Raw genomic sequence first — 71,258 nt, 5'->3', positions numbered from 1 at the left:
GGCTTGCTATGGGTCCTGGTTTCATCCAAGTCACCTTACCTCTCTTAGTGAAGTGGATACCGCCCACCCTCTGCAGGGCAACATCTTCCCACAGTTTCAAAGTGGCCAGTTCTTGCCTAGCTAGGAGCATGGCATGATGGCGCACACCTTTAATCCCAACATTCAGGAGGCAGAGGCAGACAGATCTCTGAGTTTGAAGCTAGCCTAGTCTACAGTGTGAGCTCCAGGACAGCCAGGGGTGGCTACAAAGAGAACATCAGTCTCCAGCTAACCAAAAAACAAATAAACAAACAAAGAAAGAGCCTGCTGAGGGATCAGCCTGCCTGTGCTCAAGTCTGCTCTGGGACCCATTTCCCCCCCTGAGAAACGACAAGTTCATTTCTCAGTGACAGAGATGGCATGTGTGGAGTGGGGAGGGACAGAAAGCGGAAGACGATGCTTAGGTTTGCCCCAAGAATCCCTACATCAGGGCATCCTCCCTCACCCACCTGCCCTCATACATGTCACGGAGCTTGGGACAAGCAAGCAGAGAGAGCTGGACCAAGGACACTGTCTGTCTGTGGTTACTGCTCTCTTCTGCCCAGAAGGCAAACCCTGCCTGCATAGGAGATAAGGAGCTTTTGCCCACGGCTGATGGGTCTTGAAGAACAGAAAGAGATGGAGACAGGTCTGCAGCTGACCTACCCTGACTCAAATGATAAACACTGCATTTCACCCTGACACACGGCACACAGATGTATAACAACGACACAGGTATATCCCCCAAACATCCCCAAACTAGATTCCCACAGAGCAGCCCACACTGGCCTTCTGCTCACAATGGCTCATCCTCTGGAGGGTGAGGTGTGCTGGCCCCTGTTCCAAGGATCAGAATGATCAGAATAGTCTATCTCACTGAAATCTCGTGAGTGCTGAGATCAAACAAAGCAGGCAAGGGAGGAACAATACAAGAGCTTTTCCAGAAAAGGCCATGTTCTAGAAGTTTCACCCAGTCATCACACCCATCATTGCCTTGTGACAAATAGACCCCATCCTGTGCTAGAAAACAGTGCCAGCTCCCTGGAAACCTTCCTTTGCGTTCTGCATCTGGGCCAGAGCTGTAACCCCTGGGGTATGGGATCTGAACTGGGGTGAGGGGCTCTCACACATGGCCATAACAGAGAAGTATGCCAGTGATTGGTGGACAAAGGGGGGGTAGACTTATACAGGCAGAGCAGACTCCAGGGAGACTGCAGACCAGAAGATCCTGACCTCCCTCCTGTCACCTAATTTACGTGGCCACTGTTCCCAGGGTGTGACCTGACGTCATAGATATTCCAGCTTCTCCCTTTAGCACCATCAAGATCTTGTCTGGACGAACATGGGAGAGGGCATGGAGGCTACCTCAAACTACCTCTGCCTCAGCTTGCTCCAGAGATGGGTCTCCTCTGACCCATGGCCATCCCTGCCTCTACTATCCAAGGACTCAGGTCCCCTGCTAACTGCCCAGAGGTCTGACCTGTCTTGCTGTCCCCTGGTGGCCACCCTGACATGTCTCTGTTCACTCTCCACTCAGTTTGATATAAGCTGATATCAATTAGACTGATAGTTCCCGCCTCTCACAAATGGCCTGTGGTCCCAGACTAAAGATGGCATGTCCTTAAAGCCCAGAGTAGGCTGTACCTTGAGGAGTCCCCCATCTGTTCTCTGACTATGCCAATATGTCTAATTCCACTGACTCTTACCACCCTAACCTGTCCCAACTTCTCTGGGCATAGACTAGATAGCCAGGCAGGAAGAGACCTCCCAGCTTGCCACACTTCCGGACCAAGGCTAAGCCTGAGACCCAACAGTCTAAGCCTGAGACCCAACAGTCAGAGGGAGAATCAGGAGGCCCAGGCTTTGGGTGCTTCAGTGCTATGTGGCTTTGGTCAGCCCCAGGGCCTCTGTGTGGGTCTATAAAGCAGACATTGAGGACAGCGGGAGTCTACAGAAGATAAAACAAAACAAAAGAGGACCCCCCCAGCCCCCCCCCCCGCAAGAAGAGGCCAGCCTGAGGCTTATCTAGTGAGCTAAGGCTTTTAGGATTTCCTTTTTCCCTCCAGAAGAAGGAAATCACTTAAAGGGTATGCCCTTTGGGGGTATCATGACTTGGTAAGGGTTGCCAGTGCAAGAAGTGGGCCAGGCTTGCACCTTGTCTGCTGGAGGCTACCTAGTGATTTGGATGCCTCCCCTGACAGAGCTGAGCATACCATGGGCACCTATCAGACTCTTGGGAGCGGATTCCAGCAGCCGCAGCTCCAGGGCCCTGGATCCTCTTTTCCTCCCTACTCCTTGGAACGGGATGCCTGTGGATAGTCGTGCTTGGGTGGGCCAGGTGCTGGCAGTCCAGCTCCTCCCCCCACCCCCACTGTGCCTCCCCGGCTGCTGTCCTGGACTCGGGCCTTAATGGAGCGTAAACAGCCTGGCAGAGGGAAGCCTCATTAGGTCTGATCTAATTAGGAGGCTCTGTGCAGTGGAGGTGGGTGGGGAGGGCCACCCATTCCCAAAGCTTGTTTTGCACCAGGAATGTCATACATGTACATTCCTAGGACCCTCCTCGTAGCCTACGAAAGAAGACTGTCCCAGGCAGCTGCAACGGAAGGCGGCTCAGAGAGGGCAGGTGATCCGCCAGGCTGATAGAATCAACAGTGGCTTTCTTAGGAAGTGCACCCCCACAGGCCTCCCAATTTCTTGTGCTCCTCAGCCTCTAAGGCAGGTGTGTGGCCCCATTTGCCTACTGTCTGCAGTTTGGCTAGATCTTACCCATAAATCTGTCTTTAGACCTCCTCTTCCCATCCAACACTACCAGAAGCTCGCTCGCTCTCTCTCTCTCTCTCTCTCTCTCTCTCTCTCTCTCTCTCTCTCTCCTTCTGGCTCTCTCTGTGACCAGGATAGGGGAGTGGATGTCACGCCAAGGGGCCCACCACCCCTTCGTTTGTCTTAGCTAACAAGCTGTTTATGGGTACGACATGACACCTGCTTTCTTCTTTATAAGTTCAATAATTTATAGGCATATTAGCAGCCTGGCGGCTGCCCTGGGCCCCAGCCAGACGGGACGGGGCGATGCAGCCGGGTGCCTCTGCCGATATTTACTCTCTCCCACCATCAATTATTAAGGAGCCCTCCTTCAGTTTTGCACATAATTACACGCGCAGTTATGGTTTGAACTCCCCTGCTCTAAATCCCTCTGGAGCAGGGCCCAACCTGTCCCACAGGGCTGCCATAGCTCAGGGACCCAGCTGCCTGCAGACTGAGAGAGGTAGCCATAACTCAGCCTCAAACCCTGTTGAGTCTCCTTGGCCAGCAATGGTCTTCCCCATCCTAGGGTGGGGTCTCTGCACCCTTGCTGTCTATGTGACATACCTCCCCACCTTGGTACACATAGCTGTCTTCTTCCCACTGTTTGATTCAGCATAGCCATGACTACCTGCTGAATATCTGTTCTGACTCCCCAGTGCCGGCTTTGTGTGTGTGCAAACACAGCCTGTATCATACTGGGTTGAGTCTTGTTTGCTAGACCATGGGCTCTGGAGGTACAGAGAAAGCTATGGCAAATGTTTGCTGAGTGACAAATGAACAAGTGGAAGGATAGAAGGTTGCACGGGTGGCTGAGTGCCTGTCACTAGTGAGTCCACTGAAGCACCTGCCCCTTCATTCCAAACCAGCAAGTCCTTCCCAGTCGGCCCTCTTCCTCCCAGATCTCCTATGCTCTCCTGGTTTAGACTGAAATGACTCCATGGGCAGCAAAGCTGGGCCCTCATCTACATGCAGGGCAGGGCAGGGAGGGGTGCAGTGTGACAATCCCCTCAATCTCATGTCTGCTGTGTGGCTTGGAGAAGTTGCTCGCCCTTTCTGATACTGTTTCCCCATTGGCTAAATGGGGATGACAGCAGTCCCTCTGTGGATGTGGCTGAGGGTTACACCAGGACCTACCAAGACACAAATGTTCAGTCTTCATCTGCGAACTGAGCCCACAGAAACTCGAGCTGTCCCGAATCAGATGGTATCATCCCCACCTTCTTTTGTCTACTCTCCCCACAAGTCTCAGGCTAGCACTAGACTTGGCTCCTGAGGGCTCTACACACACCACAGACTGATTAATCAAGACGTTGCCACGTCTTAGCCTACACTACTTAAGAAGAGGAGGAAAAGTCCTCCCCGCCCCCATGGAACCAAAAACAAGCCAGAGGTCACACCCTTCTCATATTAACCACAGAGTAAAAACCAAGCCCCAGATGCCCACTGGGTTCAAAAGCCCGGGGCTATTTCCCTGGGGACCCCATGCCTCCATCTCTTTCATAAGAGCATAGGAACAACCGTAGGGTTGTTGAGAGATCAAATGAGTTGCTGATCGAGCAGTTAACACAGGAGTGGTGTGCTGCCTGTGGCGTGTACTCGTGGGGTATACTCGTGGGGTATGCTCGTGGGATATACTCGTGGGGTATACTCGTGGGGTATACTCATGGGGTATACTTGTTGTACAAGGTGTGGGGTGGGCCTGACTCCCTTCTGTCTTTGAGAGGTGGTGGTCTCCCAGAGTGGTGGTCATCCTCCTGTGTACATACTTTTCCTACACGTGTGGATATCTGGGCTCAGGTCGTAGGGTATGCTTTTGGACTTGACAGACTCCGTGTTTGCATCTTTGCTTTCTGCCTCCAGGCTGCGTTGTAGGGTTGCTTGTGCTGACTTGTGTGACTCCTGTGTCTGTCCGCACCGTCATTCATCATTCCACTGTGTGATCACACTGCAGTCTGTCCGTCATCCTGCCTTTGAGAGGTACATCCAAGGCTTCTGACCCTTGCTCTTACGGAGACCTTGTGGGAGGCCTCTTGTTCTCTGTGATGTGTACCCAGCATGGAGCTGCTGAGTGACAACAGACTGCATCTTTTCAACCTGAACGGAGACAACCTAGCTGCTGTGTAGTTCCTCATTCCATTGGCAGGAGGCACTTTGCCTGCATTAACCCGTGCCCTGACCCATAGTGGGCACAAGGAATGGTGGCACACATGTAGTAGGCAGAACATACATTAGTCAGGTGCTGCTTTGTAACAAACCACACCTACAGTGGCTTACAACAAAATAAATATGACCTCATAGATCCCTCAGGGAGGGAATTCAAGTGAGGTAAAGCTGGCATCTCTGACTCAGGGTCTCTTGGGTACTCCAGCCAAGGTATCCAGAGAGCTGTGGTCTTCCCAGGGCTAACGTGGGAAACATGAGTCCGTTCCAAGTGGGCTTCTCATCAGAGCTGCTAGTGGCATGGCAGCAGATTCCCTCAGAGTAGGCAAGCCACCATGGACAAAGAACATCAAAGATGGAGGCTGCATTGTTTTTTATAATCTTATATCCCGAGTGACATCCTGACCCTTCGCCATATTCTAGTCCTCAGAAGTGAGTTGTGGAGCGAACCTTTGCTCAGGATTAGAGTGCCTCTTTAGCATGTGAGAATTTCTGAGACAGTAGGAGGGAAGGGAGCTGGAGTCAGATGGTCCATCTGCACTGGGGAGTGGGGGTGGTTAGGATGACGCCTCGTGGGAGACTGTAAGTCAGGAGTCACTGGGAGTCATTTTACGTCCGCCTAAGGGCAGGGTGACTGAAGCTTGGGAAGTGAAGTGACTTGTCCAGGGTCACATAACAATTAGAGAGAGCATCGGAGCTGGAACACGAGGCTGCTTGGGTGTCTCTGAATCTACTACACTGCCTTTGACCTCAGATAATAACAGGTTCTGAGCTAAGTTAATAGACAAGTCTCCAGCACGTCAGAGCTCAAGATGAGTGCTTAATGAATGGATTTGCTCACAGTGCTGCCTGTTTGCACGCATTAGCTCAAATTTCTCCTTGTGTCTCCATGGGGACTGCCAAGCCCAGGCCCTTAGGAGTATCTGTTCTGCCAGGCACAGGGTCCCAGAGAGCTGCAGAGTGGCCCCTTTATACAGATTGCTACTTAGCTTTGTATTTTTTTTTCTTTCCTCCCAATTTTATCTTTTTATCCCTAACAGAGAGAGCACGTCTCTGGCTCATCCCATTCCGGGTAACTCGGGGTTAGGAACATCATTGGGTCTTTTCTTGGGGCTTTTGGAGTGGGCAGGATACTCCCTGATTGACTTCAGACAAGGTTCTTACTTTTCAGCCCCCATGGATACCATATCCAGGCCAGGCAGCCCCCCAACCCTGCCAGGACTTCTGCTAAAGCCTCGGAGCCTCCCATCGTCCCCCTCAGTGCTTAGCACCCCCAGAGAACTGCTGACTGCTCTGCTCCAGCTATGGTACTGTGACCCCAACCCTGAGTGAGCAGGATTCAAGACCACACTGTGACCAAAAGGGCTCAAAACCTGGCCACAGGGCTAATTCCAAGTGGGGACTTCTCATCCGGCTCCCTCGGGTCCCCACTCCCTTTTCTGCCTCACAACTGCACAGGACTCTGACCTATGGATTAACTGCCAGGCCCCAATCCACTTCACTCCAGCCTGAATCTCTAGAAGCTCATTATCCTATGGACTCTCTAACACCAGCATAAAAGGCTGCAGAGCATGGGCCAGTCTGGGGCCTCTGCTCCCAGGTACACAAAGCCCCTGATTATGGAACTCAGCTTTCTTTTCTTTTTTCTTTCTTTTTTTTTGTTTGTTTGTTTGTTTGTTTTTCGAGACAGGGTTTCTCTGTGTAGCCCTGGCTGTCCTGAAACTCACTCTGTAGACCAGGCTGGCCTCGAACTCAGAAATCCACCTGCCTCTGCCTTCCAAGTACTGGGATTAAAGGTGTGCGCCACCACTGCCCGGCTGGAACTCAGCTTTCTAGGAGGCTAGAATTTTCCTCTAGGGAACTCAAGAGCCTTATCCCAGTGTCCCCATAGGCTAGGCAGGAATGAAGAGCCCCGAAGCGTTGGTATATAACTGAGGGAACGTTGGCCCAGAGAGGGGCAGTTCTCTTCAAGGTCACACAGCAAGGTAATAGCTTGTGACATAAAACGGAATATGAGGCTCATCCGAGCACCCAGCTCCAAAGGCCTGGAGTGTGAACACCGCCTCTTCACCCCCTAGTCCATGCCTTCTGCTGCTCCCCCAGCTTCCACTGACTCCAAGCTCCTCAGCTCCGTTTTTCTTGCTAATTAGAGGTCTCAGCAATGACTCTGCTGTCCCAGCCATTTTAGAACCGTCATTAATTTCAAGTGCCTTCAGAAATAACCATCATCGTAAAACCCTATGAGCTGCCGGGATGCAAGCAGGCAGGACCAGCAGACAGGGAGGCAGGCTTGTGTGTGCCACCCTCTCCAGTCTGTGCCTCGGGGGAATCCCTGTTCCTGCTAGGGCTCTGCCTCCTGAAACCTCAGCCCCAAGGGCGAGAGAGAAAAGATAGCTGGGGCGTGCACAGTGAATACACACAACCGAAGCCCAGCCTGGCCTCTCTCAAGCAGGATAACGTGGACAAGGTAGCAATCCATCCAAGCTTCCACTCTCTCCTTTGATAGAATCGACAAGCTCAGTCCTTCTTTGTTGCATTTATTTTGTTTCATTTTTGAGGCAGCTGTCTTGGGAACTTGCGGCAGCCCCACCCCCAAACCCCACTGCCTCAGTTTCCCGGATGCTGGGATCACAGATGTGAGCCGCCACAGCTGGTGGCCACGCCATTCATGAGATGAGAAAAAGGAAAAACGGAGCTTAGAACCCTTGCAGATTGGTTGATGTGTTTTAGAAGGTAGTCCTGTCGTCCACCTGCCCTGGAAAACCTACTCCAGCCCCTGCTCTGCGGCCGAATTCAGGCTACAGAAGACTGGTTGCTTGAAGCCATTGGCTCCTACTTTGTTAGGACTTTCCTAGTTGTCCGTGGAGACCCGGGTCTCCTTTGCGCCTGTTTGCTCTTGGGAGCTCCTAGTGGAAGGCAGGAGAGCAACAGTGGGGCAGACCTTGCCTAAGGCCATTAAGTCTAGAGAGGGAGGCAGGCATAGACGAGATGGATCTTCATTTGTTCTTGAAACACAACGGAAACCAGGAGAAAGACTTACCACCTAGGAGGTAAGACCAACAAAAGCCTGCAGGTGTCGGTGAGCATCCCTTGGCTGTAGTTCTATTTCTAGCAAAGTCCCCAAACTGGACCGTCCTGATGCTTCACATGGCCCTGGGACCTGCGAGAGCACTGTTGAGGGCCACCCCACCAGTCATCTGGCTAAGGAGAGGACCCAGTGTTAGCCTCCTCCCTTTGGGGTCGGGGACCAGGCCCCAGCAGAGCCCCTACAAAGGCTTCTTCGAGCCGTAGTGCCCTCACCCTCCCCAAGCCTCTTTTCCCATTGCTCCGTCTGGTGGAGAAGGTTGGAGAATCTGAGAGAGATCATTTCTTCAGGAGGCATAGAGAAAGAGCTATGTTTGGGCTACCTTACAATGGAGGAATAAGGTGACTGTGGTGTCACCTCCATCGCCCCAGGACGCCGAGAGAAGATGGGTCAAGATCCCATCCTAGGCCACCAGCTTCCTTATCTAGCAACTGGAGACTGAGGATGGGGGCGATAGACTCTCCCCCATTTCTCCGACCAGATCACTGAGGCAGGGAGCAGGTGAGTCGGGGGCGGAGATCTGCGGTGGCCGCGCCTTGCCTGCGTCAGTCGCCGCACCAGGAATAGCCCCCGCCCCCGCCCCCGCCCCGCATCGGGTCTGGCAGAGCCTTTACGCAGGAGCTAGGGAGCGTCTATTCCTGTCGGGGCTGTGGGAGGAGGCGGCGAGGGAGGGCGGGAGCTCACCGGTAACTCACAAACAGCCGGGGTGGGGGAGCTGGGGAGACTGGGAAGGGGGTGCAGGGATCACGGAATCGGGGGACCCATGAGCCGCCTGCGCTAGGCTCTGGAAGGGAGGGGACTCGTGTAGCCGCCCCACCTCCCCTCCTACCAGTAAGTCCCTCTGCCAAGCCTGACTCCCACTGGTTTACTCAGCCCTGGAAAGCCATTCAAATTCCCTTTCCACGGTTTACAAGCTGTGTGACCGTGGCCAAGTCACGTAACCTTTCTGAGTCTGGGGTTTCTGCTCTTTATTTTAGGGGAGTAGTAGTTCCTCTTCCTGAGGTTGTTGGAAGAAGAACGTAAGATGCGAGGAGCGTCCCGACACCTGCGGGGAAGGGGCTCTAGGTAGGCCTGAGATAAGGATGGACATAGACAGAGGGCAGGAAATGTCCCAAGCAGTGGTGTACCAGTGAGGCTGAGAGATATCCAGGATCGGTTTCGCTGGAACAGGTTTGTGCAACTCTTTGGACTATGTGTGAGGCTGGTCTGTGGAAATCAAGACAGTGCTGGGGGGTGGGGACTTGAAGCTGGCCTCTCCAAGCCAGCCAGGAGGTGTCTCTGAAATGTCAGTCTAGCTCCATGGAAGGCAAACGAGGCACTGGGAACGGGATCCTTGCCCACCCCAGAAAGGCACAGGCCTTGCGCTGATCTCTTCCCGCCCTGCTCAGTTTCCTTCTTTGCCTGCCTACAAACTATCGGGAGTGCTGAGGTGCTAATGGGGAGAAGGGAACTCTGCCTTGTGGTGTCTTCATTGATATTTATTCTAATAAAGCTGGCATGTTTTTAAGGGGCATCTGGCTTCAAACAGATGGAAAGAGGTACTGTAGAAGGATGTGAGGTCCCAATGGGTTGCCTGCCTACACCGCAGCCCTTGCCAGACCACCCTGCCAGGCTAGTCTCTGATCTGTGGCCTAAGAAGAGTCTGAGTCTCTGTGTAAAGATCTTATTCTTTGGAGCCATCTGAAGATGTGGTACCCACCAAATTCGGTATTTATTTTAGGGAGTTAGATGGTAAATAGCTAAGCCCAGACTGAGGATCTGTACTGTCCTCTGCTGGTCACTTGCTAGAGTGCCACCGTCCGGAGCCTTCCAGATAGGCCTGCTGCCCTCTGCTGGACAGGAAACCCGACGGGGTGGGGACTAGGATGCTAAAGCAGATTCTAGACTTGGCCTCCGGGTAGACCCACTTAGGCAGCTCGGCTTCCACATCCCCTTCCTGTGCTTCCCGGCCAGCCTCGCCCTAAGATCCCTAGGAAGGGGGGGGGCGAAGGGGGGTGTTCCTGGACATTTCGAGAGAAGGGGTCAAGTCCTGACCCTCCTCAAGCTGTCCTCTAAACAACCGTGACCAGGTTGGGGGTTGGGGGTCCACGTGCGTGTGTCGCTCCACACGGTAGTGTGCAGTGACCCCAGTTAAAGACGTGTGAACACACGCGCTCACATGCACACGCATGTGGCCCGAGACAATCACACGCGAATGGGTGCACGCTCTCTGGGAAGACCGAGGGCTGGGCTGGCTTAAGACTTGCTGGAGCCTGGGACCCAGAGGGGCGCTGCGTGGTGCAGGGCGGGAGCGCGGGGGCGCCGGCCCGGGAGCGTTCTTCGTCTGCGCCCCGCTGCCACTCTCGCTGCCCCCTGGGCGCTGGGCAGCTGCTGGGGCGCTCCTCGATCTTCGCCCGGCTCTCTGAAGGAAGGACCCCCACCCAGGTTTTGCGGCCGCGCCTTCTCTCTCCTCCCCCGCCCGGCTCCAGAGCTCGCTCACTAGCTCCCTCCCTCCTTCCCTCTGTCCCTCCTCCCTCCCTGGCTCGCTGCTCGCTCCTCTCGCTCCCTCCCCACGCCGCGGCAGAGCGCGGAGCCCGAGCGGGAGCCGGCGCGGGAGCCGGAGCGGGCGGCAGCTCAGGAGGCGGCCGGACCTGGACCCGTCCGGGTCCCGGAGCGCGCGGAGTCCCCACCCGCGCCGCTCGGGCCCCTCTCCCGACGCGGGGCTCAGAGCAGCATGCGCGGCAGCTGCCCACCGGCCCCAGCCCTGGCCCCGGCCCCGCTGCGGAGAACGCCCGGCCTCGACCCCGGCCCCAGCGGTAGAGGCGGTGGCGGCCGCTCCCGGCCGGCCCGAGGGACAGAGCCAGGCTCCGGGAGCCCGCGACACGCATCCTGAGAGCTCCTGCTTCTCAGCCCACAGCGGCCGCGGCCTCCGCCTCCGCCCCCGACTCCCGAGCTCCTGCCCTAGGGCCGGCTGGGCTCCAGCCCGCGTGGGACAGACAGACGGACAGCCAGCCCTGCGAGGGCGCGCGGACCGGGCGGAGGTGTTGTAGGAGGAGACGGAGGAGGGGGGCTGGGCTGGGGCTGGGGCCGCGCCGGCAAGAGAGACATGCGATTGGTGACCAAGCCGAGCGGACGGACAGCGCGCCCGAGATGCAGGTGAGCCCCTCCGCCTTGGCCGAGCCCGAGTCGGCAGCCCTGCGGCGAGTGCCTCTGGGAGCTGCGGTCGATCCAGGTTTCACCCTCCTGGGGCTATGTAGGACACCTTGTACCACCCAGACCCCCTTTGGGGGTCGCAGGCCTGACCCTCAAGTTTCAAATGATTTTCCCATTTCCGTTCCGCTAGTCCTAACAGATCCCAGGTTGGCAAGCTGGGACCCGTGATCAAGGAGATATCCCCACCATTTCATTCCATTCCTGCCCTGGTGCCCCCTAAATCATCCTTCCATTCTGGGCAATGGTCACCCAAGAGGATATGTTCTCTAAGCCCTGAGTGAGTCTCTTTCGGTGGACCAGAGACCACCCCCCAGCCCTGGCTAATATCCTTAAGCTTGGGGACACAGCTAGCAAACAGTTTCTCCCTAAGCTCCAGCTAGGATTGCCCCTCTCTCCACAGGAGCCTTGTCAGCCTCTTTCTGGTTCCTTTCTTGCTCCTCCTGGGTGAAAGAGAGGTGGAGGGCGGAAGAAAAGGGAGGGGGAAGTCCAGTTGAGGAAGACCCAAGAACCTTCGGGGCTCCCCTTTGTCTTCGGTTCAGCCGGGCTTCTCACCTCCTCCTGCCCCACTTTTCATTCGGAGGGAAATGGGTGGGAAGAGGCAGCCTACTGAGAAGAGGAAGATGAGGAAGGAGCTTCCCGTGTGTGTCCCCCAAACACACCCTATTCGGGTGGGTTTTGGGTTTCCTGCCCTCTAAGAGACCCAGATGTTTCTTTCTGGGTGGGTCCCACTTTGAGGAGGGGTGGGGCCAGGCAGGTAGGCAGTCCCCTGGGTCTCTTATTGCTGGGGTCCCTGACCAGCCCCTGACCAATTCTTGTTGTAGCGGCACCTCCCCTTTGTTCTCAAATGCCCTGTGGTGGGTGGGTGCAGTGGCGACTGGGGCACATGGAAGATGGGAACAGCTCTGCCCTGGTGGGTAGGAGTGCAAGAGGCCTGCGGTGGGGGCAGGACCATCTGGGCCAGCCCCTTTCTGCCAGCCCAGCCTTTCCTCGGTCCTTGGCTGGGCTTGGACAGCCAGAGGGCGCCCAGCTCTCCTGGTTCCCAGCTCTGGGCTCAGCCCTGCTGGCCATTATGCCAACGACTTTAGCACGGGCCTCGGTGCCAGGGGAGCTCGGGGGCACCAAGCCGGCAGAGAGCCTGGGGTTTCCCTGACCCCACTGAGGACTGCTAATGAGGGGGTGGGTGTTCCACTGCCCTTTGTCCTTGTGTGGGCCAAGAGAGGTGCAGAGTCCTCAGACACTGGGAGGGTGCTGGCACCTAGTTTGCTGGGAGGCAAGACGGTGGTGATAGAAAGGAGAGGCAAAAAAAAAAAAGCGTCGAAGCCATGCTGAAGGTGCCAGGGAAAAGGCACATGGTCTCAGAAGACCCGAAGGCAACACCCAACTGCCTCTGCCAAAGAAGGACAGGACCCCCACACCTGGTGCAGCTCTTGGCTGTATGCCCCTTCCCCCATCTGTAGCTGAAGTGTGTATGAGGCAGCCTTGGGTAGGGCTCCATCAAGACGGTGATACACCCTAGACCTGGAGCAAGTGAGGGTTGGGAAGCAGCTTTTCCGGGATGGGTGTGTGCCGCACGCTGAGGTTCGATGCTTTGTGAGTGGAGGGACCCTGCAAGGCTGAGAAGAATGTAGACAGACGTCTACCTGTCACGATCCTCTTTGATCCTGAGGAGTCATCTTTTCCATCTGTCTCTAAACATCCGTTTCTTACACTAGAAAATTGTTGGGTTTTTTTTTTTTGAACTCAGGATTCTAGAGGACCAATGCCCCCCTTCCCCAGAATGAGCTGTTGCTTAGCAAAAAAAAAGTTGAGCAGTACCTATGTTCTGATAGCTTAGCTGAGCCACTGTTAGGTGCCTGTAAAAGCAGAAGGCTAGCCCTGTAGGCTAGAATCCTGGTCCGGCTTTTCTGTGTGTGACATTCCAGCCCCAAGTTCCCCTCCCAGGACAAGACTACTGATTGTACCTTGCTCTGTTCCTACCGCCTCTTTCCCAGATGCCTGAATCCTCTCTTGACTTGGTCTAGCACCCCTTCTTAAAAGGCCCTCTCCTTCCAAAAGCCTCCCCTCGCTGCTCTTAGTACCCGCAGCTCGAAGGAACCACAATGGATTTACAGATGATGGCATAGCAGCCCATTCATTCATGTGTTTATTCGGAACATCCTGGTGAGCTGCCTGCTTGGCTGCTAGATAGACCTTAGGGTTACTCCGAATACCTAGGCAACCCTCTGGACATGGGAAAGACACCATGAGGTCCTAGGACCTCCTAGCAACGACACTCTAGAGGGGACATAGAGTCCTTAGCTGCATGAATGGAGCTGGATACGCACTAAAAATGTCCCACGTAGACTGGAGAGGGCTGACGCAGAACGCTCCGGAAGCGGGAGTTTCTCTGTGGAGCCGGTGGAGTTGGGCTCTTAGGAGAAGATGGCCGGTTGTGTCCCAGAGTAGCATCAGGCTTTGCAGTGACATGGGAATCAGAGGTTTCTAGAGTGAGGAGGCTCTCTGAAGGAAGCTTCGAAAAGGCAGGGTCATTTCCAAACACATTTGAGGCCTCTTGATTCAGACCTCTGTGTGCAGGAATGGATAAGTGCCTATCCTCGAGTGCTGTGAGCCAATAGCAGCTCTGCTGAGTGTACAGCGTCCCCAGTGTCACCTCACTGTGAGAGTGGACCCGAGAGCCAGAGGCCTGGTTCAAGCCTCAGCTCCACCATCGCCTAGTTCTGTGACTTTGGGTAACTTACTTAATCTCTCTGGGCCTCCATGTCCTTTCCAGTAAAGTGGAGTTAACTGTGGTGTCTACCTCAATGGAGGTAGTAGCAATTAAATGTGCTGATACAGGCAATGAATGCACTTATCGGTGCAGAGCGCATAATGGGCGCCAGCTACTCGCAGTTTATATCCGTGATGTGCTTCCGGTTTTCTCCATTGTAGGTGGTGCTGAGATGTGGTTTTATAGCCGAGTAAACAACCAGAAGGGTGATGGGACCTGTCAAAAGCCCCCATCTTGCAGGCACGAGCTCATTCTAGAGTGCTCTCCTCCTGACCATGGGTGGCAGCTGTGCTCACTGGTCCAGGCCTAGCCTGTTAACTTGTTGTTCCATACACTTGTATTAAGTAGTACTTGCCAGGGCGTGATGACACACAGCCCACCACCCCAGAGCTCAGGAGGTGGAGGCGGGTGGATCTCTGTGTGTTTAAGGCCAGCCTGGTCTACATAGTAAGTTTGACACTAGCCAAGGCTATACAGCAAGACACACACAAAAATAATAAATAAAATAAATCGTAGGAGTGCTAGTGATAACATAGTGAGCTTGTGATCCAACTTCAGCCGCTCAGATGTCTCTTCTCGGTGTACTTCTCCACACCTCACCCTCTGCTCCTTTTCCTGAGACAATTATCACCCTGAGACAATTATGTACCTAAATCTCTCTTGCCTCTTGCATTTGGGGCTGAGGCTGTAACTCACTGGAAGGACACTTGCCTAGTGTGCAGTATGCTCTGGGTTCAAGTACCAGCACCAAGATAAGATCATCTATTTCGCTATAGAAGAATTCTGGCATTTTTAGTTATTTCTTAGCTCTCTATAAAACATAAACAAACACAGTCCTCTGGAACTGGCTTTTCCACTCATTAGCATGTTCCTGCAAATGATGGTGGATATTCAGCACCCATTCATTTTTCCCTGATGGATTTGGTTGTCACTTGAGTGTAACACAGTGTATTCCTGGCCGTCCTATTGATGGGCATTGGGGTTGTTACTCTTTCTGGCTCTTACTGATACTGCTGCCACAATCTCCCCTCTCCCCGTCTCCCGAGGCAGTGTTGGAAGTGCCCTGAACTGTTGGGCTACAGGACATGTTCATGTTCAGCTCTCCTGGGAACTGTGCCAACGTGTTTTCCAAATTTGTTGGACCACTTCAAGCCCTGCTCGCAGGGTGGCGGCTGCTCCCACCTCTCCCCATCCCCAGACAACTCCGCGCTGTCTGTCAGCTGTCTTGATTTTTTTTTCTCTTGATTGAATGAGTGTAAAGTGGGATTTCATTATAGCCGTGATTTGTGTTTCTGGGAGTCAAGGTTTGTAGTGTGTGAAAGGGGGTTGGGGCAGGCAGCATCCAATGTGGGTCGGATGCTCACTCCATGGTTGTGTCCCCCCCGCCCCCATGCAAGTCAGTTTCCTCTGGCATGAGGATATTGTCTGTAAAAGTTCTGAGCTTGCATGGTCAGGAGTGGTAGGAGGGGACCCCAAATGAAGGCAGAGCAAAGTTTATGTCCCTGTGCAGCAAGAACAAAAGGAAAGCTATTCTGAGAGACTCAGTGTCTGGGTCCACTTTAGGATGGAAAGGACTGTCCTGGCTCAGGGGGTACAGGGAGCCTGTGCTCATCTCTCTGAAGATCCCCTTCCTGCCCCCTGGCACTGACATTAGGCCTGGCACCAGTGATAACAAGAATGTAGTGGCCAAACTTCTGGATGAAATAGATGTGTGTTCCAATATTCACAACTTCCTGAGGAGCCCTCTCTGATCGCTCTTGACCATACAATGAATGAAGGGTGACTGAGCAAGATGGCTCCTGGGTATCCAAGGGTCCCTAAACCACAAGGCCCACTAGAGGAGCTAAGAAGCCAGGTGCTGACAGGCTAAGTTGGAGTAAATTCCCTGCCAGCCTGGTGTACCCGCAATTGATTTCACTCGCCTTCCCGCCCAGGCCTGGGCCCCTGGAGCTGGTTAGAGGCGAGCGTCAGTGCTGGCAGAATAATTATGCCTATTTCATGTGACACCCAAATTGATTGCCGCCAGGGTGACATTACCAGGGCATTGTTCCTCGTCTCCAACCTCTTATTACATGTTATTAGGGTGTGTGGTGTGTGTGTGTGTTTTTCTATTTTTTTTCCATTTCAGGGAATTAATCTCTCCCTGCCACCTCCTCTGCTGTCCTCTACAGAGAGTCACTCTCGGCCTGGAAAGGGGGCAGGGGCCTAGCCAGCATCCCTTTTCTACGTGGTTCTGAGCAGGGCTGCAGATACAGCTGAGGGCCTGGCTAGCTCTAGTCCCTTGGCTTGGATCCAAAATGTGGATCTCTCAGAGCCGAGAGAGGCTGATGAGATACAGCTTCCAGAAAGGCCTCTGCTTGCATGCATCCTAAGACAGGCTCCTCACAGTGAGGCCAGGGCAGGCTCCTCATCCACCTCACTTTGGTCTGGTTCCACCCAGCTCTCTGCCCCAGCCATGGACACTCGATACCTTCAACCCTGACAGAGTTCTTAGAGGATTGTAACGGTTCTCACCTTGTGTGGACTTGTGCAAGGGCAGTTTAGTGGTCACCCAGCTGTGCAGGGCCCAGCAAAACCTGTGTCTGACCAGAGGATCTACCACCTGCCTGGCATGAGCTTAGTTTACCGTGTTGGAAGAATGGGCTTTTGCAAGGGGCTGGCCAGGACTCAACTGAGCAGAGAGGGCTTGACCAGCCAATGTTAGGAAAAGTGTGGCGTTTTCGTTTAAAGTTTGTCTAACCACGATGTGAATAACTCAGCAGATCTTGCCTTATGAAGTGTCAGGGTTTTGTTCCCCCCCACCTTGTGTGAAGCACAAATATCTAAAACCGTGGCTCACCCGTGACCTGGCGCCACCATGAGATATATGGCCACATTGGAATAGCAGAGAAAACAACTGTGGGTGTACAAGGAAGGTAACAGGCTTGAGATAGTGGGCGGCCCCTGGTGCTCTTAGACCGGATTTTCTCATCTGTATGGTGGTCTCTAAAGTGCGATTCCTGTGGACTCAGACTGGCTCAGGGCCTTGACCTAGCAGCCCAAGCTCAGTTTGAGCATCAGTTCAGTGGGGTTGATACACCGAAGGCCAGGGAGGCCATCGTGCTTAGTATATGCTCGGCATAAACACCTTTCTTCCATCTTCATGAGCTCTCTGTGTCCAGCATGGTGAGGCAGCATGAAGTCTTCCCGCCCCTTTGCAAATGGAGAGATTATGGTCTCAAGGGGCAAGAGTGCTTCACAATTTTGCCGGTCAAGAAAAGCCGAGGTATAACGAATCCCAGCTCAGCCTCTTGTTGCTGTGTGGCTTTCAGCAATGATATGACTTCTCTGTGCCTCAGTTCTCTGATCAAGAGAACAGGGATACCAGCCTCCTAAGCAGGAAAACAGGGATGAGTGTACCAGCCTCCTAAGTGATTGTGAAGATAACACAGTTGACTGGCCGTGTGTGAGCTACTCTGTTTTGTCTGTATGTTTTGTTAAGAGACAATGGTAGGTGAGGCAGAGTTTAGACTCTCCAGAGTTCCTACCGTGCTGTGGCCTTGAACAGATTCACAGTACCTCTCTGTGTTTCTGATACTTTGGATTGCTCTGTAGAGTCTTGGGTGGCCTGGAACTATGTAGAACAAACTATCCTCAAACTCACAGAGATTTCCCCAGCCTCTGCTTCCCAAGTGCTAAGATTAAAGGCATGCACTGATGTACCTAGCTGTCTCCACCTGTCTTGATGGGTAGCTGTGCTTTCCATAGGATGCCTGGTGCCAGGGTCCCTCTAGGTGGTTCCCGGCCACCATCACCATGTCGAGCAAATTGCTAGCTAACCCCAACCCCTGCTGCTTCCCCTCCATTTGGGCCTGCTTAGATCTGTGGATCTATGCCCCTGTCTCACTCAAGACCTGGGGCATCTTGAGAGGCCCCAAGGAGTGAGTATTCCTGCTTGAATGGAGGGTGAGGTAGGAGGCTTCATGGGTCCCTTTCTGTCCCTAAGAGCATAGACTGGCATCTCAGATCAGAAGAAGGGTCACATGGAGGTGCAGGTCCTGGATTTCCCAAGTTTCTCTGTCATCACGTCACATAGGCCTGGCCAGCATCTCTTCACCTAAGTGACATCACCCATTCAAGGAAGGCAGTGCTCTCTAATGAGGCAGGCCCAGCACAGGTGACCCTGTAAAATGAGTGGCAAGCTCCAAAAGCCATCCAGTTCTCCCCCAGGATCACACAGCAGGATGAGGTGCCCTGGCTGGAAGCCAGGGTACAGCCCATGAGCCCTTGGCCACTATAGTTGACTTTCTCAAGGCCCTATATATAGAAACCTTTAAACACTAAGATGCTTTGACAATTAAAATTCATAATTTATCCCACAAATGGCCTGAGGTTGTGGGCTTGCCGGAAGGCTGGCAGCTCCTGAGACAGGCTGTGCTTGAGTCAAGTGGGCAGGGGCCTCTCTCCCTTGTACCCAGGGGCCAGATGCTTGTCCAGGGCAGCCCAGGGAGTTCAGGACAGCCAAGGAGACTGGAGACTGGCCTGACCTCACTTGACCTAAAAGGCTGATAGGTAAGCAGCCCCATTAGTGTCCCCCAGTCACAGGTCAGGTAAGCACACTAGGGAAAAGACTGAATTTCTCAGGGTGCCAGAGAGGCAGAGCTGGTGGCACCCGGCCAGGTGATCCCTCACCCACAAACACTCTCTGCATCATACATATATACTGGTATTTTTCTCTGTGTGTGTCTCATACTACCCCTGTGCACATATGCCCTGGGAGCCTAGCAACTCTTAGCCAGAATCAAGAGCCAGAGGAAAACAAAGAATTATGCACAGCAAAGGACGTGACCTCAATTTTCTTCCAGGTTGATGTTTCTCTCCTGTTGGGGGGTGGGGAGGGGGTTGCAGCTAGAGGTGAGCGCCAGCGAGAAGAGCACACACTGGGCTGTCCCAGCCCACTAGGACAGCCCTTTTTTAGCAGCTCAGTCTAATTGCTGATCCTCCTCTCAGGGTCCCCTCCTCTGTACCCAGGTGACCTGCTCCTGGGCTCTCAGCCTACCCTGCTTCCCCCCCCCGGGCCCTCGGCCTACCCTGCTTCCCCCCCATTAGCACCTCCCTCCTTAAACCATTATCAGCCATTTGCACCTTGGCAGGGATGAGTCAGGACAGCCAGAATACAGTGTCTTGAAGGAGCCCAGGGACTGGGCCAGGATTTGGGGCACAGGAGCGCCAATGGGAGTCTTACATGCTTTCAGATCAACCCGGCTACAAACCACCTCCTCCTCCGTCATACCTTTGCTGGCCCCTCCTCCTCTGCCCTCTCCTCTTCGCTTCCTGAATACCCTCTTGAACCTAGACTAGGTGCTGAAGGACAGGGTTGAACCCTACGCCTAGTATGTTTCAGGGGCCGTCCCCACAGTGGTGTGATTCTTGGACTAGTTGAGGTGGGAGAGGCTAGAGATGAATGAAATCCAGCTTAGCGTTTTAATCTAGGGGCCATAGAGAAAGAGAGAAGGAGGGAGACTGGGAGCCATGCTCCAGAGAAGCCCCACAAGAGGAGAGGCCCCACCAGCCGGATTATGAAAGCTAGACAGACCTGTCATGGGGGAGGGAGACCAAAAGATAGCTGTGGAATGTCTTTAGAAGGTACTATACTACCCCAGCCTCTTGGTCCTAGCTGCCAGGGAACAGGGTAACATGCTATCATGCTGTAACATGGATCCAGTGACACTGAGGCTAAAGACAAAGAAAGACCCCAGCAAGTCAGCAACTGGGAGCAAAGCTGCCTTGAGAGGCCCAGCCTCTACCTGGCTTCTGCTCTTTGGTGACCGAGTCCGCTCACTTTCATTAGCCTCTGTCTGCCCATCTGAAGATGGTTAGCTGGTCAAATCCACTGCGGGGATGGGGGGTGGGGTGGGGGGGGTAGTGGTGAGAACAGGGTAGGTTAACAGGCCCCAGTCTGACAACCAGATGCCATACAATGTGAGGTAGAGGCCGGACACATGGCTCCCACGCAGGCTCTGGCCCACCCACTGCTGATATTTTTTTTGAGGGGTTTCATCATGTCATTCTGGCTGCTCTAGGAATGGCTATGTAGACCAAGCTAGCCTGGAACTCAGAGAGATCCGCCTGCCTCTGCCTCCCTGGTGCTGAGATTAAAGGCACACACCTCCAAGCCTGGCGGTCTTCTGACTGTTGCCACTTCCCTGTCCCTGTACCCACCTCTCACTCACTGCCTCTCTGGCCCATCCTATGAAACCCTGTGTGACTCTCTTCTGTCATCCTCTCTTCTCTTCCTTTCTCCTGTGGTCCTTTATGGATAGTGAGGCTGAGTACTCTCGAGGGTCCTCTAGCCAGCCTGCCAGCTCTGCCACACCACAGACCCACCCGTGGGAACAGTGGGCTTCAAAGCAATGTGCCCAGAAGTCCGGGGGACTGCCACCCCTGAGAGATGCTGAGTGAAAACCGTGTGACATACTGACAGAGAGCCCAGCATACCTAAGCCTTCCACCCATGCTACAGCTCATCCCAAATGAGGAGAGACTTGGGTCCAAACAGGGGCTTAGGTTCCCAGGCAGCCAAGTGGAGAATCACTAAACACATGCCAGGTGGCCCACGTACCAAAAGGGCTAAACACCTGCACACAGCTCTCTGAGAACCAACCAACAGCCCCCTGCTCTCCCAGAACCCCCCCCCACACACCAGGCAGCTGGCTCTCCCAAGACTATCAGACCCACCAGAGGGACACAGGGACACAGTGCTGCTGCCTCCTGGCTTTGTGGCCTCATACGGGTGCACTTTGGTTTTTCAACTGTAAAATGAGTGTGAAATGCCCCTTGAGACCCCTGTCTCCTGGGTTTCTGAGACAGTGTGGAGAGCTCCAATCATGCAGCCTGTAGCTGCTGTTCTCAGTGTTAGCCCCTTCCCTCTTCTGACAGGCTTTGTGATCCTGGCTGGGTGCTGCACCCAGGAGCCACCAGACACTGCCTATAGGACAGCATGACCCCAGCCCACCCATGAGGAATCCCACACCCTTTCCTCCACCACCAGCCGTTCTCCCCACCAGAGTTCCAGTGTGAAGGAGTTCCAGTCAGGGGAGCAGAGCAGCCCAGGACTCATTTAGATCCTCCCAGCCTTGATGAAACTTCTGCTCTGGTCTTCAGCCTTCTCTTTGTCCCCAGACAAGGATGTTTCACTGTCCGACATTTTGGCTGTCAGTTCTCTGAGACTCTGAGATCCAGTGTCTGGAGGGCTAGGAAGAGCAGGCATTGTCCAGGGCACCCAACAGGCTGGAGAACTGCAAATGACCAGTGTCAGGCATCAGTGTCTGAGCAGGCCATGTGTACCCGGGACATTAGGGAAGGTGTGGGTGGTGACTGGCAACCCTACTGCAGGGAAAGTGCAGAGCCTCATTGTCAACTACCCTGAAGCTCAACTGCTTCCCCAGCCCTGTTTTGGGGAAGACTCAGTCTGCTGCAGGGTCTGGGCATCCTGCCCTGGGCACTGCTCTCCCCTGCCTGCTACCTGCCTGTCTCTAGTGTTTATTTTCTTCATATTTATTGTTCCAATTTTGAATTCTTGCCCTCATGAGAAACCCTTCAGGGGGCAAGGATCCGAATTAAAGCACTGATTAAAAAGCATAAAGCACCCCGAAAAGTACAGGAGCAGCCTTGGACTGCCTGGTGATGAGTTACACACTGCCCACTCAGCAGCCTGGGTGACCCCTCAGAGATGACCCGCCCCCAACATGTTATACCGACACACCCTGTAGGAGCGTGAGTCTGGGAGCCTACACTCAGCACGCTCTGCTGCCGCTGTGCGGGTATGGGCAGACATCCTAGCCTCTCAGATCTGTTTCCCTGCCTTTCAGGACAGCTACCTGTGAAACACAGAGGTTGACAGGCTGGGGAGATAGCTCTGTCTGTTAAATGCTTGCCACGGAAACATGAGGCCTGGGTTCAGATCCCACATAAAATGCCAAGGACAGTGGTGCTTACCTGTAATCTCAGTGCTGGGGAGGTAAGGACAGGGCTCCCCAGAGCTTGTTGGTTTAGTCAGTCTAGCTGAATTGGTGAACTCCAGACCGGTGAGAACTGTCGTGTGAAGGTGTAAGGGAAAACGTGAGAGAGGAAGTCACCTGATGTTGACCTCTGGCCTCCACAAGCACACGTATAAACACGCACTCACACACTTAGGTGGTCACACACAGAAGGGGTTTATTCAGAAGAGGCATAGACATCTGACCTCACGGTGGATGGCCCGCTGTTCTGTGGCTAACTGCCCGGCTTGGGATGCTAGCTCTACAGAGCAAGGCTGCCCAGCTTTTCCATCAACATTTTTATTGGTTTCATTGTTCAGTGGGTCTACTCAAGGTCAGCCCTGGCAGAGGGGTTTCCTCTCCCTAGAGCAACTTCCTCTTGACCACACGTAGCCTCCTACACAGCGAGCACGTGTTCTTGGGCAATTCACTATGGCAGGTTAAGACAGCCGCCACTGGGACAGTGGCAGTGTGACCCAGAGTTGGGCATACGTACGTGGTGACTGGAGAGCTGCCATTGGCTGAGGCATTGGATGTTTCCCGCTTTGTTCAGCTGCCAGGACCCTCCCCCGACCCTTTTCCTTATACAGGGCATCATGGTATCACCCCTAACTACCCCCCGCTTTTTTCTTGCCATCCTTTTTCACCTTAACTTTTCTCTCAGTCAGTCCACTGTCATTTGGAAGAAGGTGTGACACACCACAATCATACGCCACCACTGGGAAGAATCAAGTGTGTCTGACATCTGAGTGACTTGTAGATGACTTTGTCGGGGAGGTGGTTTTTGGGGCGGGAGGCTGAAAAGGCATCTGAGACAGTTCTCCAAAAGGAAATGGCTTAGAGGCCAGGTGTGCAGGACTAAGTGGAGACCTTGTGTGGCTTTGTGGGGTGGGGGGAGGGGGCATGTAGATTCAGATGCTGTACAGATGTGCATGAAGGTTTGCCAACATCTGGGCTCCTTACTCTTCTCCCTAGGCAGCTCCCAGGCTAGCCCAGGCCTGAGATGGATGCTAAAAGTCCTATTTACCTCCTGAGGTCCCCAGTCTCACACCCACACCAGCCCCAGCTGCTGGCCCAATTACTTATTGATCGCCTGTCAGGATGTTTGCTTTTCTGGTGGGTCACTAGAGCGTGTGTGCCTGTGGAAAATGGTCCTGTGGAGGCTGGGTAGGGAGAGGCTCAGACACCAGAAGAATCCAGAGAGAGAATGAGGGGGAGGAAGGGGGTGGGTGACAAAGCCCTTGGGGATAACAAAACTGTGCAGACTCCATAACATGTCAGTGACACCATGAGTTCTCTCTGGTTAATCAGTCACTTAGTCGATCAACAACCAGGAAGTACCTGTCAGTCCTTGAAGACCAGTAGAGCACTTGAAAGTGTGTGGGGCCAAAACTTCCAGTCTACACTGGTCCCTGCTACTGGCTGAGTGACAGTCGAAGTCTCTCAGAGCCTCAGTTGCCTTATGAATTGACATGGATGACACCTCTGATAAATTGTGGCTTGAGGGCAGACACTGTGTCAAGAGGTAAGGAAAAGCCCAAACTGGGCACAGATGGCCTCCACAGAGCCATGAGTATAGGACAGTGTGCAGAAGGATAGCCCACTAGGACAAGGGTGATGAGCAGCAGAGGGTCTTCATCCCGCTGGTGGCAGAAGGCGCAGTGGATCGTTGCTTTGGTCCATCCCTGAAGTCCTCTTGGTTCCTCCCCACCCCATCTTCAGGCTAGTTCCCACAGGGAGCACAAGGCAAGGTTGAAACCACCAGGAGAGCTCTGCAGGGCTGGCTCCTGCACACCCCTGCTCATTCTGCCTGCAGCCTCCAGAAGTTCCCACCCCATCCCTCCCTCCCACCAGGTTCAGCATGTCTTAAGACCCGGCTTTCACCAGCCCGGTATGCTCAGTGGTACGGTATGGGTGAGCCTGTAAGACTCTGCCTGTCCTGGTCTCAGAGGTCAAACCAGTAACTCCAAAGGAGCCCAGAGGTGGGAAGAGGTGATGGAAACCCAGAGGGGCAAATGGGAAGGACTTCTGAAGAGGGCAGCCTGCATCTTGGGGATCAGGAAAATCCCAGACTAAGTTGGGTCTTCAAGCCAGGATTTCTGCAGCCTAGAGTAACGACATTCTATGAAGAATTGCGGCAGAGTTACGGCCAGGAAGTAGGAAGCACTCATGCTATGGGCTGAGTAGCTGATCCCGTCAGGGGTAGACCCTTGTAGAAGAGGTAGTACAGGACCCACAGGACCTCAGGTTGGATCTTTCTGCAGAGGTTTTCTGACTGGGTCCTGGCTTCTGAATGGAGCCTCATCTTGGAGCAGATTCGGTGCCTTTTACAGGTACGGAGGGCTTGTAGGCCACCCAGAACTCCGTGGCAGAGATGGGTGTAAAGTTGGATGGTGTCTGGTAGGGAGGAGTGCACTGTGGGCCGGGTCCAGTTGTGGTCTCCCTTCCTTCTCAAGGCTATTTCCAGAAACCTGGCCTTGAGCCCTTTGATCCTCTGTGAATCAGGGTGGCTCACTAAGGCTGGCTTTATCCCTGAGGAAGCCCCGAGTGAGTTGAGACTCAAGACAAGCCTAGAGTGAACTGCCTGTGAACCCTAGACGCGATGGCATTGCCCCTCCTCCACAACCTTTCTGTCTGGGATGGGGGAGGGGCGGGGTCTATCCAAGCACCGCCTGCTCATCGCTACCTTTGTCCTGTGCTTGCTTCCGGTTGCAGGTGAGCGAGAGGATGCTGGCAGGGGGTATGAGAAGCATGCCCAGCCCCCTCCTTGCCTGCTGGCAGCCCATCCTCCTGCTGATACTGGGCTCTGTGCTGTCAGGCTCTGCCACAGGCTGCCCGCCCCGCTGCGAGTGCTCAGCGCAGGACCGAGCAGTGCTCTGCCACCGCAAGCGCTTTGTGGCGGTGCCCGAGGGCATCCCCACCGAGACTCGCCTACTGGACCTGGGCAAAAACCGCATCAAGACGCTCAACCAGGACGAGTTTGCCAGCTTCCCACACCTGGAGGAGCTAGAACTCAACGAGAACATCGTGAGCGCCGTGGAGCCGGGCGCCTTCAACAACCTCTTCAACCTGAGGACGCTGGGGCTGCGCAGCAACCGCCTGAAGCTCATCCCGCTGGGCGTCTTCACCGGCCTCAGCAACTTGACCAAGCTGGACATCAGTGAGAACAAGATCGTCATCCTGCTAGACTACATGTTCCAAGACCTATACAACCTCAAGTCGCTGGAGGTCGGCGACAACGACCTCGTCTACATCTCCCATAGAGCCTTCAGTGGCCTCAACAGCCTGGAACAGCTGACGCTGGAGAAATGCAATCTGACCTCCATCCCCACCGAGGCGCTCTCCCACCTGCATGGCCTCATCGTCCTGCGGCTACGACATCTCAACATCAATGCCATCAGGGACTACTCCTTCAAGAGGCTGTACCGACTCAAGGTCTTAGAGATCTCCCATTGGCCCTACCTGGACACCATGACCCCCAACTGCCTCTACGGCCTCAACCTGACATCTCTGTCCATCACACATTGCAACCTGACAGCCGTGCCCTATCTGGCAGTGCGCCACCTGGTCTATCTCCGTTTCCTCAACCTTTCCTACAACCCCATCGGTACAATCGAGGGCTCCATGCTTCATGAGCTGCTGCGGTTGCAAGAGATCCAGCTGGTGGGCGGGCAGCTAACCATGGTCGAGCCCTATGCCTTTCGTGGGCTCAACTACCTGCGTGTGCTCAATGTCTCTGGCAACCAGCTGACTACCCTGGAGGAGTCAGCCTTCCACTCGGTGGGCAACCTGGAGACGCTCATCCTGGACTCCAATCCACTGGCCTGTGACTGCCGGCTGCTGTGGGTGTTCCGGCGCCGCTGGCGGCTCAACTTCAACCGGCAGCAGCCCACCTGCGCCACACCAGAGTTCGTCCAGGGCAAGGAGTTCAAGGACTTTCCAGATGTGCTCCTACCCAACTACTTCACGTGCCGTCGGGCCCACATCCGGGACCGCAAGGCACAGCAGGTGTTTGTAGACGAGGGCCACACGGTGCAGTTTGTATGCCGGGCGGATGGCGACCCTCCACCAGCTATCCTTTGGCTCTCACCCCGGAAGCACTTGGTCTCGGCCAAGAGCAATGGGCGGCTCACAGTCTTCCCTGATGGCACGCTGGAGGTGCGCTACGCCCAGGTACAGGACAACGGCACGTACCTGTGCATCGCAGCCAATGCTGGCGGCAACGACTCCATGCCCGCCCACTTGCATGTGCGCAGCTACTCGCCAGACTGGCCCCATCAACCCAACAAGACCTTCGCCTTCATCTCCAACCAGCCGGGCGAGGGAGAGGCCAACAGCACTCGCGCCACTGTGCCTTTCCCCTTCGACATCAAGACGCTCATCATCGCCACCACCATGGGCTTCATCTCCTTCCTGGGCGTTGTCCTGTTCTGCCTGGTGCTGCTGTTTCTATGGAGCCGGGGCAAAGGCAACACGAAGCACAATATCGAAATTGAGTACGTGCCCCGGAAATCGGACGCAGGCATCAGCTCAGCTGATGCACCCCGCAAGTTCAACATGAAGATGATATGAGGACGGGGCAGGGTGGGGGCGCAGGGACCCCCCACCTCCGGGGGAACACTGGGCAGGGAATGTGCCTGGCTGCTGCCCACTCACTCCCAGGCCTTCCCACCTCTTCCCTGCCCTCCTCACACACTCTCCCCATCCCCCCACGGCCCCTCCTGCCTCGCCAGCCTCGCCCTCACCGCCTGCCCTCCTTCTACCAGGATTTCAGAAGGCCAGGCCTGAGGACCCCACCTGCACAGGGGCCAGAGCTGACAGACGAATCCAAAGCCGATGAACCGACACGCGGCAGAGTCAATAATTCAATTAAAAAAAAAAAGTTACAAACTTCCTCTGTAACTTGGGTTTCAATAATTAATGGATTTTTATGAAAACTTGAAATAATAAAAAGAAAAAAACTATTTCCTATAGCTAGTCGGAATGCAAACTTTTGACGTCCTGATGGCTCCAGGGCCTTCTTCCAACTCAGTTTCTTGTTTTTCTCTTCCTCCTCCTCCTCTTCCTCCTTTCTCTTCTCTTCCCCTGTGGGGAGGGATCACTCAGGAAAACAGGGAAGGAGATTCCAGCCCCACCCTCTGGCCCACTCTGCTAGGCGCCATTTGGAGCCATGGGTGGCAGCTCAGCTCCAGTGCCCAGCTCTAGCTGGCTTTTTGCAGGATGTAGGGGAGGGGATAGGACTGCCCAGGGGGGTGAGCCTTGTCTGCTGGCTGCCAGGCAGCACTACCAAGGGGAGGTGGGGGCCAGGCTCGGGTGTGGCTGAAACTGGGATGGGCTGGGGTCCTCCTGGGGAACAGCACAGTCAGTGGAAAGAGTCAGGAGCCAGAGGTTGGCTGATTCCTCTCCTCTGGTCCCAGCTCTGCTGCTCACTGTTGTGTGGCCTCAAGCGGGTCGCTGGCCCTCTTGGGTCTCAGTCTCCACATCTGTACAAATGGGAACATTATCCCTGCCCTGCCTACCTCACAGGGCTGTTGTGAGGAACTGATGAGATGATGTATGTGAAACACTTTGTAATCTGTAAAGCGCTGTGCACATGTGTGTGGGTGACTGCTCTCACTATGGTCATTATTTTCTCACTGTGGGATGCGAGCCCCGTGGGGTCAGGGCTGGGGAGACATATGGGCAGCTCCTGGGGCTCCTATAGGCTCCTCCTAGGACACTGACTGGGCTGGAGAACAGAATAGATTCTTCTACCTCTGGCTGGGAGGCCCTCAGCTTTGGCCTGGACATGTCCGAAATTGAGAGTACCAGCTCTCTCCAGGTCTTATCCACAAGTGTTTATTAAATACCCGATCTATGCTACTGCCTGTGTACAATTCTCAGGGCAGGAGGCCATTCTGGGGCAGCCTAGAGACAGCCCAAACTGAGCCTGTCACCAGCTCTATCAGTCCTTCCACTAGGCCATGCTCTGGGTCTATCCTGGGTTCGGCGGGGGTCTCTTGGATCTGGATCTGGGACCCAGCTACCCGGGAGCTGGCCAGGAGAGCCAGACAGTAGCCTCCACCTAGATCATGTCATGCAAAAGCAACTCTAAATGTTCCCAACTCAGTCTCGGAGAGGGTTGCCCTGGGCAACAGAGTGACAAGTTAGTGGTGGTTTGTCACTTTCCTAGAAAGCATCCTTGGGCCCTCTGTCTGAAAAGCCAACACCAGCTCAGTCAGCAGATCTAGTTCTCACTCCACCCTGTGTCTGTGGGCAGGAAGGGCACAGGCCAGGGACACCTGGCTTCTCCACTCCATTTCGGTGCTTCCTCCTATGGACAATAGGAGGTCCTAAGTAGGCCCAGGTGACCTGATTCCCATTCAGCCTCTGGCTAAGGGAGATCTACAGCAATACAGGGACCAAGGAGCACAGACTGAGCTGAACGAGGAAGCAATAGGGAAACCAGTCCTCCAAACCGGGAAACTGCCAGGATGCAGGGCGTCCAGTGGGCTCCCATGTCCACGCCAGGGCCTAGGAGTGAGCAGTGTGACCGTCGAGAGAGACTGGAGTCAACACTCCGTCCTTTACTCATTCATTCATTCATTCATTCATTCCTCAGGCATCGTTGCCATGGCTCTGCTCCAGCTTAGCTGATGTCTAAGGCTAGAGCCGGCCTTGCCCCGACCTGTTCTCCCAACCACTGGCCAGGACTGCCCTGGTTCTGGACAAAGCTTGAGCCCTCTGGTAACCTCCTACAGGACTCCATGGAGATCCCCGGAGTTAAGGTTAGAAGGTGCCGAGGTCCAGGGTCAGGTCTGAGTTCAAGTTCTAACTCTGTCACTCATCAGCTAGGCCTGATTGTCCTCCAAGTCCGTTTCTCACCTGCAGAATAAAGATACTTTGTTTTTGAGTCAGGTCTCACTATGTAGCCTTACCTGGCCCGGAACTCACACGCCACCTACCTCTGTCTCCTGAGTGCTGGGTTAGAGATGTGTGCCACCATGCCTACCTAGCCTCCATCTGCGTGCCTTTGCTGATGAGAAGGATCAGATGAGATGACTGTTGGCTGGCGCGGTGGCGATCATGTTGATTACTGTTACATCCAGCTCTTGTGTACATACAGAGGGTTAGGACCAGGGGTGCCAGGAATTTAATTGAAGGTGGTCAGCTTTCAGGTGACCAGGGGCTCTCAGAGCCACAACCTTCTCAGCCTGGCCCAGGGCTTCTCAGTCAAGCAGGATATAAGTGATCTGTATCCAAGACATTAGTCGTGTTACATGAGACTTCAAAAAACCCTGAAGGCCTGCCATCTCCTGAGAGGGACAAGAACCCAGGCCCTTCTGCTACCCAGTCTGGAGGCTGAATTAGTACATCCTCCTTCCTCTCTGAGAGGCTGCGGACAGAATTGTCACACGATCTCTGGGATACCTCAGTCATAGGGTCAAGGTCCTAATTTACTTCTGGCTACTGGGGCAAAAAATGGTTCCCACTAAACTCAGGAAATTCTTAGGTTGTTGTCAGGTTGGAAAATGTCAGTTTGGGAGAAGAGTACCCATGGGCATAGGATCGGGTTGATTGTCTGGAAGCTAAAAGGCTGGTGGATCTTGACACGGCCTTTTTTTTTTTTACTGTGGAGTCACCATAGAAGAAGGTAGTGAACTACACCACTGCTGTAAGCCTTGCTAGAGCTTGGGGCATCTTACAGGAACACTGGGGAACCCACTTCTCTGTGCCCAGTGGCCTCTGGAAGGGACACTGGAGCAGCTGAAATCCAACCAAGGACACACATGCACTGGCCTGGAACCTCAGGAGCACACAGAACCTAAGTATTTCTAGCCATAATCCTGGGGTCATTCATGACCTGCACCTGAGAGCCTGCCAGGATGTTCTGCAATCCCAAATGCTGCAGGTGGCTGTGTGCAGCTAACCTTTCCATCTAGGGACAAGGGAAGAAGCCATAAGATGCTACTAAAGTAGAAAGGACAAGATCTGGAATCCTGAGGGTATGCCCACTTTCCAGGGAATGGAACCAAGGCCCCTTCCAGGAGCAGGGCATGACAGAGAGAAAGATGAAGGGAATTACCTCACAAAGTAAGTGGACTGATTATACCCAAGCCGACACCTAGGAGGTGAGCACCAGATGGAGCAGCAAACTCCCCTTTCTGTTTACTCCTGACATGTCAGATGAGGTTCAGAGAGGGAGAGTAACCCACCAGAGTTACACGACAGAGGCAGGAAGGTCACCTTAGGGTCAGGCTGGTTCTGGTTCAAACCCCATCACCACTGAGACCTCCGTACAAAAACTGAGATTCAGAATCTGATTTTCAGGATGTCTGGGGATATTAAAGATCATGTTGTATGATTTGGGGTACACTGGTGATTGTTGTGATCAGCCCGATGGGTAAGCAGGGGAATGGTTGCTGAATCCAGGACCTGGGGTGTCAGAGGCTTTGCAGGACCTGGTGAGGACCCAGAAGTCCTGGATCTCCAAATGGGGTCAGTTAGAAGCCAATCCTGGTTACCTCATCCATATGGTTCCTGGAGGCCTAAGTACATGGTGGGGAGGTAAGAACAGGACATGGCGTCTGTCTCCCTGCTTAGGGTAGAACAACCATGCCCAGCGCCCTAAAGGACAGGGCCATCCATGTGAGTATTGATGAGAAGGGGCTACAAACAACAAAGGAAAGAAGTCCAGTAGACCTTTGGCTGATGTCAGGGTCTCTGCGGCACAAGACAAGGACAAAGCCAGGGGGTATAGTTAGTTTACTTGGGTGAATGTTTATGTAGCAGACACAAGGTTCGATCCCTGGTACCACAAATAAGTGTAGCGGTACACACCTGTAATCCCAGGAGTAGAGGCTGGAGGATCTAGAGTTCTAGGTCACCCTCAGCTATGTCAAGAGTTCAAGGCCAGCCTGTGGGGGAAATATAAAACCAACAAAACGAGGACAGCACAGACCCACCAGAGGGTGAGTGTCCTCCTGGGATAACAGCCTATACTGGACTGAAAGTCACTCCATATCTTCCATCCCCCTTAGAAAGTCCCCAGCTCCAGAATCCTTCCTAGTGTGTCTAGTGGAGTCTCTCATTCCTTCTTTCAAAATGAATCTGACTGCTCACATACCAGACAATGCATTGGCTGCCTCAGAGGAAGGTGTTCCTCTCTTGTCCAGTCAGCTTGGCTAAGGAGCTGCAGAGGCTAAATCTGGGTAAAGAAGTCGCAGGAGGGCCTTAGACGGGGTAGAATTTGGCTACTCCCAAAAGTTAGTGGTTTGGAGGCACAACCATTTACGATACTCTCCACTCTGGAATTGATGCAGAGCAGGGGGAAGACAGTAGCCTATCTCTGTCCTGTGGGATGTCTGTCTACCAGGGAGACGAGACTGGGGCTAAAAAGATTCAAAGTAGCTTCTAACCGTGTCTGCTACCTTATCAGGGGTGGTTAGAAAGGCTGGGGATAACTGGTTTCTGTTTCCACACAGTCTGTTCAGACTAGCTTAACATCCTGGAAGCTCACCTCTACTGCGGTAGAACAGAAGCCTTCAAGCATCTAAGACCTGAGCCAGAATGTTCCATGTGAACATCTGGGGGTCCTTCTGTTGTCTAGGCATATCACGGCTCCTCAGCCTCAAGTTGAGGAGAGTCTAACTCCTGCCAGAAAAAAACTGCCTGCTCATACTGGAGGACACGCAAGACAAGAAGTGGCCACAGACCCCAGGGCCATAGACCCCAGGAAGTCACCCTCTACAGCAGCAGTTCTCAACCTTCCTAATGCTGCGTGCAACCCTTTAACACAGTTCCTCATCTCGTGCTGGCCCCCAACCATAACGTTAATTTCATTGCTAATTCATAACCTGTAATTTTACTACTGTTATGAATTATGATGTAAATACTTTTGGAGACAGAAGTTTGTTAGAGGGGTCGCGACCCACAGGTTGAGAACCACTGCTCTACGAGAGTATCTAAAGTCCCTTTGTCCTTGGGGGATGTGTCCATTGATATACAGGCCTCTAGTGTTTGCTCAGGAGTAGGGGACTCCTGAGACAGACTGGCTTTGCTGAAAGACTGGCTTTGCTGTCCCCTGATACGGTGTCCTTTCTGTGGCAGGCTGCAGCAGAGGCAGGGGCAGTAATCCTGTCAGCTACAGTTTATCAGGGGTTGTGCTGGGCAATAGGCTGCAAGCCATCCCTGAATTCTCTTCTTTAATCCCACTCTGAAGAAGTTCTAACATATTCCCCTTCAGAGGCAAATCTGGAGAGTCAGGAGGTAGAAAGGGTAGCTAGGCCTGCCTCCAGGTAGATTCGAAAGCCAGGACTCATTTTGAATCGCTGTCATCTCAGGCTTCTCATCTGTGAAGTGGACAAAGCTATACCATCTCCTGCAGCCTCTCTTTCATGGACGAATGAGGTGCTGGTGGCGAGCATGTTATAGTGTGAGCAGTGAGTGTCAACGCCCATGGTCAAGATCTATGCCAGTCAATCCTCCTAGGCCACCCTGGCACCTCTGTAGAATATAGAACTCTGATCAGAATGCAAGACATAAGGTTTAGCAGCTGGGCTGAAGGCCTGGTAATCTGGCCTAGGATCTGGGGACACAGTGGCCATACAGTGCAGTCCTAGGTGGTCAGAGCTCCCGCTGGGCGTTTGATTGCTCAGCCTGCAAAAGGCTTTATGGCCACCTGCTGTGATATAATCTGCACCCACAACTCTGGCTGTTACTATGAAGGGAGGGCTGGGGAGGCCTCTGGTGACACAGACTGAGGGCTGCCCCAGCACAATCCCAGACCCTCTCTTCCCCAGCTTCCCCCAGCTTCTTTGAGTCCAGCTTTCATCCCAATCAGGACATCAGCAGTGACCATGACTGGTTCTCCTTTCATCAGCTTCAACCTTGTTCCCCAGCCCCTCTGTATTGTGGGGACATCTTCCTGAGAATGGTGTTGCAGAATATCCCAGGGAACTAGAGGAAGAAGAAGCCAGAGGAAGGCGTTAGGGACAAGTGTCCTCTCTGAGACCATCCCTTGCCCACTGCACAGAACCCAGGGATGATCAGCACTAAAGCAGTGGTTAACCTGTTTTAACAACAAGAAACCAAAGTCTCAGAGGGGCCCAGCCACTGTCCAGGGCTGCGTAGTGGTACCATGATGCTTCAGAAAGCATGACATGCTCTGCATTCCATTGTGTAGATGAGGAACAGGGAGAGAGGTGACAGGACCAAGGTCACAAAAAAAAAGGCATCAGCAATAGTCCCCCTGCTCTGACTCAGGAACAGAAAGTGCAGAAACAGGAAGTGGCCACACGGAGGCTACCACCACAGCCCTCAGAACACTTTCCCATGGGACTCGCAAGGTCAGGCAAGTGGGGGAGGCGGGGCAGCTGGAGGCCCTGACTTTGTTCTGACTCACAGACATTTACATAGCTCGTTAAAAAAATATGGCGTCGTAAAGAGAGGCATGGGCACAGTAAAGCCTGGCCCTCCATTACCTGCCAGCTCCACGGCTTCATAAGGGACACTCCAAGGACACAAGGAATACAGCAGAATGGAACTGGAACAGCGCCCACAGCAGCACCCAGAAGGCAGAGCAGGCCAGGTATTGTCTCTCCTGGACCCTATTCGTGGTCCAGCACTAGAAGTGGACGTGCTTTGGGGGTGACCTTGCTAAATATCTCTGAACCTATCTTTCCCAAGAGCCTAGGAGAAGCCAACACCATCTGGGCCTTCTATCTGTTTCCAGCTTTCGACTTCCTCCCTGAACTCACTGAGATCCAGTCATGCTCCAGCCTGGCCTGCCCATGATAATGGAAGCAACAATGACTACCTCTCCAGGAGTGTGCTTGGTCCGTTAATCTCCATCTTCAAAGTGGCATGCTACCCTGATGGTTACCTGGAACAACTGGGAGCTATGTCCCCTCCACCGCCTCAGCCCCGGTGTTCCGTGTTCCTTCTGGCCCGTTTTCCACACTGCCTCAAATGCTGCTCTGTGCAGAGCCCCCAGAGGCTTCTCATCCAAACAGCCCCTTGGCAATCTCCTTACCCACCCCAAGTCTTTCTTCCTCCAAAACCTACCAACCATCTGGCACCTGGGATGCCTCCCACCCCTCTGCCTCCTTTTCTTCACTGTATAGCTGAGGTAGGGACCAGATGAGCTCACCTGTGAGAAGCAGCTAGGATCTTCTGGACACTGGTAAGTGCAGGTAGAGTCTCAGCAGGGAGTAGGGTGGGTAACAGACCCTACAGCCAGAGTCAAGGCTGGGACCTGGTAACCAAGAGCTGGGACAGCTGGTGCCTTTCTTGTGTGGAGCAGCTGGAAAGGACAGGAACACTGCAAGATTGATGGGTCCCTGCAGTCACCTAAGTAGAAAGGCCTTCTAGGGGTGTGGTTAGATGGCTGGGTGAACTGTCCAATAGTGAGGACACAGCAGAAGAGACCAGCAGAGCAGGACGGGTTTCCAGGCTCCAGCTGGGCCCATGAAAACAGCTTTCCCAGCATGCCTGTGGGGGAGTTCATGAGGGGGGTCTCACCTGGGGACTGCATGTACAGCTGGCTATGAAGTCCAGAGTCCCACCAGCAGGGTAGGCTGGGGCACAGTATGGGGGGGGATCAAAACCAGGTACCAGCTGGGCGGTGGTGGCACACGCCTTTAATCCCAGCATTTGGGAGGCAGAGTCAGGCGGATTTCTGAGTTCGAGGCCAGCCTGGTCTACAGAGTGAGTTCCAGGACAGCCAGGGCTATACAGATGAAACCTTATCTTGAAAAACCAAAAAAAAAAAAAAAAAAAAAAAGCCAGGTACCAGATTTTCAAAGTGTCCCAGAATCTCCAAGTCCCCTGATTTAAAATGAAAATGTACTTGAAAGCTTCAGCCTTGCTTTCTAGATCTCCCTGTGTTAGACAGAATCCTCCCTCCTACTGATGTCTGATGTCTCCATGGAGAGAAGGCCAAGTATGGGATGACAGCTAGGGAAGCTGAGGCAGAATGTTTGTGAGAATGCCTGGGCAGTGGGGAGTTGTAGAGCATTCTTGCAACACACCTCACAGCTGAAGGAGGAAAGTCCTGGAGGCCTAGTCCATAGCGTTCAAAGTGAGTATACACACCTCTGCACACACATACACCCTACCCCAGTAAACACACATGCACACCAAAGCACTCAACATCTGTACAGCCCCCCCCCCCAATTCTACCACACTGACAGGACAGCAGATTACATCCATATAAAACCTTACACACACACGCACACACGCACGCACACATGCATGGGAGTCTGAATTTAATATTTACATACATGGTAGCCTCAGCCTAGAGCCTCCTCATTCTCACCCTCAGAGCCTGAGAGAACCAATGAGAGTACTCCTAGCACTGTCTCCTAGGCAACCAGCCTGAACTGCCTAGCTATGCTAGGAGGGGCTGGGGAGGGGGCATGGTCATGGGGACCACATACACACACTGCTGGGGTGATAAGGATGGCTCAGGAGTGCCCAGAAGAAAATGAACTATGACGATGCTGATTGATCTTTCTAGATGGCCTTAGGTGAGCGTATTGGCACGCGCGCACACACACACACTTTTTATGTCAAACCTCAGTAAGACTAGACCTTGAACTTTTGACCATTGATGTACAGCATATCAGGAAGTTGGGCTCAGTATAGGGGTTTAAGAGCACAGAGTCTGCAGCCAAGAGAGCTGGGTCCAAATCTTGGCTCTGCCACCAGCCAGCTGTGCGACTGTGGCAAGCTGCCCGTTCAGCTTGTGAGGAGTGAATTAGATCGTGCCTTCGAGGCCCTTAGAGCTGGGTCTGGCACAGAATAAGTGGCCAATAAATGTTTGCCCCCACTGTTATGATTCATGCAGATTCCCACAGCTTTCAGTGCCCAGTCGTTGTTGGAAACATGCAGAACAATCATGGGCCACTAAAGCAAGAGCCTCATGGGCCCAGGAGGAGGGTTTGTCCCCACCACACAGTCAGAGCCCTACCAACACCAGGCGCCCTGCTCAAAACGAGATCTGTCCCATTGAGGTGAAATGAGCGGTCCAGATTATCATTTTCCTACTGGGTGTTTACATGAAAAGCAAGCATGGTTTCTCCCAGGCTCTTAGGCAGGGCTCTGCATGCGAGCACATTCTCTATTTCATGGCCTATTGCCTTCAGCTCTAGGAAGATTCACCTGCTCCTGCCAGAAGGGGAGTTGATCCCCACCTAAGATGGCACTGGCTACAGGGTGAGGCTTTAGACCCTCCCATCCTAATCCAATCTGGATTTGTACACCGTCCTAGGACAGTAGATGCCCCTACACACACTGGGTGGTCCATAGAGTCAGGTACTAGCTCAACTCAGCTGTCATTCCTGTGTGACCCTTGGGTTTTCCCCATTTGGAAATGAGATATTGCTTGCTCTAGAACTACAAGTCACAGAGAGGCACAGGTTACATTAGGAAGAGCCTGGTGAGCAGGATCCTACCCTAGGAAGCTTACAGGGCAGAGTAGGGAGGGCGGGAGCAACCAGAGGCTCATGGGAAACATATTGAGAACTGCAGGGAGAAGGCTGGGGAAATAGTTCAGCTGGTAAAGCATTTGCTTTGCAATCATAAAGTCCTGATTTTAATTCCCAGAACCCACACCCTGAAAACCCTGAAGCAATGACACACTTGGAACCCAGTGCTGCCGAAGGAGAGACAGGCTGTTCCCTCTTCATTGACTCAAGTCAACGAAGACAGTGTCTCAAAAAACAAGGTCATGGCTCCTGAGGAATGACACTCTGGCCTACACACACACTCGCACACACATACACACGCACCCACACTCACACACACTGTTAAGGAAGAGATGACTATCAAGCATAGTGAGAAATCACACAAGACAGGGTAGGGTAGGCGCCTGTCAATCAGCTATTGATAAAAATCACAATCAATGGGAAGGGCTATAACTCATGTCCCAAGACTGTGGCCTGTACCGCACCTTTCCTCTACTGCTGCTACCTTCCGGGCAGGCACATAGGCCCAAAGGTGTTTCCTCAATGTTCAGTCCCCTGCCCTGCTCTCCTGTCCTATCTCACTCTGGGGGACAGGCAAGCAGCAGCCCCCCCACTCCTTTGTCACAGCAGGACCTGCCCTCAGCCATGCTTTACATAATTGGCTTCTGGTGAGATCGGTTGGAAGCGATTTGGCATCGGTTTAAGCCTCTGCTCTGCTCTGCGATAATCTGCAGGCACCCTGAGGCACATTACTGCTCTTCTCAGCAAAAAAAGGAAATGAAGATCATGGCTCTCCCTTATGGGATGGTTGGCAAACTTGGATACCATGTCCAGGAAAAGTACCAGGCTTGTGAGATGTGCCCAGTAGGTGCCAGCTGCTGCCCTACAGTAGGCCCTTCAGGAAATGGAGCAAGAGCCCTGGACCACTCATGTGTTAACTACCTGGGCTATCTGTGTTCCCTTACCACTTGACTGCTTGACTGGGGGTGGGGTGGGGATGAGACGGTGTTCCTGTTGAACAGAGCATCGGGAAAGCCTAGTCCAGTGTAGCGAACAGGAACGGGGGTGTGCTTCCTCTTTCCCCTTGGCTCAGCTTGTGACTGCACAGTCAAGCCACCTGTCCCCCTCTGCAGAGGTGGCTTGCTCAGATGTCCTGTCAGGGGGAATGCATGACTGAGCTTGTTACCGTGAGATGGCAGCCTCGGCTTCCCCAGCCCCCAGGGACAACTCACCAGCCTCCCTGTTTAGCTGTAGACTCCCAGAGGGAGCCTGTCAGGCCAGGATTAGGTCAAGTGTCTACCGTTGGTCCAATCAGCCAGGACAAGACCAGGAGGCAGGAGGCTTTCTCTTCTGGGCTGTGGAAAGGACACGGTCTTGAAGTAGAAATATGGATGGAATGAAAATGATTTTCCCCCTAAAGTGGTGGCTTGGCTCCAGCTGCCTGATGAGGTCATGGACACCCTCAACTCCTGCCTAGACAGCAGGCAGCTCAAGAGCTCCCCAGGTATTTGGAATGTGCTAACAAGGTTCAAAGCCGGTGTTAGCCACTTTCTCATGCTTAGTCCTTCACTGTGGATATCCACTCCTCGGGCCACAGAAAAAGCTCTCCTTGCTGAAATCAGTGTTACCCAGGCAGTTCTCGAACATGTGGTAAGAATCCAGATTCCCAGGTCAGGCCCAGCCCTACTGGATCAGAACACGTCCAGAGGACCGTTTCTACCGCGTCAGCATCCTAGGCACGGAATCCAATCATGAGGGAAGTCAGCCCAAGCCAGTGGAACATCCATGCAGCAAAGAAAGAGCATCAGTTCTCAGCTCATCACTGTGCATGCATCAACAAGAGGCCAGTTTCGTTCTCTCAGGTCCTCCTCCCGGCCTGATCTCACTCCAGCCCAGGAACGGGGCTGGGAAAACAGTGTGGACAGTTCCTGCTCTGTCTGATCACAGGGCCTGTTATGTGAGATGAGCCTCCCCAACCCTGACCCTTTGGGGTAAGTAGTGAACCACAGGCTGACAGTCCTTTCAGCCCTTGGATGTGCCTGCTCTATGAGGACACACCTGACCACACTGAACGGGTCATCTCCACACGTTCTTGCTGTTGAGTACCATGTTCTGCGTCTGATCAAAACCCTTCCCTAGGTTGTTTGAATTCGGTTTTGTCAAGAGGAAGGCTGGGGAAGGCGGGTGAATTTATAGACTCCTGGAGGAGCAGAGGCCAGCAAAGGAATGTCCCTACAAGAAATGAAACACTGGTTCTGTTTTCCTCTGTGGTCCCTTGAGCCTGGCTCTCAGTGGGTTGCAGGTCTGTAGGCCACAGCAGTATCCCTGACTTTGCTACTGAATGAAAACAAGAAATAAAAAAACAGGAAAAGGAACACGACTGGTCTCGGGGTTTGGCACCAGATGAATGAAAAAAGAAATAAAGAGGAAAGAACATGACTGCTCCTGGGTATGGAGGAGAAGGTTTATTGTAGATTAAAGGAACAGCATAGCCCTTTTATCTGGGAGACAGCATCTCCCAGAGTCAGAGACATCTGGGAGAGTCCAGGGTGAACACGACCCAGAGCGATGTGAGGAGAAGGGGGAGCGAGGAGAGAGGAGAACCAAGAGCAACAGTCAGGAAGCTCAAAATAGTGTAGACAAAAGGGCCACGGCCGGGCGGTGGTGGCGCACGCCTTTAATCCCAGCACTTGGGAGGCAGAGACAGGCGAATTTCTGAGTTCGAGGCCAGCCTGGTCTACAGAGTGAGTTCCAGGACAGCCAGGTTTACACAGAGAAACCCTGTCTCGAAAAACCAAAAAAAAAAAAAAAAAAAAAAAACTGGGCCAGGTAGCCACAGTGGTTGGATTATATAGGGAAGGGTAGCTGGGTACAGCCAGCCCAGGCCCTAGGCTGGACTATTTAGGGTTGGGGCAGGTATGCCAGCCAGGAGGCCCTTGTAACAGGCAAGAGGTGAGGGCTGCAGGGAGAACCAGGCTTACTTGACATGTCAAATAGGCACCTCAGCCATTTGTCCCAGGTTTGAAACCTAACAGCCACCTCATATCATGGGTGAATGGTCCCTTCATTCCTCCCAAATAACTCAGTTTCTTGTCACCTTGCTCACAGTCAGGGGCGGTCCCAGGACCAGTGTCCTTGGAATGAAGGTAAGGTTATCATGAAATGTTAAACAGCGTGATTGCAGAGAGATCTGCCAGTCTTTGGAGCCAGCAAGGAGGTGGGTGAGGTAAACCAAGACACTGAGAAAGGAATTCGATCCCCCACCCCCAACCTATACGCTTGGAAGGAGAGAACCGACTCTACACAGTGTCCCCAGACCTCCATTCCCACTGCGGCATATGCCACCTCCTTCCCCAACAACAACAACAACGATGACGACGACCACAACAACAATAGTATTTTTTTTAGTGACAAAGTCTTACCATGTGGCCTTTACTGGCCTCGAACTCTTTGTAGACCATGCTGGCCTCAAACTCACAGAGATCAACCTGTCTCTGCCTCCCTAATGCTAAGATCAAAGGTATGTGCTACCACACCCAGCAATAATACGTTTATTTGTTTTTTTTGTTTGTTTTTGGTTGGTTGGTTGGTTTTTAAAGAAAAAAAAAAATTAATCTCCAGTCTTCCCTCCCCCAAGCTGGAAACCGCGTGTGTGTGGGAGGGCTCTCCACTTGGGAGATGTCCCCGGGCTTTGTTACCTGAGCACATCAGTCCTGCTCTTCTCCGCTCAACTTTAGCTCCCGGTTTCTAATCAAATCTCTAGACCGCCCCCCGCAGCCCCGTTCAAAGTCCACAAGACGCATTCTGATTGGTTGAATTGAGTCAGATGATGTCAACCTATCCAATCAGTTAAGGCCAAGGGATGTCTGGAAAAACTAGAGGGTCTTCCCTGGCAGGGTAGAAAAGAAAGTTGATCTGCAGGGTCAGGAGTTCCCCTCTGCTTCAACTCTTCAGACTCCCAGAGAGCGCAGGCCTCAGAAAGGCCCACACTGTCCACTAGAAGCTGACACCATGGTAGGACTGTCCGTGGTGCGCTGATTCTCAGCGAGCCTGGAAGAGTGGAGGTCTCAGGCATGGATTCGTCTGACTCGGCCAGCAGAGCCTGGTGGCTGCTGAGGGACCAGCAGGGGTGACCCTCGCCCTCAGGCACCAGCTGCAGGCCTGATCTGCATCCTGTCCAGATATTTCCAGTAAATAAACATTGACGCTTTTGATATCATGTTAATTTCACAGGCGGCTGCTCTGCTGACAGTTCCCACACTCTGCCAGCGCCTCTTGTCAGCTTTATACACACAGGCGGACGGCAGCCGGCTCACAGGCCACCCCACGTACAGACATAAAAACAAATGCCTTGCTGCCAGGCACAGGCCTATGATCTCAGCACTCAGGAAAGCTGAGGCAGAAGGATTGCTGTGAGTTTGTAGGCTACAGATTAAGACTATCTCAAATATTAAAAAAAAAAAAAAAAAAGACACTGAAGTTGCAATGAAGCTGTGAGTATCGTGGACCCCAGGCCGTGGAGAAAGCAGCCCTATATAGGCTCCTATATTTCCTGGGGCAAGGATCAGGTGACAAGGCTTCGTAGTGTGTTCTTGGTTCTGTCTCTCTACTTTTCTAGGCCTTGGTCTTTCCAACTGTAAAATGAGATTAATATTTTAGCACTTCTTGGGACCTGCCCCAAAGCCCAGGCAACTTCTGCCTCTCAAAATTTCTCTATAAGCTACCCAGAAAGTCTACAGAAGTGATTGGTTGCCTGGCTCTGTCTTTTGCATTGCCCTATGGGGTCTTTCAAGCACAGACTGGAGGCCGATATGTAGATGGAAAAACTGAGGTTTACTGCAGTTGGTGATTGGCTGGGAGACACAGCCAGAAACAAGAGCAGAACCGAGGCAGGACAGAGTCCCCCCCCAACCCCCCCATGTCCCTTCCACACTGCCCACGTCATAAACCAGGATCGTATGGCCAGAGAAATAGAGCTTCCTATGATGTCCTAAGCCTAGCTCCGCTGTTACTTGTTCTCTCTCTCTCTCTCTCTTTCCTTTACCCTGCATCTCTCTCTGTCTCTCTCTCTCTCTGTGTATATGTGTGGTGGGTGTGTGTGTGTACATGCGTACATGCATGCATAGTTATGAGGCCTCATGCATATGCATGAATTATTCTATTCCAGGATGAGCTTGGGACCACTCCTGCTTAGCATCTCTTTTCTATGCTCTCAGTTCTGTGAGGACTGTCATCCAGGGTTCCTGGTCTTCCCTGACCTACCTGTGGCAGCAATGGGAGTTGGGAAGCAGACAACCCTGAAAAAGACCGAAGCTTAGTCCCAGGTGTCACCAGTGACCACGCCCAGTACCCACTCCATGAAAAGAGGCTTCACCAGTCCTAAGGGATGTGTGCTGCTGGCTCTGCAGCCCAGGGGAGGTGACAGAGGCAGAGAGCAGCCCCTCAGCCTCCGATCTTGTCCAGGAAGGCTCAGACGGCCATCTCCTGTGGGGGCAGGGCATCCAGGCGCCTGCATACCAGCTCACACCCACACACTCCTGGCGCCTGCTCCAGCTCAATAAAGACTCGTTAATGGACTAAAGTGAGTTAGAGTCATTAACACAGTTATCAAAGGCGGGCAGTGGCTGCCCCAGAGCTCCGGATCCAGCTCAGTCTGTGGAGCTTGAGCAAGACCTTCACTCCTGTAAGCCAGAGGTTTCTCACTCAATCGCTCCCACCCCTGAAGGTTTCCCGTCACTTGGCCAACATTATTCTCCACTTTTGAGGTCGGCATTCAAATCCTCCGCACCCAACCCTCTCCACTACCCCCCCCTACAGGTAGATGCCTACCTGTGCAGGGGGATTCTGGATTTCAAGTACAGTTCTGTTCCTAACTCTTTCATATCTACACTGCTGCCTGAATAGAATCTCTCGATGCCCTTGTACACTCAGACTGCCCTGAAAACCTATGGGATGGCAGGGAGAGTGGTTCAGTGGCAGGGCTCCTGTCTAAATGCTGCTTCTGAGCCAGCTTTATTTTTTTAGACATGGTGTCTTGTAACACAGGCTGTCCTCAAACTTTGTATAGCCGAGGGTAAGCTTGAACTTCTGGAGCCCTGCTTTCACCTCCTGAGAGTGGAGGTTACAGGCATACATTACCATACCTGGCTTATGCACTGCTAGAGACCAGACCCTTCATGCATGCTAGGCAAGCACTCTACCAACTGGGCTAGCCCCGAGCTCTATTCATGCCAAACAAATAGCTGGAGTAGATCTCTATCAGTGCCTTAAAAAAATAGTGCTTTTGAGATGGTACAGCATAAAATAGGTGCTTGTCACCAAACTGAAAGATCTGAATTCAATCCCCAAGACCCATACGGTAGAAGGAAAGAACCAACTCCTAAAACTTGGCCTCTGGCCTACACACACACACACACACACACACACACCACACAGAGACACACACACAGACACACACACAGATACACACACACAGACACACACACAGATACACACACACAGACACACACACACAGACACACACACACAGACACACACACAGACACACAATGTGTCATGTACCTACCTCCTACACAAACACAAAATGAATAAAATACAATAAGTTTTTAACTTTTATTGATTCTTTGTGAATTTCACATCATGTACCCCAATCCCATATATCTCCCCATCCCTCCATTTCCACACTTTGCCCTTGCAACATCCCCCCAAAAGGAAACAAAAAAAGATAAAAATAATTTTTAAAAAAGAAAAGAAAAAACATCTCACTGTGAAGCTGTGGTGTGTCATACAGCTAATGTTTTTGCCCAGACTTCTTAGCTTGCAAATGTTCATTGCAGTGAGTCATTGTTCTGGTTGAAGGCCTCTGGCTTCTGCAACACTATCAATACTAGATTCTCCCTGGGACTCCTCTCAGATATCCTGTTGTTGCCCTGGGTCATGGAAATCCTGCAGCTTTGGATCTGTAGGAGCAGCCCCTTCACATGCTCCAGTAGTTCACAGATGGGGTAGATGTTGGAGTGGATCAACTCAGAGACCCACTGGATCTGAGTCTGGGTGGAAGCTGAGTTGGTCATCCTGCCAGCTCTCCTGGGCCTGCACCACCAGGGCCAACTAACTCTCCACCTTTGTCTAGGTGAGGAGCCGGGTCTCTTGCGTACAGAAGGTGATGACAGGTAGAGCCGGCTCTCAGCAGCCCTCAGACATCAACATGACCCCAGGTGGCAGCCTGAACCAAGGACATCTGCTTGGCCATTGGTGGTAACAAGGGCCATAGACATTGACACAGACACCTGCTACTGGAGGGCCACAAACCCACTCATGGCCTTCAGTGGCAGCATGGGCCAGGATATCACCATGGCCTCAGGGGGCAGTGCAGGCCTCTCTCATCAGACTGTTCCTCACCCCCCTCCTGTTATGCCTCCTTCACAGTGCACAACTCTTTATGCTTCTCTTTCTCTCCCACTTCTCCATCATATACTTGTTAATCGTTTGGTACCTGTCTGTGCTGCATGGCAGTGGGTGGGTGGGGTCTGTGGGATGTCTTCCCTAAAGTGTCTAAGTCACCTCCTCCAGAGAGACTTCCCTAACTCCCCTCCCCAGCTGAGCTGGGTGGTCTCCTTCATTGTGCCATCTTCAGGGGCCACCAGGATGGGGGTTATGCTTTGGACAAATTAAAAGGAAAGTCTGGAGAGGTGGCTCAGTGGTTAAGAGCTCTTAGTGTACTAGGCATGGTAGCACATATTTTTAAGCCCAGCCTCCAAGAAGCTGAGTTTGAGACCATCCTGGTCTATATAGTGAGCTCCAGGATAGCCAGGACCACATAGAGAGACCCCATCTCTCAAAACAAAAGGATGGAGGGGAAAAAACCACTTAGTACTCTTACAGAGGACCCAGGTTCAGCTCCCAGCATCCATAGGAAGCTGTTCACAGCCATCTACATTTCCTATTTCAGGGGATCTGAAGCCCTCTGGCCTCTGGGGCTACCTTCACACAAAGCTCACACACACACACACACACACAATTTTTTAATTAATAAATAAATCTTTAAAGAAGAAAAGAAGGGGTTGGAGAGATGGCTTGATGGTTAAGAACAGTGCTTGCTGTTGCAGAAGAGACTCCTAAAACCCATATGGCAGCTCTGTCACTCCACTTGCAGAGGCCCTGACATCCCTAGGGCACCAGGCATGCCCACACATACATGCAGGCAAAACACACACACATATAAAATAAAAATAAGCAAATATAATTTGGGGAGATTGTTTGTTTGTTTTTGAGACAGGCTTTCTCTATAAAGTTCTGGCTACCCCTAGAACTCACTCTGTGAACCAGGCTGGCCTCAAACTCAGATATCCTCCTGCCTCTGTTTCCCAAGTGCTGGGATTAAAAGCACAGGCCACCACTGCCAGACTCAAATATATATTTTTTTTAAGTAAAGAAAAAACAAAGCCATTTTCCCATGATGATTTGCTGAGAACAGAATCCTCTCTGTCACAGGCAACACAGCTGTCTGCTTAGATGTCTACTCCCCACAGGCTGCCATCCCCAGGAGGGAGGCCAGGTCCATATCCTCAGCACTTAATATGTGACAGGAATTTCCAAATCTGGGGGTCCCAGGCATTGAGCAGACAGAACATTTACCCACAGGTGTAGACAAGTGTGGACACAGCCCCTGCGCCCTCCCATCAGCCCCTGCGCCCTCCCATCCTTGCTCAGTGCCTACAGAATCGCTTAATTGTTTCAGATTTTTTCCTCCTTCATTACAGCCCACTTAACAAATTAGAAGTAAATAGAGGGAAGAGAGGCGGGAGCCAAGAGGCGCTCGCAGTGAAGCTGCCAATCGCTGCAGCTGCATCTCTGGAGCTCGACAAGCCACCGAGATCCTATATACCCCAAGCAATGGTGCCATCTAGACTCCGAGTAATTAGAGACAGCGGCTACCCATCCAGGGCCCTTTATGGGCCTCTCCTCTGACCCTCGCATCCACATTAGACATTCTACAGAGGAGAGTGTGAATTCCAGAAAGGCTTGGGGTGTCCCCTGTAAAGTGAGTCTGACAGCAAAGACCAGGCCTCCACTAAACAGACCTCTTGCCCAAGTGAACCCTCCTGGCCCCTGTGCTTTCAGTATTTCTTACAGACTTCTGTGTCCTGTCTCTAGACTGTGTATGCAAGGGCAGATGCCAAAACCACCCGTTTCTTTGACTTCATTACACATGCTGAAAAATACAGAAGGTAAGAAAGAGTTATTCTTGGACCGTGTGTGTGTGTGTGTGTGTGTGTTTCAAGGGTTTCTCCATGTCACCCTGACTGTCCTGAAATTCACTCTGTAGACCAGGTTGGCCTGTGCACACACATGTGAGTCACAGAACAACTTTATGGAGTTGCTTCTCTTCCACCTATATACAGGAGTTATTCTTGGACTGTGTGTGTGTGTGTGTGTGTGTCCATGCGCACACAGGCACGTGCATACGTGTGCACACACATGTAAGTCACAGAAAAACTTCATGGAGTTGCTTCTCTTCCACCTATATACAGGATCAAATTGAAATCATCAGGTGTGCACAGGGAGCGCCTAAACCCTTGGAGCTGCCTCACTGGCCCTCCAAGTTTTATAAGCTGGGTGTGTGGTGGCCCACACCTGCAAATCTAGCACTCAGGAGGTTGAACTGGTAGGACAAAAAGTGATGGAGTCTTGAAATAATACAGTCTAAGGGTCTTGGTCGGGTTCGTTTTCTCTGCCAGTTAAAGAATTAAATGCCAGAAAAAATTTGAACTGCAGAAGGTAGCAGCAGAGACATCTCAAGTACCACAAACAGAACCAGCAGTTGAAGGAAGGTATTTGTTGTGGGTGAGCAAACACACATGCAGAGACCACAGAGAAAAAGACTGCAAAGCAGAGAGGGACTTGGGAAGCCAAGAAATGTCTCTTCTCTGGGGCTCTTCTCTGGGGCTGGACTTTTAAAGCCTCTGGAGAGTTTTCCTCACTACTTTAGGGTTGGTCAGTTAAAGACAGGATGGCTGATTGATCTACAACTGGTGTGACATATCCTGAACAGGCTTGAACTTGTTGAGCCAGTCTATCAGCAGGGGACCTACTGCTGGGGACAAGAGCTCCCAGGCTTTTGTTTCAAGTCAGGAGAATGAGGAAGATGATGGCAGTCTTGGAAACTGACCACGTTCATTACCACAGTCCTGCTGTCTGTGTCTGACTACCGGGGAGTCTCTCTAACTCTTGATCTCTCAAAAATTCAAACCTGGGCTATATAGCAAGATCCTGTCTCAAAAAGTAAAACCAATAACAACCGAAACAAGAATTATATTACAAGAGAGGCATAGTGGTGTATGTCTTTGATGCCAGCACTTGGGAGACAGAGACAGGCAGATCTCTGAGTTCAAGGTCAGCCTGGTCTACACAAGACAGCAAGAACTACATAGAGATGCTGTCTCTAAAAAAAATACAATTTAAAAGATAGAACAATTATAACACAAAGGATATAAAAGGTAAACACAAAGGATTCAAAACAGAAAACCTACTTTAAAACATATATACTGGATAAGTTCTGGTTTCTGATCCATCATGGCCACAGCAGCCTACACAGAGAGGCAGGACTCAGTTTGCCTTTCATGGACAGGCCCCTTGACTCCCAGGAGAAGATTGACACCAAAGACTAACTCTCTAAACCTGCCTTCCCAGCAAGGACTAACACACAGAGCACCTTCTCTTCCACAGCCTGCGTTGTTCTGAGGTCAGGGAGTGGGTGAGTTCCTGTCCATGTCCTCCATCCCAAAACTGCAACAGCTGAAAAGGATGCTGGTGGCTCTGGCCTCAAAACAGACAGTAAGAGACAGTACTCAGAGTGTCATCTCCAGGATGACATCCCCAGCTCATGGCTGGGCCCCATAAGGTGATAGGAGGTAGGAGACCTGAGCACACATATGCCTTCAGGAGCAGAAGGAACAAAAGCCTTCAGGGAAGGACAGTCATTCTTTCATTCATTCACTTATCAAATGTTTACTGAATGCCTATTATGTGCCCGACAGTGTATACAGTGTATGAATGTTAGGGACACAATGAAAAACAGAACTGACAAAAGTCCATGCCTTGGTCACTCTCACAGCCTAGCAACAATGACAACAGCAACAGATACTTCCTGCCAGGCTCCAGAGTAAGCAGTCCTGGCTTCGTGGGCCACATGTCATCTTTGTGGATTTGTCAGATATATTTAACTTCTTTATTTTCTTATAATCCCTTAGAGATGTACTGACTATTATTATTCCTGGGCCACCCCCAAACAGGTGGTTTGGTGCATGTGACACTCAGGCTACAGTGCATCAATCTCTGGTGTATTGCGATGCTCTCCAGCAGAAAAGCACCATGGGACACAGAGTTCGTGTTACATTTCTAGCAGCTACTTTGTAAGAGTCAGGTGAGATGAAGTGTTATCGACATAGGCGTCAGTGAGAAAGCTTGTTAAAATTAAAGATGAGATCCTTTCTTCACCAACTCTTCATAACAGGATGTGTATTGTATACTCATAGCATGTGGCAGTTCTGACCAGTCACATTTCCTGTGACCAAACAGCCCCCTGTGGCCAGTGGCCTCCATATTGGACAGCACAGGCCAAGTGGGAGAAACAGACAATAAACAAGATAAAGAAGTCAGCTATGCCAATATTTGATGATAATCGCTGGGCTAAAGCTGACCCTATGGCAATATTTGAAAGTGATGAGTGCTATGAAAGAAGACAGAGTGGAGAGGGCGGGGAGCAAGGAACTCTGGGTAGGAGTCCCTCTCATCTTGGAGAATTTCACCCAGGCCCAGGGCCTTTCTTCTTTCAAGTATGTATATGTGATGTATGTGGTATGCGTGTATGTGTGCGTGCGTGTGTGTGTGTGTATGTATGTGCATGCCTGTGTGTGTGTTTGAGTGTGTGTGTGTATGCATGCATGTGTGTGTATATATGTATGTGTGTGCATGCCTGTGCGTGTGTTTGAGTGTGTGTGTGTGCATGCATGTGTGTGTATATATGTATGTGTGTGCATGCCTGTGTGTGTGTTTGAGTGTGTGTGTATGCATGCATGTGTGTGTATATACATATGTGTGTGTGTGCCTGTGTGTGTGTTTGAGTGTGTGTGTGTATGCATGCATGTGTGTGTATATATGTATGTGTGTGTATGCCTGTGTGTGTGTTTGAGTGTGTGTGTGTATGCATGCATGTGTGTGTATATATGTATGTGTGTGTATGCATGCATGTGTGTGTATATACGTATGTGTGTGCGTGCCTGTGTGTGTGTTTGAGTGTGTGTGTGTGTGTATGCATGCATGTGTGTGTATATATGTGTGTGTATGCATGCATGTGTGTGTATATATGTATGTGTGTGCGTGCCTGTGTGTGTGTTTGAGTGTGTGTGTGTATGCATGTATGTATGTGTATATATATGTGTGTGTGCATGCCTGTCTGTGTGTTTGAGTGTGTGTGTGTGTGTGTGTGTGTGTACATGTGGAAGCCCAATGTTGACAACTGTCTTCCTTGACTGCTCTCTCCACTTTATTTATGGGTTGCTCACTGAACCTGGAACTTACATATTCTGGGTAGTCTAGCAGAAGGCTTCCACATATGCTAGCATTTATGCTTTTATACAGATTCTAGAAATCAGATCTCTGGTCCTCACGTTTCCATGACAAGCACTTTACCCATTGAGCCATCTACCTGAACCTTAGAGTGGACAAGAACCCGAGGGTTTATCATACCGAACCCAACCTGGGCACGAGATGCATTCCAGCCCTCTGACGTGACAGCAGGGCTCTTCTTAGTCAGCTCCTCACGGGGAGCTCGTTGTCGTACTAGACAATCCTAATTTCGCACCCAGGGTAAGATGCTCTTCTCCACTTTTTTATCGTAGCAAAATATACATAAAAATTTACATACAAATTATACTACAATTTACATACAAAATATACATACAAATTTACTATCTTGGCACAGATGTTATGGAGGTAAAGAACTCGCTCTCTGCTTGGATTTAAGGCCTACCCTACCAGAGGAAACTGATGCATGGTACTGTCCATCTGGTCAAGGACCCACAGTGGGAAGCTTGTAGTCTACAGGAGTGAACCTACTACCATCATTATGGTAATGGATGTAAAATTAAGCCGCCTGTAAATTCATATCACCCTACCCATAGATTAGTACACCTCTCAGCTATTATCATAGTTAGGGTTTTATTGCTGTGAAGAGACACCATGACCACAGCAACTCTTATAAAGGAAAACACTTCACTGGAGCTGGCTTACAGTTGCAGAGGTGTAGTTCATGATCACCATGGCAGGAAGGGTGGTGGCACATAGGCAGACATGGTGCTGGAGAAGGAGCTGAGAGTTCTACAGCTGGATGCACGGGCATCAGGGAAGAGACAGTGAGCCACTGGGCGTGGCTTGAGCATCTGAAAACCTCAAACCCCACCCCCAGTGACACACCTACTCCAACAAAGCCTTGGTGCCACTCACTTGGTGAGCCTGTGGGGGGTCATTTTCTTTCAAACCACTGCAGGTATCATCAGAGAAGATGGTGTATACTGTGGATGGTGGTTAGCGCAGACTTTCACGTCTAATCACAGTGCAGAGAGGAAGGGGCGGTGAGATGCTCATGCACGGGTGTGACATCCACAGGTGGGGCGTCCATGTCACCCTTATAGTGGAAAACGGGGCAGGACGATTCTAAGCCGAAGGTTGGGGATGACCGAAGCAAAACAGTGTCTTTTGGCTATGACAGAAGTGTTACATATGTGCTCACACAACTGCAGTAGCCTGGACAAGATCCACAAAAGGCCAAGCTGGTCAACATTTTAGTGTGAAGGGAACAGGAGACATGCGCTCCCACCCTAACCTGGGATAACAGCACTCACCGAACAAGCCTGAAGACATGAATTTGATTTCTGGAAACTATGTGAAGGTGGAGGGAAAGAAACAGCCCCACAGTGTTGTTCTCTGACCGGCACATGTGTGCCCCTCTGACACACACACGGCATACACACACATGCATGTAATAATTAATAAGTCAATAGCTTTTAAAAGGAAGACTATTTGCACGTTAGACTTCTTCTGTGGCTGCTTTGAGAGCGATGTTTGGCGTCCTCACCGTTGTCTGTGTGGATCTATCAGTTGGGAGGCTTTTTCCTGTAAGTAATGAAATATCCAGCTGGTTCTGGTTTATTCAATGAAGAAATCATACGAATTCCAAAAATGAGTGGGTTTCAGAGCTGGTCGGCCCAGCAAATACGTTCTGTCTCTCCTTACCTCTCATTGGCCAGAATTGGATTACAAGCCCCTTCCTGAACAAACCACCAATCCGGAAAGAGAATCGCCAGTTAGTAACCGCCCCCTGATGTCAGTCAACTCCACAAACTACACTCTGAGAGGAGAGTGGGAAGGATGTGGCAAGGGCCCGGGGCGACAACCACGGGCCTCTTGTGATGGGTTTTGCTCAACAAAGGGTCCCCACCAACTGTGTCTTGATTCTTCCCTTAGGTTATTTCCTCTCCTTGAAAGACAGGGCTGTGACACACATCCCCGCTCTTGGTGCCTGTCTTCCCTTTCCCCAAAGCTTCAGGTCAGATAGCATCTCCGCAGAAGCACTACACTTGGTCCCCAGATAAGACTGAGGCTCCGAGAAGGACAGACACATCAGCAGACTCACTTCCAGAACCTAGACAAGAACCTATATTGGACAGACATTCAGTCAATCCTGTTAAATAGGAATTAGGTATATTTTTCAGTGTGGGGTTTTAGGGGCTTGGAGACAGAGCAAGGTGCCCGTACTACCCAGTACCTTCTGGAGAGCAGTGCTGAGCACAGAGAGGAGTCCCATGTCTGTCTCGGACTTTGGCCCAGTCATGTACATAACAGGTTTGGAATAGTAGTTCAGTAGATGCTGGGAGCTGAGACAGGAAAGTAAACCCCATGCTTTGTGGCCAAAGGCCACCTGCTCCTTTTCTTCTCAAGCTGTGTCAGTGAAGCCAGCAGAGCCCGTGGGGAGTCTGTCCTCTTCTGCAGGGAGAGCTCAAAGAGGAGAGTGGAGCAGGGACCAGCTCTGATTGAAATTCCATCAGGCACTCACAGAGTCTGCTCCCCGGAGCCCCGTGCCTTTGTTCCGTTTAATCAATACGTAATTAAACTGAAATCCCAGCTTAAGAATTTCCAGAGGTGCTAAGACCAGAATTTCAGAGGGTCTGGCAGAGCCAAGGCTCCTGGCTCTACCTGTTCTTAGTCCCTCACCAGCCTGGTTTACTCCATCCTTTTGGCCCTCAAGGTCACCTTCCTCAGAAGGTCAGGCTAGTGTGCGACTCCAAGTGTGACCAAGCATCTCAGGAGGGAACATACTCTCAAGACCTCATCCATGCCCCTGGCCAGTAGAGTCTGTCTGGTCACCTTCACATGAGAAGGGGGAAACTGAGGAAAGCAATCTGTAACAGAAGGGGACTCGGTCCTCTCTGCCCAGCCATGCCCTCCTGCCTCTTCATTTGAGGGCTTTGAATGAGCCAGTCAGGCATAAGACACTAACGGTGCGTGCTGAGCACTGCCTGGGTTTACCATACGTGATTTCAACTCCACCACCCATTAAATGCTCACCCGTTCTCTATGGAGTTAGATGCTCTCAACTCCTTTAAAGATGGGAAAGAAGACTTAGAGCAGGTCCAGTGTCACCAGCTGATTGGTGGGATGTAGGCTCTGAGCCCAAGCAGTACCCTTGAGCATCAAGAGCCCCAGTATAGTGAGACAAGCCTGCCCCGGGCTGCCAGGGAGGGCACAGACTCTGAGACACCTCGTCGCCAAGAGCCTGCCCTATCTTGAACATTCTCCACCCACAACACGGTCCTCTTCAAGCCCAGAACTTGCTGACAGGAAAGAAATAAAAGTTTCTTCTGGGACTCATATTGTTGGCACCTGAGAATGTTGGGCTTCTACATGGGCATCTCTGTTCAGAGAAGTCAGAAGCCCTACCTTAGACCAGTACTGGCCAGTAGAAACACATATAGACTGAGCAGGCGAACAAAGATTGACTATACCCCAGGTCCAGTTCACCTTGTGCCTGATCTGGGTGGCCAGTGAGCCACATAGGATGGTGATCTGACAGCGGGCTATGCCAGAAACTTCCTCAACAAGAACATGACTCTCCCACAGTGAGAACCCAGCCCAGCCCAATGCACTAAAGAAGGAAAATGGCCCTGTCCCTTCAGAAAACAGAGGTAGGATTACCAAACATATTGACTCATTGCCTTCATAAACCCCAGAGGAGCTAGGACCTGACAGCACAGGCCTATGATACTGGCTACAGGGGAGGCTATGGTGGGAAAGATTGAAAGTTCAAGGCCAGCCTGGGATACAGAGTAAATGCAAGTCCAGCTTAGGCAGCTTAGTGAGACCCTTACTCTAAACAAGCAGTGAGAAGACACAGAAGTGGTAAACAGCTTGACTCATGATCAAGAAGCCAATGCCAGGAAAAGAAGGAAGGGAGGGAGAGAGGAAGAAAGGAGGGAAGGAAGAAAGGAAGGAAAGGGGAGAGAGAGGGAGGGAGGAAGGGAGGGAGGGACAGAGGGAAGAAGGAAGGAAGGGAGGAAGGGAGGAAAAGGGGGTGGCAGAGAGACAGCTATCACTACTCACTATTGTGGTCTGGTCTATCTGAGATCACAATACTGAGCAGAGATGGCTCAGACCCTGAGAAATAACTGACAAAGCACCTTAGAGGCATCAAGGCTGAGCCTGCTGAGCCCAGAGGCAAGTCTACAAGAAAACCAAGATGGTAAAAAGGAGGACAGCCACCCCTGGAAGTCTCTGGGCTAATATATCTGCCCAGGGTCTAGCCTCACCTTTCTCTATACTTACAGTAATGCAGAAAGTCCACACAGAACTGGAATTCAAAAGAGTTCTGGCTGGAAGGGAGAATGTGGAGTTTTTCATAGCTGAAGAACCAAAGAGAAGGCTTCTGGGCAGGGGTCAGGAGGCAGGATAGCTTCAGCAAAGACACACAGAGAAGCCCTTCAGCCTCTGTCCCCATGATCCTCAAGATAAGGTCACCCCTTATGTTATCAGTTACAGAACCAATGACCAGAATTTGGACATGGCTGTGTAGAATGGTCAGGCAGGCAGTGAAGCCAGGCTGGACCACTGTGATTGCTGATTTCAATGTCAATGGAGATGCTGAAAACACCTTGGAACACAAGGCGGGTCTTTCAACCAAGATGATATCCATGGAAGTGGTCATAATCCTGCTTGGGGTGCAGGAGGGATTCAGGGTCTCACTCCACCACTGGGGCCCATCGTCAATACACGAGCCTGAAGGTGGAGAGAATGAGACCTCAGCCAGCAAAGCAGGCGGGATGCATGGTAGGCAGCGGGGTCTGAGTGTGGCAGTGACCTGCTTGTGATGATCAGCCTCTCACTAGGCTGGCCCAGCCTGGTGGGCAGCTGGCCAGACTCACCCTTCTTCATCGGAGCCCCAGACAGCTGCACTGGGGCCAAAGTAAACCTCCTTCCTGGGGACATCCCCAAGCACCCCTCCCGCCTCGTTCCCTCTGGTTCATGCCAACCTTTAAGGATGATATATGACCAAGCACACAGAAAGGGCAAGCGGAGATTGGAGCGAGGGCTAAGAAAATCTGACAACAGTTCAGCTCCCAAGGGGCAGGCAGGAGCGGGGCGGCTGGCTCAGGGTGTGACAGTCATGGTGATTAAAGTCCTCCTGGCCTCCCTCTCCACTTCCATGGCTCTTTCGGAGGAGCTGGCAAAGACTTTCAGCCCTCAGTTATACAAGGGCAACAAAGGGTCCAGACCCTTCTTTTGATGGAAGCCCTGTAGTTCTGGTACCCTGCCTCCCAGTGTCTGCTTCTCTTAGCCAGAGTCCAGCCTGGGAGGAGGTCAGCAGGGCAGGATGGGTCAGGGAGGTGACTTTGAGGCATGAAGGCCAGTAGAGGGGGTCTGGGAAACACTGGGAGTCACAGCTGCCTGCATGTCAGCTCAGAGATTCCCAATTCACACCCCTTTGGAGTTCTACCTCAGGATTTTCTTTTGGATTTTCTTTTAGAAACAGGGTCTCAGATAGCCCAGGCTAGCTTCCAACATCATTATAGAACCAGAGATGACCTTGAACTCCTGCTCCTTCTGCATCCACCTGGGATGAGAAAAGCTCGCCACCACACGTGGTCCAAACTGTGCGAGACCAAACCCAGGGGTTCAAGCAATGCTCATCCAGCTGAGTCATACACTCAGAAACTATTGTCAGACCGCCATTCTATTGTTCTCCTGTCAACTTACTTGTGGAGAAAGTTTATTTGAAAAGACAACTTTTTGTCAGTACCTGGAAGGAAAGAAAAAAATCTCAGCTTCCATAAATAGATGTTAACAGAAAGGAAAATACAGCGCAAACCGTAAAAACCGAACCATATTCTAAACTGTGCAAGATGGAAGCCACTGGCCCTGGCCCTGGCCCCTCTCAGGGTCTCAGCAGCTGTAAAGCGCTCAGTAGATTTATGCTCTGGGAATGAATGGCACTGTCCCTCCATTTTGCTGCTACTGTGCTTATATGGCAGTGGGAAAATTAAGGTCAAGATTACAAGTCAATAAGGATCAGAGATTTGAAGACAGGCATCGCGAAGAAAGACTTTTGTGCTTTTCTTAAAACATCACGTCAGAGCTTCTCCTGATCGACAGTGACTGAGAGACCTCCCCCAGCATAGAACTGAGGCGAACAGGAAGGCAGGGAGAAGGCTGGCCTCTGGGTGTAGGGCACCATGACAAGCTGGAGGCTGAGCTGCCTGCACCAGTGATGAGCCTCGCTGCTCTGTCCCCACATCCCCACAAGAGCCTCCAAGAGAGACCCCCTTTATTTCTCCTGACCAGCCTTTATGTCCCATAGCCCTGTCACAGCACTGGGAAACCTCCGGGCAGAAAGGCCTCTTTGTTGAAACTGAAGAAAAGCTGCCTGGTGCTGGTCACTGGTGAGCAACACTGCTGTCCCCATGGTTGTGCTCCCTTGGGACAGGAAGAGGACGGTGGCGTCTGCTCTGCAAAGCTGAGCTCCTACAGCACAGTCAGCGTCCTTATCCTCTGTGGAAGCCAGAAAGCCAGAGGCCACACTGGTGCCAGACAGAGTGTAGACTGTCCTGAGGGAACAAGGGCCTCACAGGAGAATGCAGTCAGAGCCCAGGTTTTGCTTTGTGGGACTGAAAATGTCCTCTCCTCTTCCAAGGTCAGAGCCAAGCTGGCACCAATCATACACATGGTGACCTAAGGCTCCTGAAGTGGACCCTAAGTCAAGGACATGGGTACAGGTAGTGAATTTATTTGGGAGATGACCTCTGGGAGTACCAGGAGGGAAGATGAGGGGAAAACAGAGAAAGGAGGTTGCTATGGTAACTGGATCCTTGGGGAACCTGTGGAGGATTGCAGGGTGCTTGCCCGAGCTGTCCCCACTATGGTCTGGTAGAGGGAGCCAAGCATTTGTCCTCCTTCTCCTTGTTCTTCATTGAGGCTGCTCCTGACACTGTTGGTATATCCAGCAGTGGTTCGGCCAGCTCCTGGGCAACAGGAAGCCCCTGGCTAAGGATACAGATGTTCAAGCTGGAAAGCGTGATGAGGGTACAAAAGGACCAGCGAGGTGTGAGCAGGGTCAACAGGGCTTGCCACAGGGAATGCGGGACAGCCTGAGCCTTAATCTCCTTTTCTATAAGAGAGGACAATGCTAACTCCTCCACAGGGTAATTTCTTTCTTTAAAAGTTTCTTGGGCTGGAGAGATGGCTCAGCGGTTAAGAACACTGACTGTTCTTCCAAAGGCCCTGAGTTCAATTCCCAACAACCACATGGTGGCTCACAACTATCTGTAATGGGATCTGATGCCCTCTTCTGGTGTGTCTGAAGACAGCTATAGTGTACTCACATACATAAAAAAAAAATTTTTTTTTAAGTTTCTATTGCATATAAGTGAGTGTGTGTGAGCATGTGTGCGTATGTCCATGAGTTTGTGAGTCCATGTATGTGAGTTGTGTGTATACATGAGTGTGTGTATATTTTGTATTTGTATGTGTGAATGTATGTGTGTGTAAATATGTATATTTGTGTATTGTGTGTGTGAATGTGTATGAGTGTGTATATTTGTATGTTTGTGTGTAAATGTGTATATTTGTGTGTGAGTGAGTTTATGAGTGTATGTATGTATGTATGTGTGTGTATGTATGTGAGTTGGTGAGTGTGTGTGAGAGTGTGTGTGTGTTTATGTGTGTGTGTGTGTGTGTCCTTGCATGTCAGAGGCACACTTCTGGAGATCAGATCACAACCTGTGGGAGTCAGCTCTTTCCTTTCATGATGAGGTTCCTGGGATTGAACTCAGTTCATCAAATTTAGTGGGAAGCACTTTTACCCGTTGAGCCATCTCAATAGCTCCTCCGAGTTTTTGTTTGTTCTGTTTTTTGAGACATGTTTTCATGTAGCCCAGGCTAATCCTCCAGTGTAATTTGTAGACCAGGCTGACCTTGAATTCCTCATCATCCTGTCTCCTCCTACCAACAACGCTATCAATACAGGCATGTGCCATGATACTCAGCTAGCATGACCTAGCTTGCTCACTCTTCTTTCTAGAGTCTTGATGTATTGCTCCAAATTGCCTCACATTGGCCATCTTCCTGTTTCAGGAACTGAAGTAGCTGAGGTTGACCTTTAAATAAGGTAACAGAAGCACAGAGCCCAGCCCACAGTAGATACTTCATAAAGACTGCCTTTATTTTGAAAATGTTCTTGACTATCCAGAAGCCATTTTTAAGCTTCAGTAAAAGAGTTCTTTGGTTGAGTCATAGGCAGTTGCAGAGGGTGCAATCCCCAACAGAGCCCTGGGCTTCCAAACAGAGACACGGATAATTACTCTCCAAAGACATTACTCTCCGATGGGCATATGACCATCTTGGGAGCTGAAGTTCTCCTGTGGCTCTGTGCCTCTCTCTCTCTACACAGTAGCCTATGGTGTCTTTGTCTGACCTGGATGCTATAACAAGATATCTTAGCCTGGGTAGACCATGACCAATGGACATTGGCTCCTTAGCATTCTGGAGGCTTGGAAACCCAATGGGTGTCTGGTGAGGGTTCATTCCTCATAGTTGGCTTCTTCCCACCTGTGTATTCAAAGAGTAAAAGGAGTAGAAGATCCTCAAGATCTGCCTCTGAATACCATTGCACAGGGTATTGTGTATCATTATGAAGACTTCGAGCAAAGATTCAGACTATAGTGCAGAGTCCAGGAAGGCCAAGGGCCTTGGGCTTGCTGACAGTAGGCCCTGCCTCTTTCCTATCCAGATTACTGAACTATCAAGGAGTCCACAGGTCATTGCTAAAAACATCAAGGAGTAGAGAAGACATATTGTTGAGGGCATCAAACAATTCAGGTCCCTTCTGTTAAGAAGGATGTGTCCCATGAGAAGCCATAGTGCCTAGGGTTATCTGTTGCTCTTTGCCTGGAGGTTATGGAGGTTATGCACAAGCACACCCTAAACAATGAGTAAGGAAAGAGACATCATGGGGGAGTCCTCCTGCCCATTCAACTTCATTGTACTCACCCTGTCAGTCTGGAATGGAGTGGGGTTCACTTCGAGCCTGGATGGAAGCCTGAAAATCATCTGGAAGAAGAGGGAAGAAGGAGAGAGATGCTATGGAGTTGACATTGCATCCCGGATTCCAGGAAGGGTAGGACTGGGGGATGGTGAGAAAGGAGGCACAGCAGGGGTTCTCTATTGTCTATCCCAGTCCCTTTAAGAATGCAGTGCCTTTAATCCCAGCACTTGGGAGGCAGAGGCAGGCAGATTTCTGAGTTTGAGAGTTCGAGGCTAGCCTTGTCTACAAAGTGAGTTCCAGGACAGCCAGGGCTACACAGAGAAACCTTGTCTCGAAAACAACAAAAACAAAAACAAAACAAAACAAAAAACAAAAACAAACAAACAAAAAAAGAATGCAGTGCCTGTACTGTATTCTCCTCCTGCCTGCCCCCAAGAGGCAGCTGCTGCCACAGTCATGAGTAGGAAATTACCTGAGCCATCTTCCTCTATGGTGGTCAGGTTTCTCCTTGTAAGTTCTAGGTGTCAGTCATTCTAAAGCAGGTTTCTGGCAGCCTCTAGCATCTGGGGCAAGGTTCTGAGGACATTCCCAACCCCTTAGGAGTGCCCAATGGGTCTTCTCTTGGTATGTATCATCTAGAGCTTGTGAGCATTAGCTTGCTTCTTCTCTGAGGTGGGCATCTCTCAGCTATGGGGTCAACTCACTGCCTGTGTAGTAAGCCAATTGTAGGCCCAGCCCCAGCAGACACCAGGTAGCAATCTCCCAGTGGAGCGGACTTGAGTCCATCAACCAATATTCATGGTCAAGCTGGTAGGGGATGTCTGGTAATGTACACACTCGTGTGTATAAGTGCAAGGTGCTAGTGTACATGCACGGAGTCACTGACACATGCTTATGAGTGTACCCAAGTGTATGGATTGACAGGTTCTTTTTTTCTTCCACATCATCTGCATCAGGGAAGATCTGTCATCTCCTCGCCTGTAATGATGTTGACCTGATTAAAATTTTTATTGGATTTCACAAAATAATTTCATATACAACATGCCCCCAGGGACTCCGCTGGAGGAGCTGACAGCACAGGACGGTGGGAAATGAGAGTCTGGGGGCCGATATGAGGAGAGGGAGTGACAGGGAACTTGAGAAGGATTGAGTCAGAAAGTAATTTGAGTGCCTCTGTTGGGATAGGCAAAGCCAGGTAGAAGCAGAAGTTGTGGGGTTTAAACTCAGTTCCTGGGAGGCTGCAGGCTGGAGCACTGATGTGAGATCTCCAGCTGTAAGAGTTCAGGTGACCCTATTCTGTAAGGAGGCCTTGCAGGAAGCAGAAAACAGGAGAGAACCCAGTGGCAAGGATGGAAGATGGCCACTCGTTCTTCTCTTCTCTCTCCCCAGCCCAAGGCTCTGGCTCCATTGCTGAGCTGAAAATGCCAGAGTCTGCACTTGCCCCGGAGGCCAAGGACCAATGCTAAGGGAGTCGCCCTGTGAAACTGGGCCCCGGGGGTCCCTGTGGCTCTATAGGAGCCCAGACTGCCGCTTTACTTGGAGGCAGTGTCACTCGCCTGATCCAGTTACTACTGACTGGGTGACCTCAGGAAAGCTGGTCAATGTCTTCATCCTTGATTTCCTTCTGAGGAGCGGAAGTTCAGGAAAATTCTAGAGCATCCCAGAGGTTTTTGAAGGACCTGTCTCAGCTAAGTACCCTAACCCGGTAGCTGTTCTTCCTGTCTGTAACTCGGTCACTCCTTTCTGCTGCGAGCACTCCTTCAATTTCACCTGTCCCCAGAGTACTGCGGATTGACAGTGCAAATTTCTGACCTCACAGGGTTGACATCCCATCAGGATGTCAACCAAACAAACAAAAAGCAAAACAAAACAAAAAAATCCACCAGCACACCTGAGGTAAGGAAGGAGAGAGAATGCTTTAGATGGTGTTAGGTGCACAGAAAAATAAATAAATAAAAACAAATACAGACTTGAAAAGGTCTCAGGGGTACAATCTAAGAAGCAGGAGGGCAGGCCTCCCTGAATGAATACTTGAGGTATAACTACAAAGTCTTAAGGCCTACTGGCCCTCAGCGTGAAACTCAGAAGTCCTGCAAGTGTAAAGGCCCTGAGGTAGATGCTCTGTCATGTAGAATAACATCAAAGAGACCAAAGTCTGGGAGCAGAGTGAGTTGGAGACAGGAAGGAGTGGGGCCATGTACAGCACCCAGTCAGGGAGGAGCTACAGCCAATCAGTATGACAGAGCTGGCTTCTGTGAGGCCTTTGGCTTTGCCCAGGTCTGACAGGAACCCTTCCAGATCTCTCCTCCTCTCCATCACCTGGGTGGCTGAGAGCTTGGGGTCCTTTGCCCTGCCCCAGCCACAGGTGTTTACCTCCTGTTGACACAAGGTAGACAGGCCAGGGTTGCAGACTCTTGGGCAACCCCACTCCCAAATTGAAGTGGGGAAGACTGGTGTTAAAGTGGGGCAGAGTGAGGCTTTGCTGGGCCCCAGGGATATCCTCCTTACCTCCTTACCACTCCCCCGTCACCCCCCACACCCCACCCCCGCCTTTCCTAGCCAGGCCCATCAATTCTGGACATCCCAGCTTTGATCAAAGCAGTCCATGGGGAAGGAGCGTGGAGCAGTGAATAGGTAGGACCATGTGGCCTGGCTATGTGCCAGCCTGGGCCCACCGTGGGGGAGCAACTCTGCAGGCAACAAGTAGACAGTACCCATGGCCAGGAAGACAGAGCATACGCCTGCTGTTGGATCTTGGCACCTTCTTCGTGTGTGTGTGTGTGTGTGTGTGTGTGTGTGTGTGTGTATGTTTTTCAAGGGTTTCTCCATGTCACCCTGACTGTCCTGAAATTCACTTTGTAGACCAGGTTGGCCTCAAACTCAGAAATACACTTGCCTCTGCTTCTCAGGTGCTGGGATTAAAGGTATGTGCCACCACTGCCCAATGGGTGCCACCACTGCCCAATGGCAATCCTCTCTTCCTTAACACGGGCTGTTTGGGGCACTTGCCTTACCAATAGGGGTGGGAAGCATGTAGCTAGAGCAAAAGTGTCCAGAGAAAATGGTGGCTTTGGCTTGGTACTGACAGCATAGCAGCAGGTACCAGGCCAGGAATCCCAAAAGTGGTCCAAACTGAGCATTCAAGACAGTGCTGGGAGAATCCATCCAGATACTGGAAGGACAGAGAAAGGTGTCACCCAAGGTGCAGGCCTAACAAGGGCCTGGAGGCCTATGAGGGTGTGGACTTGACAGCCACAAATGCCTGGAATGGTAGGAGTCTGGGAAGGAAGGTGACACAGGCTTCCAGTTGAGGGGGGCAGGAGGGTTGGGGTCAGAAGTAGAATGGGCCTTGGACAAGGGTTCTGTGGGGATCAAACCTGCATTTCTAGTGGCTTTCTAACTCTAATGTGGAGATCCGAGTTGGTGGAAGCAGAGGACCACAGAGGTACTCATGGGAGAGATGGGGTTCAGGGTATAACAAGAGTTCGTGCACAGTGTGAGTACTACTGGGACAAAGAATGTTCTAGAATAGGGAAGGGTCCTGGCAGGGATAGTGATGGAAAGGGGGGTGCAGGCCAGGGATCTGAAGAGGGGCATAGTGGGTAGAGCAGAGCAGCTCTGAGCTGTGGTGTTGTGCCTGGTCACATGTGGGAATGTAAGGCTGCCGTCGGTGGGGTCCTTTAAATCCATTCGAGAGCACGAAACCTGGACCTTGTCGTCCAAGCCTCTCAGTCAGTCTACAGCACAGCCCTCCAGGCCCCTACATAAAAAGCCTTGTAGAGGGAATAGGCTGCAGGGCTTTGCTCAGAAAATTTTATTTTTACCAAGCTGCCCAAGTGTTTTAAAAAGAAGGCAAAACCACTGGGTGGCATGCCTCCTAGGGTCCCAGTAAATCAAGAACGAGGGCAAGGGCCAGGCTGGTTGACCCAAATATGCGCTGCGTTGCTGGGTAACCATCAGTCAGCTTTGTAAGCCAGCATCTCTGCAACCAAGGACTTGGAAAGAAACTCACAGGCACCTGGGGCCTGGGACCAGACACTGCCAGACAGAGTAGGAAAGTCTCCCTAAATGTCTCCCGGGAAAGTGTCCACATCCTCTAGAAGCTGCTCTCCACGAGATGAGGAAGTGAGGACTGAGTGGTTTCCCAGGGAGATCCACATGGCTGCAGGGACCACCTCAACAATGAGGCTTAGTGGACCCTGGCTCAGGCTGTGTGGCAGATGGCAAAGGCCAACTCCCTGCTCCAATGAGGGACCCTTGCCTCTCTCTTCAGCTCTTGCTCTGGGCAGCTGCCATGGTTAGCTACAAGGGAGCACTGCCTGTTTCTATGGGGGATCTAGCCTCCTCTGGTTACTCAATTCGCTCTGTGTTCACTGAAAACTTGAGGCAGTAAGAAGCATACACAGAGAGGTAAGCCACACCACAGGGAACTGGGCCACTACGCCTTGTGCACATCACTAGTCTGCCAGAAATTCCACCGTCAAGGCAGGTTGTGAGGCTGACAAGATGGCCCGGGGTATAATGACACTAGCAGCCAAATATGATGACCCGAGTCTGATCTCCCGGACCCATATGGTGGAAGGAGAGAACTGCCTTCTGCCAGTTGTCTTTTGATCTCCATATGCGCACTGAGGCATGTGCTTGCACGTGAGAGGAAGCTCATTTGTGTGCACACATACGCACGTGCACGCGTGCGCGCGCGCACACACACACACACCAAATACATACGCCAATGTCATTGTAAAATTAAAAGCAAACAAAGCAGCTTGTTATCTTAGAGGCAGAAATGATCTGTAGAAAGTTTCAGAACCAGAGCTTGGCTCTTCCTGGGTAGGAGAAAACACCAATTACAGTCAGGCTGTGAGCGCCTCCCCCTCCTCCCCGTGGGTTTCCTTTCTTCTCTGCGAGCTTGTGGAGGCTCCAGCTTTGAAGTCTGAACTGAAATGTGGCTTCTGTGTTCCTCTGACCATAGGCTGCAGGAAGTGCTTGCAGCAGTGGATGGGGACCAGGACATGGGGTAGAACATGGGGGGTGTAGCTCCAGACCCAGAACCCCTAACTGGGAGAACTGGGCTAGGCCCAGCATCAGCACTGCAGGGGATATGAAGGAGGAGCTTCAGGGAACTGTGTTTGTCCCCTTTCCATATCTGAGTGGCCTGTGCTCGGACCCACGCATGTCCTGCTCCCCCTGGTACCAAAAGCCCTACCCTTCCAACTGAAGTCCATCACAGGGTTGGGACAAGCCGCTCTGCCCCTTCCAGCTTGAGCAGCTGTCCCAACTACCTGCAGTGCTCACCGGAAGTGCTCACCGGAAGTGCTCACCGGAAGTGCTCACCGGAAGCCTCATCTTTTGCAGCTTCCTCTCTAGGACATGAGGCCCAGCCCCTCAACTCCCTTCATTTACACACACATACCCTCTCCCCAAATCCTCAGGGCCTATAGGCTCCTGGCTCCCTTGCTGGCGTTGAAGACAAGGATTTAAAGGTCATCTGTCTTAAGTCTTCTAAAAGCCTATTTAGTACTCATGACAGTACTCTGACAGCAAGGGATGACTCTGAAATGTACAAGAAACATTGACCCATGGTACAGATAGTGAAACTGAGGCCCAGGCAAGAGTAAAGGGTGCTATATGTTGTAAAGACCATTGAGGTCTCAAGTTCCCTGCTTTCTGCCATTTGTACCACCTTAATAAAATGGTTCACCCTCTCAGGATCTCAGCTCCAAATTCATAGCTCAGGGAGGCAGCTGACAACGAAAACCCTAGCCTCCTAGAGGTGCTGTCGAAGAATAAGTAAATCTCTTAGCCCAGTACTGGCACAGGCATTCCCAGGAAGCAGGCGACCCTTCTCCTTGAGGAGCAGGAGCCCACTCGGGCAAACTGGCAGGATCAGCACGTTGCCTGGCAGCAGGGAGTGGGCTCAGCAGGAGCTCTGAGTGAGTCTAGACTGGGCAGCTGGGGGCCTGCAGAGCAAAACAAGCGCCAAGTTTGCCCCTGGCAGAGCTGGAGACTCAGCTGTTGTGACGCTGATGGGGTGGGCGGAGGCTGGACCACTGCTGAAGAATTGTGTTAAAAAGGGAGTTGACTGAGTCTGTAATGTCGCCATTGCTCTGCATCCCCAGTGTTACACAGACAGGCTTGTTGCATTTCTCCCTTTCTGAGTTCAATGACAATATCTTCTGTCCTTTAGAGAGCTTCTGCAGTTCCTTCTATACCACAGTGGGCATCACCTTTGGCTTTTAGAGTCCAGGTGGCTCAGGGTTCTGGTCACTAGGAGATGAAAGCATCATACCCTACCTTATAACAAGATACCTGTGGGGCTGAGTCCTGCCTTAGGCCAAGAGGAAAGCGAATTCTCACTGTGAGGCCAGGCGCTCCCCTTGGCAGCCTCAACCCACCCACCTCCAGTTCTTCACACTCTGAGTTAGACTCACACATTCACTAGGGAAGCACTACTGGTCAACTGAAACCAAACACTCCCCTCCCTGACCCCAGTCCACCTCCTAAGAGCCCCTGAAGTTCTCTGGGGAACCCTCTCCTCCATACTCAGGCTGGAAATGTGACCCGAGCCTGGTCCATGAGCGATTCCATGTGCATTAGGGCACACGACCCAAGTGAATCAATACAGTTGATCCTGGAGTGGTTAGATTCCTGGGCTTACAGCCAATAGGACATAACTGCAGAGCTCCCAGGGGTGAAAGCCACCAAGGAAAGGAGGACAAACAATGCCTTTGTTATAGTGTTTGTGCCCCTAGAACCAGCTGTGCCTGAAGTCCCTGTATTCCCCCCCCCTTTATGGCCCAATTACGTGAGACTGGACAGTGCTTTCCTCCCTCCCCCACCCTTTCTTCTCTTTCTTTCTTTTCCATGTTTGGGGTTCTAATTTAGGACCTGGTGCATGCTAAGCACGTACCCTGTACTTAGGAATATCTGCTGCCGCTGAACTATACTGTAGCCAGCCATTTTTGGTTTCGCTTACGCTGTGTGGCACAAAGGTGGTATTACTCATACCCAAGAGAGTCTTCACGGGCCCAAGAATAAAAATGTTGAGAAGACAGAATGGGAGTCCTACACAGTGGGCGGGGACAGCTGCCTGGACAGTACGTCTCAGCCTCGGGCACAATCCTAGCCTTAGCATCAAGGGCTGAACCGAGGCCTCAGTAACCCACGTGCACCTTGCCCCCTTCCCCACACCGTCAGGAAAGGGGGTCCATCCTGGATCCTGAACTCTCTTGGCAGACTCTGTAGTCCCCCCTGAGGGCTGATCTGAGGCTGAGGCAGCTCTCAACAGTTGCAGGGGGCCTTTCTCTGGGGACTGAAAAAGCCTCGGAGGTCCAACCTACCACCCCAGCGAGGTGGGCAGAGGCAACAGGACCTGACAGACCAGATGCAGAAGAAAGGAAAACAGAGGGGGAGTGGGCAGAAGAAGAAAGGGCTACTTCAAAGCTCATAAAATCACAGAGAGCTGACTGCCCAAGAGGAGAACTAGCTGCTTCCTAAATTATGCAGATTTGTGCAAATGTTATGCAAATTAGCCATGCAAAGGTGGCAGGGGGCACTCACTGACAGGCTAGCTCAGGAGCCTCCTTGTCAGTCAGTCAGCCATGCTTCGGAAGTAGGGGAGCTGTCACCTCTGCTAGTGGGGGGGGGGGGGGAGGGAGCACAGGGTCTGGCTTATTCAAGACTGCTGCTTACCTTTCCCTCCTGGAGGGATCTCCCTCAAGTGACCCTCGAACTCTCTTTCCATACCTGATCTCTTCTCCTCAGAGGTGGCTACACAGTCAGGACTCTCTGGTAACCTGATCTACCTTCCCTTGCCATGCTACAGATGAGGTAACAGAGACCTGGACCTGGAGAAACACCAGCCCCACCTCTGGAGATCTGTGGTTGACAAGGCTGAAGAGCTCACTCACCTGCCAGAAGAGTTGACCTTCTGCATAGTGACAGCAGCAGCATCTCCTGGTTTCCAACCCCTGCCCCACATGACTTCCTTAATCCTGCCGCTGCACCTGGAATTCTACCATCTGAGTCCTGCTCTTTATAGAACTTAGGGCTCATAACATTTGTTTCCTGGGATACAGGCGTCAGAACTGGGGCTATGCGATCAATCACCTTGAATGCACAAGGTCACCTCCTTGTGCACAAAAAGGTACATCCTCCTTCTGAATGCTCCCAGGGCCCCTCACAGCTGGCTGAGCAGCCCACCCTTTCCTCTTCATAGTCTCCCATCCTTTCATCACTGTGATGGAAATAGTAACAGAAACGGTCCGTCTTTGCTGAGTGGTCACCGTGTGCCAGGTACCATTATAAACATTTAGCATCTTCACCACAGCCCTCTAGGTCAGCTTCTATTATTACTCCCATTTCACAACTGGACCAGAGAGCAGAGATGCCAAGCCAGTTATTCATAGCCGCCCATCTGATAGGTGAGGCGGTAGAGCCCTGCTCAGGTATGCCCATTGCCAGGCCACAGATCTAGGAGACTCACTCAGTTCAGACTTCCTTCTCCTCCAGGACGACCACCTTGACTATAATCCTAAAACCACTGGCCCATTTCAAAGTCTCATTCATAGACTGTGGTAGCCTCCAAGGCTGCTTTCTTCTTGAGTCCTACAGCCCAAGTCCAGTGGCTTGATCTGAAATTTGCTCATAAGATCTGGAAAGAGCCTTCCTTCCTCTGTCATCCACTGTGGGCCACTTGGATGTAGAGCCTGAGGGAGGAGTCTCGGGAGCCCAGGCCTGGAGAGCTTTCCCAGGGCCCTTCACGTCTGGATACTCCTTACTGTTCTAGTCTAAGTTCTATTTGTACAGTGATAGAGGACAAAGGACTTCCTTGACCTCAGACCACCCTCTTCTTGCAATATCTCCTGCTCCTGGGTATCCAACTCTTTTATTCTTTGTCCCTGGGAACCTAGAGACCTTCCAGAAGTACTTTCCCTGAGCCTAAATGAGGTATTACAGGAGGACCATTAGGGATATTCAGGTCCAGTCCCTTAGAGTACAGATGAAGACTAAGTCAGGGTAAAGGTGAGGTTTGAACCCTTGGACCGAATTCTTCTCATTGCGCTTGGAGACTCTGCCAGGCTTTGAATCTCTCTTAGGGCCGCAGACACTTTTTGAGAGTCTGGAGGAAATTCCTAATACCAACAGATAAAAACTCAAGGGTGGATGCCCTGAGGTCCCTGACCATTCTGCCACCTGTGCCTTGATCTCATAGCTTGGAGCCTGTAGCCTAGGCTCTGACGCTGGAGACACTCCAACACTGGGCCCTTTCCTAAAAGCTACTTCTTGCTGATGTCTGGGACTTCCTGGACAGCCAGCTTAGCCAATCAGTGAGTTTGTGGATCAGTGAGAGAATCTGTCTGAAAAAAAAAAAAAGATGTAGAGTGTAACAGAGGAAAGCACATTAACCTTTGGACTACACACGCATGTGCACAGACACAGGTCCTGAGCAACACCATCCAAGGCTGTCCGATGGTCTTTGTATAATAACAAAATATCAGAAACTACCCATCTCCCATCAATAAAGGGACTGTTTGAAGAACTAAGGAGTACCTTGAAGCAGCTAAAAGGAGTAAAGACCAGTTTCTTTTTTTTTTTTTTATTTTAAAGGTTTTATTTATTATATGTAAGTACACTGTAGCTGTCTTCAGACATCCCATAAGAGGGCATCAGATCTCAGTACAGATGTTTGTGAGCCACCATGTGGTTGCTGAGATTTGAACTCAGGACCTCTGGAAGAGCAGTCAGTGCTCTTAACCACTGAGCCATCTCTCCAGCCCCCTAAAAACCAGTTTCTAACAAGATTCCTCTACACTTACCGGGAAAAATAAACTCCAGGATGAGTTCTACGAAGTGGAATCCTACTTAAGTCGTTTAAAAAAGAGCACAGTTTGGCCCAGGCATGGTAGCTCATGCTTTTAATCCCAGCACTCCGGAGGTAGAATCAGGGATCTCCATGAATTCCAGGCCAACCTAGACAAGGGTCTGTGTAGTAACACCCTATCTCAAAAATAAAACAAACAAACAAAAACCCCAAAACACTTCTCTGCCTGCATGCAGGTATTTGCCTCATCATACCTTGGGTGGAAGGGTCTGAGAGAGAGCCAGCTCAGAGCTAACAGTAAGAGTAAGCGGGCTGGGGGGAAGGGGACCCGTGTGGTAAGGCGGAACACGCTTGAGTTTTGTATTGAAAATAATAAGCGTAGTAATCTTGAAATGCTTTTCAATTACACGAATACAAAATTAAACACCTTCTCCTCTCCACACCTCTGAAGGCTGTATAGAGGTGAGGAAGACCCTTGCAGTTCATCCTGCTTGGCTCCCCCTGGCTGCCCCTCCCCTGCCCCCTCACAGCCAAGCTCATTTGGTCCTGGCTGCCCTGGCTCTGCCCTCGGGGTTATGAAACTGTCAGCTTGATTTCCACAGCCTTCCATCAGCTGAGCTGGTGGCCATCTCTCAATCCTGATGCCAAACTGGATGCCATCAGCTTTGTAACATCCGATCCCTTGGGCCCCAGCAAGAAGCCATGAAGTAGGGACAAGGTCTGATGATGTCCAGGCAGGGACAAGGTCGGAAGACGCCCGGGCTCTTGGGCCACAGCTTCCTCAGCAGCCTGGAAACAGCTCCCTGAAGAATAAGCACAAACATTCAATTCCCGGAGGAAGAAAGAGCCCAATTCAGTACTGCCTTGTGGCAGGGTGTGTTGGATAGACAATGAGGACTTGCACTCAGAGAGCTCTGTGGAAACCTGGGAGGGAGCTCTGGGACTGGCCTGACTTCCCATTCTGACAGGCTCAAGAAAGGAAACTGACTTCCCCAAATCCCCACAGTGAGTCAGCGCAGCGCTTCTGCCCACTCTAAAGCTCCCATGGAGAGCCTTGGCCTCTCTGTGTCCTTTTCTTACCAGCTTCCCACGGCAGAAAATTCAAGAACCATCAGCAAGAAGCTGACAGGGCAGGAACAGCCAAGCCCAAAGGGCCAGAGGCGAGCCAGTCATCAGTGGCCCAGGGAAAATATTGACCTTCTAGTTTCTAATGCCAAGTTCCATGAAAGCTACAACTCCAGACTGAGGAAATCCACCAGGGTCTCATAAATATTTGAAAGTGTCCTATCGATTATCATCCTGGTACGGCTGCCGCCTTGGGTTTGAGGTGGGTAGGGACAGAACGAAAGGCCCTCCCCGCACCACAAGATCCCTAAGGTTATTTACTCATCCATTCAGAATCTAGGCATGTTTGTACTCACTGGAAATCAAAGCAAGATTAGACTGGGAAGGAATGGCTGGGGAGGGGGAAAGGGCAGGGATAGGAAAGATTTCTTATTTCTGGATTATCTTGTTGAGTTTTTTAAGCATATGGATGTGTTCTCTTTTCAAAATAGTAAATAAAAGGTTTAAACCGCTCCTGAACCACCATCTTCCTGGTCCTGTTTAGTTATACAAGAAAAATTGGACAATAAAGGAAATTGGACTCTACCAAGAGTACCCAACTGGGGGCAGGGGTGATCCAGCTGTCTACACCAACTACTGTGTCAGCGTTCGTCTGTGACTGTTTATAATGTCTCCCTGCATCCCTGTGAGCTCTGAGATGCCCAGAGCTCAGATAAACAGAGCTGTTAAATGATGCTGAGCCTGTGTGGGACAGGCTCTGTGCGCTCCACATACACGGAAAAGAGACAGGTCGTGGAGGGTAAAGTAGGGGGTTTTCAGGCCCTTCCATGCTGCTGAGGTGACCTCAGAAGTGGCCTCAGGTAGGTGTTACTGAAGTGGTGGCTCCCTCAGCAGCCTTGAGCCAACGTGGACGCAGCTCCCAGTGTTCCAGGAGCTTCCCCTCTTCAGGTTCTTGGGGAACCTCAGACCTCTACCTCAACATCACCCAACCTCTCAATGGCTACTGTGTGCACCAGGCTTCCTGAACAGCCCAATAAAGATGAAGAATGCCTGGAGCGGGGTTGTCATTCTGAGGCGCCCCTCCCCCAGAGAGCTCCCGGAACTCAACCTAAGGAGAACGGTCACAGGTTCAGGGGCAGGAGCATGAAAACAGAGGAGCTTGTACTCACAAGCTCTTACATCTGTACATGTGACAAGGAACACACCAAAGATGTTCTGTATGCTTAGGGTTATCTATTTTTTTTTTTATTTTAAAGATTTGGTTATTTTCTTTTATTTGTATGAGTATTTCGCCTGTGTGCCTGGTGCCCACAGAGGTCCAAAAAGGGTATATAATTCCCTGGAACTGGAGTCGTGGGTGTCTGTGAACCATTATATAGGTGCTGGGAATCAAACCTGGGTCCTCTGGGAGAGCAGCCAGTGCTTTTGGTTGCTGAGGCATCTCTCCCGCTCCTCCTCGCCGCCCCCCCCCCCCCCCCCCCCGTGAGGTTATTTGTTATTGTTCCTTAGTATTGTTGGTTTGAGACAGGGTCTCCCTGTATAACTCAGGCTGGCCTTGGAACTCGGGACACCCTTGTACTCTTACCTTAGCCTCCAGAGTACTGAGATTACAAACGCGTTGTTACCTCGATCAACGTGCGCAGATTTTTACAGTGTACTCTGATTTATGCACAGGAATGTGAAAAACACGTGTCCAACACACACTAGTGGACAAACAGTGGGCACAGGTAGGTTTAGAATTAGAGAGGCTTAGCCACCTCCCAGGGTCCAAGAATCCTCAGAGAAAGAGTCCCTAGGCAGACGAGTTGGGGATTACAGTAAACCCCGTCCTGTTTCTCAGCTCCATCTGTGCTCCTGGTTTCTTAAGGCAGAAGAGAGGGGAAGTTTAGTTCAGCGTCCTTCAAGCACGCACTCTTTACCCATAGCCCCTCACGCTCTATGGTGTGGATGGTGGATTCAGCAGAGGCTCTAGGCAGACATTGATCTATGCTAATTAGTTCCCGGAGCCTAGGAGGGTCTGGAGGGATAAACAGCCTCTCTTTGCCCATCCACCTCCTTGGCTGTCTCCTGTTTCCTCTGTGCTAAACCCACCATTTCCTCTTCTTGCCCGCTCCTGCTCCAATCCTGCCACACCAGCTCTCTCACCTTCCGGTAAGTTCTATGGGTCCCTTTGGGGTCCCATCTAGGATGTGGAATATACTCCCCGAAACATCTCAGAACCCAGATACTTGGCTTTGAACAGTCCCCAGGGTGGTCACAGTATGGGTAAACTGAGGCACCTCTGCCTCAG

At 51.6% G+C, this 71,258-nt stretch overlaps 1 protein-coding gene across 1 annotated transcript; it reads left to right on the top strand.

Annotated features, from left to right (window-relative positions):
• The first annotated feature begins 10,967 nt into the window (after positions 1-10,967).
• On the top strand, positions 10,968-27,641 carry Lingo1 (leucine rich repeat and Ig domain containing 1). The gene is made up of 2 exons (XM_028774533.1): positions 10,968-11,200; positions 24,757-27,641. The coding sequence occupies exons 1-2, from the start codon at positions 11,195-11,197 to the stop codon at positions 26,611-26,613; spliced, it is 1,863 nt and encodes a 620-aa protein (XP_028630366.1). The 5' UTR covers positions 10,968-11,194; the 3' UTR covers positions 26,614-27,641.
• Positions 27,642-71,258: the final 43,617 nt, after the last annotated feature.

Source organism: Grammomys surdaster, unplaced genomic scaffold (assembly GCF_004785775.1).
Source record: "Grammomys surdaster isolate TR1022 unplaced genomic scaffold, NIH_TR_1.0 241, whole genome shotgun sequence".
NCBI classification, from domain to species: Eukaryota; Metazoa; Chordata; class Mammalia; order Rodentia; family Muridae; genus Grammomys; species Grammomys surdaster.
Note: the sequence above shows the minus strand (reverse complement) of the source record. Positions and strands in the feature narration are given on the sequence as shown.